This window comes from Bradysia coprophila, unplaced genomic scaffold (genome assembly GCF_014529535.1).
Source record: "Bradysia coprophila strain Holo2 unplaced genomic scaffold, BU_Bcop_v1 contig_77, whole genome shotgun sequence".
NCBI classification, from domain to species: domain Eukaryota; kingdom Metazoa; phylum Arthropoda; class Insecta; order Diptera; family Sciaridae; genus Bradysia; species Bradysia coprophila.
In genome coordinates, this window is record NW_023504007.1 from 1 (window position 1) to 50587 (window position 50587).

Sequence of the window (50587 nt, forward strand, 5' to 3'; positions counted from 1 at the left end):
ATGATTTAATGATTTTATGGCTATACGCTTGTAGTTTTCAAAAGGTTAACATGAAATCAATAGAATTAGAATAATTTCAACAGAAAATCAACAATATTTTAGGATAAAAACAAATAGTTTCAGGAGTAGATGCTTTACTGATTAACGTTCTAGCCTCGATCATATCTATATGTTTTTTCGCAACAGCTTAATGAAAATAAAAATAAATGGACCACCTGCAATGAAGATCATTGCGATCCAATGTCTGCTTTTTATTGGTCTACTTCACTTCTTTCGCGAAAAATACCGTTTATTAGAATAAATTGTGTGAAGTTCACTGCAAATGTGTTCCTTGCATTATTTCCGAAACGAATCGAAATTCAATTATTAGTTTTCGAAATTTGCATTTAAAAAAATTCTGTTTCGCATTCTTTGATTCGCACCATTTTACGACACGTTAACAGGTGTCAGCGATACACATATTTTCCTTTGCACAACAAAAAGCGTATGCCAAAGAAAGTTTTATTACCATTCTTGATGCATTTAAATTTCCATGAAACTGTTGGAGTTCCGCACTTAAGAAGAAGAAGGGCGAGGTTAATTCAGTTAATTGGCCGAAATTTAAATTTTAAAATAAATCAATTAAATTTAAATTTCCATTCGCCAATATTGTCCGACAATGGTAAATCCAAAAAAATGTTTAAACATTAAATCAAAAGGCAATTTGTGTGCAGCTGAATACTTGTAACAAAAGCCGACTAATGTGTGCTAAAAATATTATTTTTGCATTACGCTGTCGTTAATTTTACATTCAATTTTATTTTATAGTCAAAGTGGTTTCGATTAATACAATAAACTTTGGTTCGTAGATACATAAGCAGATTTTCGTAGCATAAAGTATATTGCTGCTGGGGGTTGTCGGTTTAGCCAAATTATTGATATGTAGATGTACAAGATTATTCCGGAAGACGAAAACCGCTACGAATTCTAAATTCTAGTTACAAACGGCAAGCGAATCGCTATATTATCATTGAAATTACTCCTTTTATTTAAAGTATCGCTTAGGATATGATGGAATGCTTCGTTTGTTTTTAACTGCGATGTAAGACCAGCCAGAGCTTGTCGCTTGATCGACAATGTTGAGATTTGTCACATTATTTTGTGTGAATAAATTCAAGTGACTTTTGAAGTTTAACGACTTCTGGCAAAGTCATGCCAGTCATAAAGCGTTCCACATATCTTAATTATCATTAAATTCTTTGTAATTAATAAAAGCAGGTAGTGTGAATAAGAAGAGAGCTGAACCGGATATAATGTATATGTACACACCTTGCCTTGGTGTAAATGAGAAAACGGTCAAGTTATCTAAATATGATACGGAGAGCTGTAGCTTGTGATTTTTCCATTTCAATCGAAACGAACGTGTTTTTTCTTCCACTTTAATCAGTAGATTTGTGTTAAATCCCAGCAATATATTACAATGAGTTCATCGACAGATTTACTAAATCAATAATTTAATACACAAAATTAGCTGATAATGAAATACGGTTCTCTTGCTGGTTGAAATATATTAACGAAAAACCCTGATTTCTTGATTTAAAAAAATCCGATAAACCATTAAATCCGTATGTTCTTCATATCGAACGATAATAATTAGGTGTGAATTCAATTAATGAATGGAAAGTTTAAAAGATTTTTTTATTTCTTCTAGAAATAAATTTTCATAAATGCGTAAATCAATCGCGGAAATGTAAATATTATGAAATGAATAAACCTATTCGGAATCAAAGATGTGGAATATTGTATAGACATTGTAACAACTCATTAATGGTTCGTGATGTTTATGTAAAATTATTTATCCATTGGATGGTTCAAACTGCATATGCTGTATAATTGTGTTCAAATATAGACGCAAATGCAAACAGAACTTTAAAGAGGGAATCAATTTTTTTTCTACCCATTTTTGTACCTCTTCGTCTTTAAATTAAATATTCCATAAAGTGCGGTATATAAATGAAATTTAAATAAAGAATAAATTAAATTGTTGATTTGTTTACATAAATAAATTTTCAGTTATAATATTGAGTATCCATAACTCGAATTACATCGACGAATTCACAACTAGACTACAACACTGTATGCAACTAACTGCAGTGGGTTTATTGACATTATGCAGATTCATTCATGCACCAAAACTCAACAAATCAATGATGATTTCTAGCAATTAGACCCGTTCGTTGTGTGCCATTGATCAATTATCAATGCGGAAGCACGGTTTCACAAAATGAACGGTGTGTCTCTATATATCTTTAATATTGTGTCTTCTTCGAATCTCCAATGCAAACAGACGTCCCCCATAAATTCATTTAATTTATTTTACTGCTGTATTCGTAGCGTGAATGCTGCACTCGTTATACTGGATGGTAGATGTAGTCTTTGATAATTTCTTGCCACAATTTCTTGTTAATGACATCGACTAATCCACCACGAGCTATTACCAAATTGTACAGTTCATACAAGTCTAAAACTGACTTGGCCATTATCGGAAGACGATTGATTGGCGATCCTGTAATGAATATAAATATCAACGTGGTCAATACACATCGTCAATGATATAAAATTTATAAATTTAAAATAGATTTGTTTGTTTGTGGTGAGTGTATATATACGGTATTGTTACGCTGTGCAAGGAATTTGAATAAGAAAGAAATTGAATGAACAATATTTTATTTTTATATTAACACAAAAAGCGTTGTTATGCATGACGCAAATAATTTTTTTCTTCATCCATTTTTCAAAGTCATTTCAGATACGTTTCGTTCGCATATGACCGGTGTTAGATTATAAAATAAAATTTATGAGAAATCATAAATAAAATTGAATTCACTCGGACATTTTGATAAACGCTCTATTTCGTCGTCCCATAAACTGTTTAAGAACAGAACCGAACGTTCTTTTATTACATAATAATTAAACCGCACACAGATCGTACAACAAGCGATGGGTAACATAATTAATTAACAAGAACATTGTATTTCGTGTTAATAAAACACGGGCGACATAGCTCGATGGAAAGACATCAAAACATTTAATTTAATTCGTTTTTGTTCTAGCCAGGGTCGAAATATGTATATTTCATCACAGTTCTTACGTTTGATGTAAAGGTTAAATTGATCTGAGAACCTTTCACGCGGTTTGGTAGGAGTAGCTTGGATTGCGACTTCTATATGCTACATAAGGCTATCAGAAATCAATTTCAATTTCTAGTTGCACAATATGCCATTATTGGATGCTTTCGTGGTGTTTTGATTCCCACTCAGAAAAACGCATTAATAAATGTAATTCAATCGCAAAAAATTATCACACATAGGAAAACATTAAACTACACTAACTAGGGGTGGACCTCTCCATGATTTACGACTTTAGTTTATAACTTTAGCCTTTTTACAAGAGTTGATTATAAAACTTTGATTTTTAACTAAAGTAAAACTGTGTCGTCCTGTGTATTTGAGGATGTGGATCAACATGAAAGATTGTAATTACGACTTTTTAATGCGGAAATAAAATTAATGATTTATTTGGAACACATGTGGACGAACATATAATTGTATTATTAACCGCGAAGTCGAAATTAATTTGAGACATGTCGACAAACTACGATTTCTGTAATTATGGTGCTATTGGTTTAATGATAGCTTCCAAACGAGAAATTTGAATTGCAACAAAAGCCATATACTGAGGTAAAATCGCGAAAATACAGGCATCCACTGTCAAATTGCAGAATACAAAAAAATTATCTAATTTTAACGTTATGAAAACAGTTAACCACAACTACTTAAAAACGCTCAACCTCAACGACATCAAATGTATAATTAAATTACAAAATACAATGTAACGTATTAAAATCCATAAAATATATAAATATAGTTTAATGATTGGTGAAAACAAAAATAAAATGTAATAATAATGTCTTCTTCGTCTTATTCTGCCAGTGCAAAACCTCAAACGCGCTTCAGTCACTTTTATAAAACCAATAAAAATTTCTGAATAAAATTGCATTGTAGCACATGTGTGTACCAATTCATTTATTATTGTGCATATTAAAGAACTGTTGAACATATTTCAATTTTCTGCTTCTTTTGCAATTTCGAATCAAACGTTTTTACGATTTCTGAGAATGTTTGACTTTTCTAAATATTTTATTTCGGTCCGGGACAAAGGGAACGTGTTTCCGACAGTTCATTTTTCTTGTCAGACGATGATTGCGATGATGTGCAATTTGTTATGGCGATTTTTAATTCAAGAAATGGCCTTGGTTTTTTTTGGGATATTTATAACGTCGATTTGATTTGAATCACTTCCTAATAGTCGTCTAGTCTAGACGAAAATAATTTTATTGGTTCATTTTGATCTCATGAACTACTCCGTTCAAATGTAAATAGAAAATTGAATCAAATGAAAGGAGTGTATTGAACAATGTGCAAACCATCTAGACATTTTTCATTTTCAATTCGTTTTGTCTTTTCAGAATTTTGCAATTTTCTGGCTATCGAACTCTTCACTCAAATATGATTTGAGCTGACAGAAGCGACACAAATTACGACTCAACATAATTACTATTCAAATTTTAAGAAAAATTAAGGGACACAGTAATGATTGAAAACTTATTGACGCCGAAAATTATACGTTCATCATTAGAAGCTTGTATATCATCCACAAGACTATACGCTTTTAAATTATTATTCTCAATAATTTTTACTCAAAATATTGATTCAGTCTATGCGTTAAATCAACATCAACTCCAAATGAATAAAATCATGTACAAGCAAATTGGTTGGTGATAGTAAAATGAAAGAAAAGAACTGGGTAAATAAAAACAAAATGTGAAAGCTTTTCAACGTTAATTAGATAATTGTTTTATTAAATTGATAATTTATTCAGAGAAATGTGTCGAAGCAAGTCGAACTTATCCGCAGCTCTTCACTCTTGATCAGAACAATTGGACATATGAATGCATAACTTAAATGCCATAGTTGGAATCGAAATAAAATCATTCCCCGTATTCCAAGACAATAGTTTGTGATTTGTAATGAAATATGCCTCAAGATTAGGCTAATTTTCGTAGAACGGTTCAGAAACAAAATAAATAAGTGAAATTCACTCAATGTTATTAACAAATAACATGTGAAGACAGCCGTATCTACTGTTGGATTGTTGCTTATTTGTACAACACACGATGTTCTCGTCTCATTACGAAAAATGTTATCATCAAAATGCACTTACACAATTTCGTAATAAATCAATACTCGTAATTCAACTCACAATAGGTAAACTACCTCAATGTAATTTTTGTTTTTATGATTTAAAAACTTATATAATACCGTCAGGCGAAGCGTCAACCTTAAATTGATAATATTATTATAATATTTTTAATTTATCGTTAAATTTTAAAATATTTGCTTAAGTATTGAATAAAATGTTATTTAAATTGCTTGTAATATTATTATTACATTTTCAATTTTCGATAAAAAACTAATTATCTTATCTATTTTTCAATTATTTTTTTGTTTTGTTTAATATATTCGAAGTGTATGTGTGTAACGTACGAACGTTTCTTTTTAATGACAACATTACATGATATCACTTTGGATATATTATATACTTTGTATAAGGAAGTTTTAATGGTAGAATTATTTAATAAATAAATTGATAAAGGTAGTAGTTTTCGATTAGTCGGAATATTGTAATGGTAGGGAGAGATACCACAAAATAAAATGTTATAGAAAAAGAATGATAATTTATAATGTAACCACACCCAATCATAGTGCATGCATTGTGCGCAATAAGTCGAGCCATTTTTAACAAATTAATTTTTAAGTGACATAAAACATTGCTCAGAACAAGAAAGCGAAATAAAGTTGTACTGATTGTCTCTACACAGCAGCGATTAATTAATTTATTCCAAAAGTCAGACATTACATGGGATAACTAGTATTAACTACAGATTGTTGGTTTCCAATGAGGTTAGAAACGTTGGCGACTTAGAATATGTATATGCTTCTATGTTTGAAACGTCTGTACGGTTCGCTAATATGAACATCGATGAAGATTTCACCTTAAATAGAAATCCTAGTTGTTCATAATAAATTCATTTTTCATACAAGCAGAGAAAAATAAGAAGTCACAAATTGAAAATTCAATTCTTTGTAGTCATACCACATGCCTTAGCAATATTCCAATACATTTACGAATGTATATTTTCGATGCGATCATGTGAAATGATAACATCAATTGGATTGTAATCGTTGAAAATGTGACTTCTTTATTTTCTCCCACTATTAACTCATTTGTTGTGGGTAATAATAATTGCATACACACTTTGTTTAACAAATGGCCGTCTGGATTTTTTATTTTAGATTTCATCTAGATCTTCATTTGTTCAACGAAATTCTTGTGATTAGAATCAATTACAGATCACAAGAACTCTCATGACGTATGTCTCTTTTCGCTCCCTCTAAGACATTAAATGTTATTCAAACAATATTCGTAAAATCTCGTCGTTTCAAGTAAGCTTGACTTGCCTTCTCGATAAAGTCAGAAGTAAAGTTCAAATGATCGAGGTTAAAAATGATACGTATTCTACCATTTAGTAACTAATTGCCAAGAAATCGTAAGAAATAAACTTCCTTTCTAAAGACAAAAGTTTAAAAAAGCAAAAATGTTTTGAAAATAAATAATAAAAATTAAACATTCCATTAAAACATGTTAAATCCGTCGTTAACCCTGTAATACACTATGACATGTTGTTCGAAAATGAAAGAATTTTTTTGAAAGATTAATAATTAAAATTAATTTACCGGCCATTTTTATAACATTTCGTCGTGTACATTAACAAAATTATGAAGAAAAATTCTCTGCATATAAATTCGTGTGTGTGTTATAACGAATCCTGTCGTCGGTTCATTTCAAATGACAAATTATACTTTTATTTCAGATGATCTAAACGAAAATATCTATATCCAATGCTGCATATATATTGCCGGAGTTCTTTTTTTCTGTATTTTATATTCTATTATGAAGTTGTAACCAACGACTCAGACTAATCGACTTTTGATTATATTTGATTCAACACTATTTTGATAAATGGTTGCGCGCCAACGCGATTTTAATACTGAATTATAAAAAGAAAATAGAATTAAATTTTGTATAAATAAAAATTGAGAAAGAATTAAAAATATATTATTGTGAGATAATTTATTAGATGAAACTTCTCTTTTATTTCATCTACACTACACTACACTATGTCATTCATATATTTTATATCTGGACCACATCATTGTTCATTTGTCGGTTGTGTTTATTTATTTTAAATTCACAAATTATTTAAATAATTTGGATGAGATGATAAATGTCTTGAAATTTTCTTTTTTACTTTTTTTCTATTTATTTTATATCATCTGTGATTAATTTTATCATATTACATCAAGCGACAAGGAAACTGATGGAAACCAAATTTTTTTTCTATTTTTATTTTTCAATAAATATTGTCATGTGATTCTAATATATAACTTGCGAATTAAAATAAACGAATAATTTTGTATGTGACGAAATTATGCTGATATAGAGGGGAGAAGGAGAAGAAAAAGTCGGAAAATTGATAATTCAAAGTTTGGAAAGAAATTCTAAATCAAAATTATTTTTTTCTCTTGTAAATTGTTTGTTTAATTAACGTAAACATTATAAAATAATTAGTACAGCACGATAGAAACATATTATTTCGTGTTTACACTTAATGCAAGTAATCGTTTGATGAAAGATGAAAGATTTTTCTTCCATGATTTTATAGTGAAACATATCAAGAAAATACGATTGAAATCGAAGAATTATTATTGTTTATGAACTGACAAAATGTTATGAAATTTTTCTTTTAGACATGTTTACGACATTAATTTTTATGTTTACGAGTTTTTGAATATATTTTACCAGTTTTTCACTGAATCTTTTTTACTGTTTATCAAAATTTTGATTAAAAATGTGTACTTAATGGTGAACCATCTGATGGTTGGGAATGATTTTCTCTCGGTCTGCCGATTTGTTTCGGATTATTTTCCTATGTATTCGTAGAGGAAGTTTTCAAAGTAAAAACAAAAGTAATCGATCGATTTGCTCAGTGATTTATACAGTAAGAGAACTATAAGAACCGACGATTCGTGCTATTCATTTCATATACGATTTCGACGTCACTGCATACACACTTACAGAGAGATTGCAACAAAATATTCGGTCTTTATAACTCAATATTCAGAGAAAAAATGCCACTTAAAGTTAAGTAACAGGTGTTCAGGAATGAATACATAAATTGAAACAATAAACTCCACAAAATTGAATTGATATTAAGAATTGGTTTTCCTTTGTCTTGAATGACATTTTTGCACTCCAGACGCTTTTACTTCTTTAACAACCGTATCGAATCCCGATTTTTTTACGATCCGAATACTAAAAATTTGGAACAAAAAATACATCCGAATTTTTAACCATTAGAAACATTTCACGTGTTGCAAATAGAGAGCAGAACATATTTATTAAATTTTAGTATTTAGTCAAAGCTTGAAGCGCACAAAATCCCTAAACATTATTATTGTGTGTCGTAAAATTACGAGTCTAAAATTAAATTAATTTCAAGACATGGCCGTATATTAATTCTTATAAAGAATTTTTTTCAATAATTTTATTATATATCTCAACATTTCAAGAATGTTATGCGACATAAACCTTATTTTATTTGCATTTAAATGCAAGACATTACAATTTGCAAGTCACATGCACACAGATGTAATGTGTGCATATATTTCACAAATAATTTCTTTTCTTTTTTTGAAATACACTCGTAGGATATGTGGTGATGATAAATGAACACTCGTGTTTTAAATTAAAATGCAATATTATAAATTTATGTATTAATTCCGTTTACATAAGTATTTTATATAGAACGTGGGAGATCAAAGGGATCACAGTTTTTAATGGCCCAAGTTTTAATTGTTTTTCGTAGAAATCCTCGTAAATACCGAGTTCATACACAATTATTTTTCATATCAGACTGTGTTGTATTACCTAAAAACATGTTCAATATGCATTATAATGTTTGAACAATGCAACATTAATATCGTTTTTCTATTAAACCATTAAACATTTGTCGATATAAAATGAATTTGAGTTGTATTACAGTACGAGTGTGTGTAGTACACAATTCAATTGTAGAATATTGTGTTGGTAACTTTTTTTTATCAATAACATTTTTTCAAGAATTATAAGTCTTCGTTACGATTTATTACCATGTAAAATAGGTCGATTAATTTCCGTAGAAATTGCGTTGGTGCTCTTGAAATAGTTTGAATTTTTTGCTTTCACATTTATTGTTTTTCGCATTGTTTAATCCCGTTCCTACTTAATTACTTTCACATTCCAAAATATTATAAGCGAATCAATGTGCTCCAATATGCTTAACCTTTTAGAAATTGCTAATCATCTGTTATCGACAGAAAAGAAAGAATAAGATATGACATGCGGTTAATTTGGTATTATACTGTAAAATTAGTGTTAAAACAGATGAAGTACTAGATTTTATATTAAACAGTGGATGATAATTAAAGCATCGGAAGTGAAAGATTTAACGAGTTTACGTTTGCTGTAAATTAAAGAAAAAGATCTCTGAAAGGAGGACGGTTTAGAATCAAATGCGACAACCAAACCCGCGGGTAAAACGTCAAAATAAAAGGAGCATCCCGTAATTTAAAAAAAAATTTAAATTATACATTTTTGACTGATGACCCTGAGCCAAGTTCAGATAAATTTGACAGGTTTCCGCACTCATTTAACAGTAATAATTGTTATACGCGATCTCAATTAATGCCATTTCGAATGAGACATCAATATGAAAGTACGAGCACACGATATGGTAACGTTAATCATATGTGTGCGGGTGTGGAAGGAAGTTATATTTCCATAACAGTACAACGACTTTTTAAAATGTTTTAATTTTTTTTCAAGTTTCTTTTAGCCTTTAGATTTAGTAAAGGTAAAGTTTGCCTCCTGGCTTTGTCATATGATATATCGTTTTAAGAGAAGTCGTTTTTATTTCGAGTGTGAAAACAGGAACATATTACCAAAGACATAAAAACCGTCTCATTTCAAATGTAATAACTGTTCTGCGGTTCTACACTAATTAATCATTATAAAATGTGTGTATAAATAAATCCACCAATATCACCTCAAATATATATTATTAAATGTGCGGTAATAATACACATTTGGCCTGTTAAAACATACATTTATGTACAGCCAGTATACGTATGCTACATAATCAGAAGAATTTATATTATTATTTACGTACATTAAAATTCAACGTGTCAATCAAACAATCCAAATAAAATATCACTTTTCATTTTATAAATGAGATTTTTGTCAAATGAATATATAGTGTTTGATGGTCTATAGTAGTTATATGCTAAAAGTAAAATTTAAATTTATCTTCTTCCAAGACAAACATGTGTTAATCATCGGATGTCACTCAAACATTTTCTTCTCAACAACCGAAAATAAACTTACAATCGAAATTAAGCCTAGACTCTAAGTAAATCAACGAATTTTTTTTTCCTATAATTTTGAATGAACATATCAGTCAGAATCTAAAATAAAATGTTGATGAATAATCGGTAAATTAATATTTTTTTTCGCTTTTATTTTTAAGTTATTGATGTGACTTAACGACTGTGTGATTTTTCCACCTTATACTCGAAATTTGTGAATCAGCTAAACTGATTAAATTCGAATAAGTTAAGTGCGATTGACATATTTTCAAATAAATAAATTTCATTTTAATGTTATATTATGACAAGTCAAATCTTGCTGATTGCCGTCTGAGCTTTCCGTAATAGATTTACGATTTTCGACAAAGTTTGTTGATATTCTAGAGTGGTATACGAATAGGAAATTTACAAAACTCTTAGAAAATAAATGGAAAATGCTCTCCATTGTAATTTTGGGATAGTCTTTTCATAAATTACGTACTTGGAAGGATTACGAATTTATTCGCTACTCTTTGTTGTACAGGGTATGGAAGGATAATTTTTTTGACCAATATTGATTCTTTGAATAAAAAAAAATAATGAACACTGTTGGAAGGTGGATTCATTCTAATGCACAAAGATGTTGGTTGGAACGGTAAAAAAGATTGCATACATTTTGGGCTATATTTGAAAATACGAGCCTGCCTAATAGGCATTTCCGCCGCATAGGATTAACAATCTAACTAATACAGTTTGACAAAACCAATAAAAATATTACAAATTTTTGGCGGTCTTTTGAAGCAAAATATAAAACAACCAAATCGTGTTGATAACAAATCGAACTGGCGCTTAGTCTCTTGTTCAATATTTGTAACCCACTATCTGAATGGAACCGGTGATAACGGAATACTTTTGATGAATGAAATTGTTGAAACGACAGAAAAATGGTCGTGCGTAAGTTACGAACCGATATGTGTGAGTTCTGTGCTCATGAAATCGGAATCTTCATTCACGTGGTCGGAACAATATCGAATAACAAATAGAAGGTCACAACCGAACACATTTAAGGTATAGAATAACATGTGCATTTTTTTCCTGCCAAAATAACTTGACTCGACCTTATCGACAACAATAACAAATAAACCAACACAATCGTACGAATTGTTAAAAAAATCATATTTTTTAATAAACACATTTCCAGTCATTATAGCCCAACTTCCTAGAATGACATAAAATCTCATCAATGGTTTCTTTCTATACAATTGGCTAGAAGAATGAAAAAAAACACACCGAATGCTATATACAACCAATACGACAATAAATCATCGGTATGAACAAAACCAGTCGTCTTATATGTCTTCAAGTGTTGTAATATACGTCTAGAGTCTGGACCTCATTGAATTTATTTTGGATTTTTTTTAGAAATTTTATAATTCAAATTGAGGATATTGGCTGTGCCGATGAATGATTTTTTTTTCTTCTTCTTTAAATGCAACTGGGGAAAATTATAATTCTACGAAGGTTGGATAAAAGAAACGAGGATTCGGTTATGCAGAAATGAGTCATAACACGTGAGTGTTTCATGATTTTGCATGCCGAATGTTTGCAATGGTCAAACCAAAAGAAAATTCAAATTTTGATGAAATTTTCATAGAATTGAATACATTCAAATGTACTTAGAAGGTGTCTATTTGCTTTGAAAGTTACCAGGAACACAACATTACATCAAATTATCTGTAGCGATCGTGAATGGGCAAAAATTGCTCTTGCGTGCCTACTAGGAATTTTAATTTATCTCGTTCTCTTGTTTTCGTTTTGTGATGGTTTTGAGATTTCAGGACACTCTGTTGTAACTCTGTAGCTTTTCTACGAAATTCATGTTTCAGCTGTAAAATATGCAAGTTCTTCAAGAGTCTAATAGACTTAAAAAGGTAATAAAATTCATTTGAATCGATTTATTAGTATTGCTTTACTTCCATCAAACAAAATAAGAAACTAACAATGAGCTACAATAGCATCAGTATTGAATTCCAATGTTGAATAAATAACATTAGCTGAGGCTTAGTTGTTGAGGGACATGCATCAAAAATCTAGTAACAAGAACCACAAATAACAAAACTGACTGACGTATGCTTAATTACAAGAAAGAAATAAGATGAAGTTGGGATAGATGGTATTCTTATTCTCATGTTAAACACTATAAAATGTACACCATACATAGGAACATATGGATCAATTTATATAGCCACACCGTTTATACGTATATATTCACCATTTATTTGTAAAAACAATTTCCAACAATCAATCAGCAAATAATCTACAAACACTTACCCCTCTTCTGCATAAATGAAAACAGATCATCTAAGAATTCCTTCCTCTTTGGATCATCGTTAATTTCATATAACTGAAAACAAGAAAAAGAAATTAATGCTAATTATCGTGTATACAGCTGAACTTAATATAACTAACGTCTTGTGTTAGGAACAGACGTAAAAATTATTAATTATGGTAAATGGTAAATATGTAGAGCTATGAGAGAGTGGAACTCTGTACACACACACATCCGTAGGAAATAGATGCGAAAGAATTCGTTCAGAAATTGTTAGATATGAAACTGTTGAGACTAGAGCGAGGTAAGAAAACCATGAAAATGTAAACAAGAAAGCTCACGATATTTCTTTATCTAATGAAAGAAAAAAAATTCTAAATAAAATATTGATTTTAATTATTTGTGTGAATTATGAGTTGCCTTTCATGAATACATTTGACTATATAAAGCGTTATAGCAAAAGAATAATGTTGTTGAACTGATGTTACTGACTCTTTGAAAGTCATTCGCTACATGCAGTTTCTATGTGTGTCGGAGTAATTTTCATACTCATTCAAAACAATCAATAATGGGTCGCCCGATTTAAATGCTTTTTAAGTTCGATTCAAATGTACAACCAGTGTTGTGTAGGTTAGTTTTTCGAATTTGATGCGAGAGACAATCGAATTATTTTGACCTTATAAACGAGTAAGTAGCTGTAGTACGTACTCCTCCATTCAAATGCTAATCTTACATAATTTAACAGGATATTACTACTTTCTAAGTTGTATTGAAACAAAAATCATTGTAAGTACTTATACACCCTATTAATCGAAAAGAAAACGCTTCAGATTGAACCTTACAACTTCATCGAATAGAATAATTGTAAGAGGTGATAAACCAGCAAGAACATAAAATTCTTTTTATTTTCAATCACAATGAAATAGGCTTTGTATCTCTCATTGTACGTAACAAGACATGACATCTAGCATCAATATTGTGTGTAAATACTCCTACTTAAGCCAACAGAAGCACAATAAATGACAGCCACTTCTCGCTCCTTATTTTATAAAAAAATAACTACAGAGTCAAAGACGTACTCGAAACAATTTAGCTTATTTTTAATTTTCGATGATATCTTTCATGTAAAAAGCTCCATCGTTAACCGATGATGAAAAAAAAAATGTTTATGAATGAAACTAACGAGAATTATAAAATCACAGTCATCACAGTGATTCAACAGTTTTCCATTACATTTATTCGATTGATGAATTACAAACAATCGTTGCATGTAAATATTTTCTTGTGTGGAATCAGTTTAGAAATTATTCACGACAACACATTCAGTTGGTGTTTTGGGTGAGAGTACTTTTCTGAATGAGGAAATACGTTTTTTTTTCTGTTTCGAGTGCACATTCCAAATGAACACTTGTGTTCACGAGAATGAAGTTATTTCAATCAAATTAATTTTCAATTTGAAAATGGTTGTTACACGTGGTTAGCGGTTAGCGTAAATGATTGCCCGTTAATTTCTTTTTTCATTTTTATAACTAAAATGCGCAAATTTGTTATTTGAATACCATTTCGGAGAAAGAATTTTCCAGTAACTTTCGGTGAATGTTGCTGACTTTAATTGTAAACATTCACTTTTTTCAATATTGTACAATTCAAAAATTTTGCAATCTATTTTTCATGCTTTAATGCGTCGAAAACCTTTCACAAATTCAAGTACTTTCTTCGACATACACACAGCTTGTAATTTAGTAGATTATGTCCTTGTTTTGGAATTCGTTATTTTGCTAAAATGTGAAGGTTGCCCAACGAAACAAGGCAAATAATGTCCCCGAACAATTACATAATACTAAAAATAAAATAGTTTGTTGCACCGAGGCGAAGCCGAGGTCAATTTACGAACAAAAACTTTTCAGCGCTGGTAATTGAAATGATAACTATTATGGAAATCCCAGCTCTAAGTCCTCATTTTCACCCTTTTACAAAGATACCATGTGCCAATACAATATTTCTAGTCCATTTCGTAATCTTGGCCGTTATAAAAAAAAAACTAAAGTTGAATGTCTAATATGTACCGAATAGGTCTCAACACCACAAAGACGCCTATTTTCGTTGGTCGTTTACATTAGCATCTCTTTATGAAATAAATGTTTTTATTTATTTAGTATTGATTAATGATTTTATTGTTAGTTTGTCATTTTTTTTTTCTTCTCTCCGCTTTTCTTACGTATCATGTATAAGTATCACACTCTAAATTCAACAAAATTGAATGGAACATAATGGCATATAGTGTCGCGCGGTATCTTTTATGAATAACAATATAACGCGACATTATAATAATTTAATATTTTCATAAAAAATAAGAAAATGAAGTATTTGTTCCTTTTATACAGATTTTGATGTACAATTGTACAATGTACGGTGTGTATGAATGATACAGAAAAATGTGTACACGAAAACGTGTTTTGAATAAAAAATCGAGAAAATGAAATATAAAATAAAATGTAGATGATGAAGTTGGAAGACAGGATGTGGATCATGAGGTGAAACTTGACATGTGTCATCTTTAATTATCAATCGATATTATATAAATATATTACACTAATTTAACGATCTTTTTGATTTTATTTTTTTGTTTTTAAATGATGATGATTGATATTGCTTCTGTGATTAATATTTTTTGTGTGTGTGTATGTGTTGTTGTGCTGGGCAAAGTGAGAAATATTATTTTATTTTTAAATGATTTTTTTTAACCAATCACTCGAATAGACATCTTTCTTAGTGACTTATGCTGAAACAGAATTGTTGCGTCAACATTTTTTTTTTCTATTTTATGTGATGTTCTAAATTGATTGTTCATATAGAAGCACATATCTGATGATTTCGCGTCCCATCAAAAGAAATACAAACGAAAATTCGTTAATGAGTTTCGAATGAGGAATAGATTTTGGAATTTAAAATTTAAATTTGAAGATTTTACTTGAGTCTTGCCTCACCGGTTAAATGTTTCGGTTTCTTTTTTCTCTAGAAAATTACTAAGAAAAACATTGGAAAGCAAAATTATGTTTTCATAAACCTTCCTTAGAGTAGTTACTTTTCAGTGTTTGATTCTGCCAAATACTTCACTATTCAGTTCAATGACAGTCAAGTGGAAAAGCTCAACGATGTATATACGAAACAATTTGCAAGACCACTTGACTCTCGAACTGTTTCATTGACAATTGAAATGATTGATGATAAACGTCACCTGTGAATTGTCGCACCATTCTGAAGACGCTATTATAAGCTCTTAAATAAGGAAATTCACAGACATAGGGGTAAAGTTATCACAGGCTGGACGAATAGAACCTTTTTAATGTAAAATGCTCTTGGAAGAAGCAGATACGATTAGAAACTGCTAACCTATATATATATGGCTATAAATTGACTAAATCTGTTACTTCCTTTGTTCATATTAGAGACTAATGTTAACCGAAAAGTCTATTTAACTTTACATTGAAGAAGAAAACACCTTATCCAGACCACACTAATAATCAATATAAATAATCAAACTATCACGATATCTCGTATTAAGTACAACGAGCAGTGAGCAATACCATTCTTTGAATTTCATCGAAAATGTTCTTAATTATAACATTTCATTTTTGATTTACGAATGACAGTTAAATATAAATTTTGATAGAGGGATGTGGGTGGTAATACAATAAAATATTTTTATATTTTTCCACCACACTCAATATTACAAGTCGATCATAATTAATACAGATTACCGGTGAAGCCATAAATGGGTGAATACACTTTTTATGTATTATTACAATTCACAATAGATCGGTGAAAAACGCATACGATATTTTACGAAATTAACATTCTTTATGCGGAAACCGATTGATTGATTTGAGTCAGACACGCCTATCACGAACCCATCAACATAAAATTAAATGCGAACATAAATAACAGAACTGCAAAAATTTATCATATAACTATATTCCATTCGGCGACCTGAGACCTCTGCTATAACTCTTTAAGCTTGTCGTAAAACGATACAAATATTAAAAACCGACAAAAAAAGTGATCATAATAATAAATGAAAATGCTTTTAATAAAATTTATCAAAACGGCATAACAAAAGAAATCAAAATATTTTTATGAAGACCATCACAATAAATATAAAAAAATAAATGAAATCAAGCATTAGACCCCGTTGCAGAAGGTTAATTAAAGGAAATTAATTACAAAACTTGTCTAAATTCAGACCGCAAAAATACACATTAAAATGTAATAATTAATCACATTTGTAATTACAATTTTTTTTTCTCTTTTTATATTAAAATTTCATCTTATTTTTCAATTTAAATATCTTGATTGTTGCCTTTTAATAGTATTTTTTCATATATTCATATTCCTTGATACATTAAAATCTCGTTTATGTGATTTATATAAATGTTTTATAATAAATAAAGTTGTAGCTTCATCAATCAAATCGCTGACCCGTGTTTTACAAGGTTCAAATGAAATTATTGCTTCAATAATAGACTTCGTTTAAGTATAATTTGTAGGATGAAGATTTTAATGCATTTCGTGTAAATAATAAATTGAATTGAAAGTTTTTCATAGAGTAATTCCTTGAGCTATTTGGATCGGATTTGATGATGATAAAAATACGTAACATAAACGGTGATCTATTCTTTTGCAAAGCCGAAGTCTTAAATTGAATTGTTTTCATTACAACATGAAACGTCAAAAATATATGCTCAGTTGTACATTTAATAAGCGTCTCAACTTAAGACTATTGATTGTAACTTGTCGTAGGGTTGTCCAGAATTTTTAAAAGGGATTTTGATAATTATAAGTTGAATTCTTACTTGTGGTCGTCTTCACCCTATGTTCTCCACATAATTGATCGGTCCATCGACTCTATCTGTTCTTGTGGCTTAAAACCTGAGACGTGTGTGCATATCATTAGGAATTTTCCGCTATATACCATTCTCAGGTTTCGCACCATGAACTCCAAGATGAGGATCTGCCATCATTAGATGGAAAGTGCCTTAACGATTTCTTATAAAAAACAGAAAGATTTCCCTAATAGAAGTAGTAAGGTGTAGGGAACAAAGGATCTATGATCTGGGTTCCTGCTTCTAAACCAAAGAAGCTTCCCAAAAACTCTAATCTAGCTATCTAGTTGTGGTTTATAAGTCGACTTTCTAATGTAGGTTCCATATATTTTATATGGGGGAGTCACTTATAATTTCCATGTTCTACCTCAAATTTTAATTATTATCAACATTTCGCAAACATTGGGAGTACTTTCCTTGATACTTATGCCTTGTTGTGCTAAGAGGAATGTTGTACGTAAAGTATTTATAAAAAGTAAAAATTTATCAAACGCGAATCTGCTGCATAATGTGACTCATTGTGACAGTGAATTCTCATCACAAAAAATCGACAAAATGGCTCACCCCTTTTTCATATTTTTACTCCAATTTATTACAAGAATTTTTTTCAAAAAAAAAATGCAACTGAATTCTCAATGCCTATTGACCATAATAAACAAACTAATAATAACATAAAATCATCCGCAGATGACAACAGATTATCTAATCCCAATCATGTAGTTTTACCTGAAACATTTTTCCACACACATGATCCCATTATTTTGATTAGCACGTGTATCGAGTCAACAGAGCCGTTGTAAACGGGCATTGTTGTATACAACAATGCATCCCTCTTTTGCAGGAATAAAAGAAGGAAATTTATATACAACAGAAAGAAGTTTACAAATTCTCGTATTTATAGCTGTATACGATGATCATATCACCGGGACAAGAATCGTGGTATATATAAGTTGAGAGTATATACCTCTCGTATTTATTTATTTATTTTCCGATTATATTCAATCTCCCCTAATTATATAATATTTCTATTTAAAATTTCATTATTATTATTTTTGTTCGTTTTGTTTCCCTTTCTCTTGAGTTTATTATTACCATTGAATATTTAGTGCTGTTCAGTACATTATAATAACGACTGACTAATAATTCGAATGTTATTTATCATGCGCATCAAATGCACCCTAAATATTTTCAATATTTCGTGCTCGTTATTGTTGTTGTATATTAACTCAATTTTGGATAAGGGGAAGTGTCTGGCTTGTTATTTGCTTTAACGCCTCAGCATTGCGGCTCAATCAATTGTTTGGTTGATTATGATTTTTCCCAAGGTGAAATATTTATAAAATAACGATCGTACGGATTGGAGAGTTAATCTGAATATTTCCGTTCTGGGCCACTGGTTGATGTGAAATAAAACATGCATTGGCATTGTACCAAATTGCGGGAAGGGATAAGTGACATAAATTTAAACAATCAATATGTGGAGGTCTTACGCATAGTTTAGTCAATTGGTCTGTCTTACAAAAATGAAGGCGAGATAAGTTCCTAATTGACAATTAGTAATTGTAAATCATGATGGAAGAATTATCAGAACGAGTTTTTTTTCTCAAATTCTTAAAATGACCAAAATTACGTCCAGGTAAGAATATGCTGTACATACTGTGTATACCTAAGTATTATGACATTTGCTGGATTTTCGGTTGTTGCAAAATTTCTACAGTAAATTTCCACTATTCTCAACAAATAAACGCATTGTAATTACTCCTTTAGATTACAGTTTAATGTGCAAATTATTACATCTTCAGCAGATGTGCCACCAAAAACAAACCAAAAATATTCCAAAATCATTTTTATCTCACAATTCGAAAATTAACGATTGGTGAATATGATTTTTCAAAGAAATTAAACACATTTGTGTTTAACGATTATTGTTAAATATTTATCATCCACATGACATAATAAAGTTTCGTTTGCATTTCGAAGTGCATATCAAAACAGATAAATGTGATATGACAACGTTGCAATTTTCCAGAAACGATAATGACTAATATTTTGAATTGGAAGCCAATATATATGTGCAAGTAAATATATGGTAGTGTGTCCATCAATTGCCAATTCTTGACAATAAATTTTATCGTCAATATATTGTGTGCACGTCCAACCGACATTAACAAACTTTAATTACATTTTGATGATATGAAATCCGAAATTTATGCGATATAAGACTATTAAATGGTAATTTTTCTATATTTAAATACTTTTGATAATTATTTGTACAATTAATACAATCAAATATTGACTTGCTAGTCTCATATATCACAAAAATATATGTATTACAATAGCACAAATGGGCATGTAGGTCGGTTTATGTTATTTTGTTTTGACTTGGTTTATATCAAACGAGTCAAGAAGTGTTAATGAGCGATGACAATGTATCAACTATGCCACACTAAAAGTATATATCCGCTACTTATCAAAAGTTATTGTTTGTAATACCTGAAATGCAGTGAATCATTTGATCTTCACTATCCGTAAGTAAGCCGTACGTTTACCAATTATTGTATGTTTTCGGATACATTACGGTGATCAAAGAACTTATAAATCAGTAAATAGATTGAATCTCATATAAATTGAATGGCAAAATGTTTTAGCTGAGAAGTAAATGAGATGCAATGTATTGTTTGACATTAATGTATTGTAATAGTACATTACTGCCTTGCTGGTACATTTTTTTAGGCGTGTGAGTCTAACAAACACATTTTAAAACATTTTGGTCCAAAAAAATATGAAAAACCACTTAAACCAGCAAAGATATCTCAATTTTAGTTTTCGTTTCCATACTAAATCGCAAAATAAAAAAAAATGACCAACTGACAGATCATAACAAAGGAGAAAAAAGCTCTCTCTGACGTATAAATTTATACGACTAATACTTTGTTATGTTGCGGCCAGAAAATGCGAAAAACTGGTTTTCTGGCTGCAAGACAACAAAAATATAATAACTAACAGCTGAAAAATCGGACGCTTAATCACAAAAACTATGATATAAACGTAGTTCATATATTCAAATAAAATTGGAAAAAGGTCCGGGCGTTTATATTGACAAACAAAATTGGTTGAGGAAATGAGTAATTTCAATTAAACAGACGATCTTTCTAATATTAATTATTATTTACAGTAAACTAATAAACTAATTAGCTCGTGATATTCATATACAATTGAAAATTATTATTTTTTCGAGCAAAAAGCATACAACATTACATCACATCAATGAATAGAGAGACTGTATTGTTCTGAAATGGATCAAATCAATAGAACGTATTCGATCTAATATATAGGTGCTTTGATCCACATGTGGTCTATTTTAAATTTAAAAGAAACAGAAATGAAATGTCCACAAATTAAAACTATACTTCAATTTTGCGGCAATCACGCGAAACCTCTTACTTGTATCAAACATATGGTCGGTAATTCTCTATTTTCATGAGTGGAATATAAAATGTGTGGCGTTTATGAAAGTTGACTAAATGTCAGTGTATTTAGACAAGTCACAAAATTGAAATTTTTAACTGAAATGTTTGCAATTTGGAAAATAAAATCAATATTGGTTGGAGGTTATGTTATTGTATTTTGTCAAAAAAACCATAACAACATCGAAGAGTTGCAATTCTTGTTATTACATAAAAAGATAGTGTGACAAACCTCTTGGATTTGGTTATCAGCTGGAACCATTGTTATCATTTTATAGCCAATTTGTAGTGAATAAAACTTAGCTAGAGATTCTGTTACACGAACTGAATTGTTTACGTTTTAAACCGAAACTATCGCGACGCACGTATATCACTTCTTCACCACTTCATATCAAAACACCGAATTCACCATTCAACAAGTTGTTTCAAACTTCTTCTTTTTTGTTGATAAATATTAAACTATGTACACAATATTCCTTCTTCTAATTGTTGTTATCCAAAAAAAAATTCATGATCGTACATTGTAGGTCTGTGAAATACTAAAGATCAAACCAAATCAATTTTTATTATTTTCGACAACTTTTTATTAGTATCGTTGTCTCATTTTCGTCAAAGGCACACTGATCTCACTGTCGACAAAGACCACTACATAAACACACTACCAACAATTTTATTATATAGTGGTGCTAGGCAAAGAACCGAAAATATGTTGTATGGTAAATTTTCAAATCCGAATTACGGAGAAATTGGGTATAATGCATATTGTACTGTATTGAAGATTGAGTGAATGCGTGTGTGTGTGTGTGTGTGTTAATAATATTCGAACCGAAATGCATTAGAATTATTTATGAGCATCAAGTACACATCTATATTCGGTGTTTTTGTCTTACACATTTTTTTTTCTATTTTCGGTTTTTATTAAATAAAAATTTGGATAAATGGTCATGTATTGGTTTTGCTGGAAGATTAAAATTTTACGTTTTTTTTTCTATCTCTTTTGCTCGTCGGACTGGGGTAACATTTAAAATGTTGGCTATTTCAAGTAGGTAGAGGTTTTGGTTATTGAGTAAATAGTTTAGATAACATAAAATTGAAAGAATGATGTCGGAGGACATGAATAATACCAACGACCAAATTTTATGTTTGCATAATTTGTTTATAGAGAAAACTATTTTTTTTTGTCGTAAATGAAAGTTTCTACAAAATTCTTCGAAATTAATTATTTCCGGAAGTAAGCCTATTGATTCTTATGTTTCAGTAATTTTTATCTTTAGATAGTTCTTCATTGGATTTGAAATGAGAAAGAAATGTTTCAAAACTTTAAATCCTTCAGCTAAAATATTTAGATACTGGCATTTCTTGAGGCTGCATAAGTGAAGAACTAAACGATAGTAAATTTATAAGTACTTCATTAAACGTCGCATGTGGACGTCAGTACTTTAATGTTTGATGAATTAATGAAGTAAAAGATTAAGTATATCGTCAATGCAATCTGTTTACCAAGGTTACAAAATAGGAAACAAGAGCGAACTTATTCGCTCGAGTTGGTAATTCCTATTTTTTCCCAAGATGAACACAACGTTTTTCAGGAGTGAATTCTGGAAAATTGAGGGAAAAAAACTAAAAAAAAAAACTGAAGTGACTTGACAGTTTAGGGGACAAAATGTATTTTACTCACTAAGTACCCGAAAACGAATTATTACTTCATTGACGTGATCGTCAAAACTCATTTCCCGGTGGCTTAGTGAGTACAATAACTTACTTACTTGTTTGGAGGTTTGTGACTCATGTGGTTGCAACGCTCGCCTTCAACTCGAGCAGCAAAAGCCAAACTTGGCAAAAAAAAATCCAAACAAGGATGTAATCTTTTAAATTTATCACTAAAGAGAGTCACTCTCTCAGAGTGGAGACAAACTAAACGTTTTTAGCACTAAATGACCAATTCTAAGAATGAGAGGAATATACAAGAAGAGGACAAGAAGAGATTTGTATGATAAATCGAAAAAAACAGACTCCCTAATTATCCTGGTTATATGCTTGCCGTCTATGAATGGTTAACGAATATATTTAAAAAAAAAATGTCCTGACTCCAAGAAAATCTTTCCCATTTTTCCGACAGACTTAAGTCATCAAATTAAATGAAATTTATTTGATTAACGCATCGCCCTGCACACAAACGTTTAACATGAAAGCAATAAAAAATAAAACCAAATCCATTCAGATGCATTTAATAATTTATTTTTAGACGTAACCTTGATGAAAAATGTCAGCCGTTTTATAGAGAATCGAAGTAAAGCGAACAAAACAACAGGAAAAAAAAATTAATATAAAATTTCACTGGAACGTTTACAGGGGGATAGTTTTATTTTTAAACATTTTAATGAACAAGACGAAGGCATAATAAACATACTGAAATAATAATGGTGTTGATGTAATTCTTTTTATATGAAATGGAGAGATAATAAAGTAAAATCACAAAACTCATTGACTGAGATGAGAAGTCTGTTTAAATTAAGGAACAAAAAAAAATTTCGAAAATAAAACGGAAAACTAATAGCGATCCGTAATATAATTTGTCATGAGCAATATTTCAAATGCATTTTTGGAGATCTGACAACGTTTAAATTTGGTCCGAAATGGAAATTCGTCCCAAAAAAAACCCGCTACAAGATTGCTATCAATGTGGCAACAACGAATGCTTAAAACATTTTTTTTTGCAGTGACACCAAACAATCACAATTTAAATCCATCCCGAAATTCCAATATTTATTTAAAAGTCGATCTAAACTTCCTTGTTTATACCAATTGCAACTGAACGATTTCAACGAATCCATTAATTTCATAAAATTCTAACGTCTATATGGGTGTCTTGTCTTGTATCACATCGCCTTCGAATATGTTATTTATTTAAAAACAAATGCAATCGTCTTACTCTAAAAACAAACCGTATAGATCGTTCAGAGAGCGACTACAAATTAATATAAATTGCCCTAATGCGATTTTCTAAAAATAGGCATTTTTATCCGAAAACATGTTAATTTAGAAGTAGAAAAAAAAAATTCTCGAATTCTGGTGCCGTTTGCGAGGGTGATTTTAATATGAAACATATGTGCGTATGTATCAAACATCTTTTTTTTCTGTGTGCTAAGAAGAATGCGATATGTAGGCATCATGGTATGATATGATGATGATGATGGTGTAACTTTACTGTTTGAAAGAGGGTACAGTTAGCAATTAATGTTAGTGGTAGATTTCTATCCAGGCGATAAGTGAAGAAAAAAATATTTTGTTTTGTAAAATGTGTTAAGATAGGCCATAGACTCATCGAATGGTGCTGTCATTGAATAAATGAAATACTTCTTTTATGAAGAGTAGTTGAATGATGACAACTGACAACGCAAATGAATTCATCTTTAGCATAGAGTTTACTATAACCCTTAACTCATATGGTCGCTCATACAGATTTTGTATAGGCAACACGGATAATTTGAGTTTACAAATGTCTATTGGTATACTCGGTGGGTAGGGATACCCGATCGTCACTAACTTGTAAAATTCAGATGGTATTCTTGTTCTCCGCAGAGACAAGCAAACGCTAAAAATATTAATCAATTTTTAATCTATTTATCGACCAGTTGACTGTCAACCGACGTATAACTTAATTTCGTTCAGAGATTCTAACTTCATAATAGCTGTGTAATTTGACACGTTTAAAATTAGTACGTTTGATTTGCTGTTTTAATTATCTTCGACATTAATTTCAAAAATAAATAGTGTCAAACATGCAAACGCAAACACGCAGCAGTGTGTAGCGGTAGAATTTTGTAATGATAAACAAATGATGATATAATAAAATCGGTATTACTGTCACGTTTTCTATAACTTGAACTTTTGATATGACTAGAAAGAATGGTGAGAAAATTTGTTTGGGCAAATTGTTTTGAAAATATTGTCGACGATACAGGGTGTGCCAAACAAGAAATTACAAAAGTATGGCACAAAATACTGTATACCATAAGAATGAAACCGTGTTTTCACAAGTAGTATACTTGTTTCAGGTACAAACAATCCTGACAAATAAAAGGCATCACAAGAAAACAAATTCTCTATTTGTTCTGAGGGTAAATCCTTTATGTTCATTAAATGCTGGATTATCTTAGAGATATCGGCACGTAAGAGGTAAGATGGAAGCCGAAAAAAATACGAAACGGAAAGAAAGTAGTCTTTCTGAGCAAAGTTAAATAAGAAAGAAAACAGTAATCGAGTCAACACTTGCCTGTTCAAAATTAAAAATTTAAAGTCTTTGGCAAAAATATTCCGTTAAACTTTTGGATTGAATTCTTCCTAGCGTAGCACAAAGTATAGGTAGAATAATTATCATTGCAATAGAACGAACAAATTGTTATCACATACCCAGCAACTAACCGCTAAAATATTTTAACCGTACCAGGTGTTTTATTTAAAATGATTTTGATATAATAAGTTTGGAATTTGTACGGGCTTAGCTAGTTAAGATGATTAAGTCTTACCAAACTTTGCCATAAAATATTATTCAAAACACAGATGTTTTCAGGTAAGTACAAAATTATTTAGCTCTTTTTTTGGTCAATGTCAAATCCTTTTCATTTTCAATTTATGTTCTAACACCATGCCAAGCTAAAATGTCTTAGACAACACTGCTATTATAAACCTTATCTCAACCTCTTCATTTATTCATTGAGTTGGTTACCTGCCTGCATTTACTTAATTTGTATTTTTTTTTCTCGTTCGGTTATATACCGGGGGTGTGTATTATGAATTGCACTATCAATATACCAGAGGAATAAGTACATGTTTCGGATGTTCCATAGGTTTCCTTATAAAAATTATGGTTGTTTGTTGTAGTGTGGGTATTTGCATAAAAAAAATATCGAAATATAAACAAGTTGCGAATTTTACTCAATTCAAATATCTGTGCAGGTAAATGGTATTTCATTGAATGGTATGTATAGAGGGATTATCATAGCTTGATAACTTCAAACGAAAGACGCCTTAAATAGATAATTTATGGCCCTTTTTTTGTGAAACGAAAAATATTCCTAGATTCTTATTAATATTCGAAAATAAATTTCGTTAACACGCCGTTATGAAAATATGAGGACAAAATAAGTGGAGAAAAATTAAATTTGAAGAATTTTTTTACTTCTTCAGAAAATCAATAAAACCATGACGAATTGTACGGTATGCATTTTGTGTGATTGCCAATGAATACCCGCACAGTGGAATAAAAAAAATCGAGATCTGGAAAATTAGTATTTTTTGCCTTAATCATTTGTTATCGATAGCAACGAAAGAAAACTACGACGACCTACGGATTAATTTGGTCTTATATAGTAAAACTAATGTACAAAACAAATGAAGTAAAAGATTTTGTATCGAACTCTAGTTAGAAATCTCAACAACAGAAATGGTAGATTGGTTTCTATATCGCGACACAACAGTTTTAAACAGAACCATGCTCCAGTAATCGTGCAGTTTTATCAGACAAGTTGACATGTCGGAACAAATGTAAATTTCCACAAATTTAAAATAAAATCGACCTCAGCATCGTATTTTATATACAAAAGTAACGGTAAAACCATGTGATCCTGCTGAACACACCATAGTATACAGCTTTTACAAGAGCAATAAAGCAATAAATATCCGGCAGTGTTTCATAAAACAAAATTTCCAAAATCGAAATTAAAAAAATGCATTTTGTCTATAAAATTATTTAAAAGAGAAAATGACCCAAACTATCTTATATCAATGTTATTACAAACGTTTTTCATGTTGTGCTCACTTTTGTGTTTTGGGTGCATAATATAGTGTGCGAGCGACATCACGGAGACTTGTTAAAAATATCAAGGTTGCATGTTGTATATATGCGTAGTATAATATGAAGGATTAGAAAAAGATGGGAAAAAAATTTTTCCATCGAGTTTGTTCTGCAGAACAGAGAGATATATAAATGAATGCATTTATTGGGAATTGGATATGATTGCATGCATGGTACGCATGAATGGAAATTTAGAATATTTTTTCTATATTTGAAAATATATTCGAAGAACTGAATTATTTTATTTATTTTATGGTGACATTGAATGAGAAGAAAGAGTAACCGAAAGGATCAGGCTAGGGTTGTAGTAATGGAAATGTTATTTGCGTCTTCTTGATATTCAGTTAGTAATAATGTTGTCTCAGCCTAATTTTGGTATACAATTTTACCGTAGCCTCCCATAGCTGATGCTAAAGATGAGTTCAAATTAGTCTACAAAGTCTGCACAAAAAACCACCGTCCGGCACAGAAACAAAAATTAGCGAATTAGTTCAAATATCTCACAAGTTTATCAGAAATGAAAATTTGTAAGACAATTTCGTAAAAGAACCGAAGAATTAGAATATGAAAGGAATGTGAAGTTAATTTTATTTTTGCAAAAAATAATAATGATGAAGCTAATTGAATTAGAGGCGAGGAGTGGATTTATTAAGAATATCGAAACGATTCCTTTGTTCAATTATCGAAAGATTATTAGCATATTGCGTTAGAATGTTGTAAGTCTAACAAATTTATTAAATTTTCCGGTCATCCACTTAGTCTAATCATAAAATAATATTTTCTCAGGAGAGCAGTTACACTGTGATGTACTCTGACAATTTTAGAATTTATGGTCCATGGGACAAACGCATTCAATTCAATTAAATTTGATTCAAATATTGCACAACAACAAAAAAAAAACAATCTAAATGTCTTCGTGCACGTCATCAAAATGGGGCTTTCCTAATTAAAATATTCTAACATGTCTGACCGTAAACAAATTAAAAATTAGTCACTAAACGACTCAATCTTGACAAGATTCAATAAAATCCGACAGTCATATAAATATATAACTCGCGAAATGTTTCACTCATAAACTTGTACACATCCGACTTGTTCATGTTCGTATATATATCACACCGAAAAAGACAAACAAATAAATAAATTCATGATCAAGAGACTAAACAAATTGTTGTATACATAAGCACAAAAATAGCTAGCCACTAACAAACACAAACACCGTCTTACCTGTCTAACTTGTTTAAATTGTTCTTCAAAGCTCCAGCCATTATTTTGTTGAGAAGAATTTGATGTTTCACTTGATGTTGATGAATTCGATCCTGGATTGCCTGATGGATTAATGAAATAATGGTTAACGGTGATAACGGTGAACCTGTGACGGTGTTTTTTTGTTTGTTTATTTTTCCTTACCATCTTTGGCATGCGGAGCATTCGGTGGAGTAAACGAAAATCCGTTTTGTGACTGTTGACTGAGATTTTGCGGTTGACTGTGATTTGTACTTGGCGGCAATGTGAATGATGTATTTGGTGGTGTGTGTAATGAGTTGAATGAATGAAGTGGAAAGTCTTGATCCTATAGAAAATTGTGTTCAAAGGTTAAAGCGATCGGCCGAGGTACTCTATGAGACGTTAACGGACTTACCATCAAACCAACTTTCATTTCACGTACTTGCATTTTTAATTTTTCTAGCACATCGCCGTGTTGCATGTTCGGTAAATTTTGAAGACTTTGTAAATTCTGTACTCCCATAAAATTTCCTAACATGCCTAATGGATTGACTGGAAATTGTGTATGATGACTGGATGGGATTCATAAGAAATCGAAATGTTAAACAAATTTGAATAATTTACAACATCAAAATCCAAATAAAATTACCTTAAATGTGATGAATCTGTATTGTGTGTGGGACTTCTTTGATAATCCATACCGTTATTACCATTCATATGTGAATTTACATTAACACCTTCATCGCTTGAATCGCAGTCTCTCATGTCATCTTCACGATCTGAATGATCATCTCCATGTGACTGCAATTGAATAAGGAATATTTTATTATTAATTTTTTTGTTACCTCCATGCAGTGTGTATGAATGGATGGATGCGAATGTGTAGATTTTGTACATATATTTTCTTAGTCACTGATCACTGTATTATATTTGCATATTACTGGACTAACATCACGAATTTCGTTATGAATGAAAATGTGTAAGTATTACAAAAATAGTGACAAATGAAAAAACATTAAGCCCAACTGTTACGATCAAGAGAGTGTCATTTTCGAATACTATATTGGCAGCGAAATAATTGCAGACCATTTGCACTGTCATGTAGAACATGCTGTGATTAAATCCACAGCAATAAATTCATTCTCAAATTTCATTTTATATGAATGGATTCACTGCGGCGGAGAAGTTAATCGCAACATTTGTAAGAACTTGTTAACGTAATCCACAGAAACAAATGAATCCTAGGATCGTACGACTTAATGACTTATTTTTTGGCCAATAGATTCTTCAAAACGGCTTGTCATTGTGAATCACTAATTCTTATAAGTGTTCGTCACTAAATATGGATTTACGTAATTGATGTCGACATTGTCAATATTTCAATTTTTACAACATTTATGATCTGGGAACCATCAAACATTTCATCACAAATCTATTCAAAAATTATGAGATGATGAAATTTGAAGAATCTTTAAAATTCACTGTCTCTATATAAACGGCTATAAGGCATTCACATTCGGTTCACTTTGTCTCTTACAAAATCTAAATTAATTTATTGTCATATGAAAAGTTAAGATCTTACATTTGCATCCGACTCTGTTTCTTTTTTCACAAGCATTTTGTATGTTTTCTATTGCAAAGGCTCTACAAATAGTTCTATAATCAATAACGAAATAATTCCGCTTTTGTTCAAACTGAAACTGATCACAAATGAACTGAACACACCGAAGGCTAAGGGATTAATGTGTCGACTATTGAGTGGGGATAGATCGTGCTTAAAGGTTTAAAACTGTAAAGTAAACTTATTAAAAATGAAAGTTTTCACGATTAGACAGCAAGTCTCTAACCAATTTTTAAGGTATATTGAAACCCATTTTAAAAAGAAAAGATTTGAAACAGGAGCAATTAGGTAAGGTCATAAAATGCAATGAATTGAAACCATTGAAACTCTGTCAGTTTACAATAGTAATTTATGCAACTAGTTGCGAAAAATGGTAGTTTTTGTCACTAGATGTGATGTGATGACTTTTCTGCAACCAGCTGCGAAAAATGCACTTTTGAAATGCAAAACATAACTCTACCTTTAACATACATTCTACTGTATGAACGAAATAATGTATGAATGATCAAGACTGCATTTATGTACGCTTCAAAAATTAGTTCACTGCGATTAAATACCTCAATAGCTTAATAGTTAGAGGTATCACTGGATAAGCATTGGGTTTTGGTGTCGGTGGTTCGAAATTTGGTAAGGGCAGAAGGTAAAAAGTAAATCCATTTCACCACTAGTGACGAAAAGCATATATGAAAATCCATTTCACCACTAGTGGTGAAAAGTAAAACATAGAAAACCAGAGAAAAAAAACCCTTCGATCGCCACCCAAATCACGCATGAAAAAGTTCAGTTTTCGCAGCGTAGTTGCAGAAACATATGTTTTACTCACTGCACCCCCGGAAATTGAGTCATCACTTCATTAGCATGAGTGTTAAGTTAAGACTTAATTCACGGGGCTTAGTGATTAAAATAAAATACGTAATTTTGTTCATGAAGATTGCAAGACACACATGATCATTAAATTGAAATTTGGAAATAAAAATTTTGTCTTATGATCCAAAACATTGGACTGAACAAAAACTAACGTATTCCTATTTCAAACCATTCTTCACAATCGGATCGGCTCATAATAACCATACCTCCAACACATGTAAATAGCGAGGAATTACTTCAATCGAGTATGTCATAAGATGGATGCCACATATCATTATAATTGGGCCGATTGTTAGTCTTCGGGGAAATTTGTATCGTCATAATAAAATACTTAATTCAGCACTTAAAGGCGCATCAGGCTTGTACAACAATATAGAAATTTGAAGGAAACTTCGGCCAGTGCGGGCCTGACGTAATTGTCTAGAACCTTATATTTTGTCTCGTATGATTGCCAAAGTTGACAAAAACAAAATGACTGATAGTGATTTTGGTTGGTTATGTTGGTACGAGTGATTTTTCTGAATAGTTTTAACACCACTACTTGACATACATTTCAAAACTTGTATCGAAATGAATGTCATTTTCAAAATTTTCGTATGTGTCAGCTGCAAATTAAGGTATAGTCTGCAACTCGTTTGTAGCTCGAGTCCTCATTTTCAATACTCGCTCTTATGTTAACCTACAGGACTAGTTCTAAAAATCGGACTTTGTGCAACACGGTGCACAATATACTATTACCACCGAATGAGACTCACATTTAGTAATACATAATCAATTGATAAAATGTTAGTTATCCTATGCGCGGCATGTTTGGACATACTTTGTATAAGGAATAGTCAAAGTGGATTCCTTTAATTGTCTAGAAAAATAAAGCATAAATCGAAGTTGTTTACCTCTGAAGTTCTTTTCTTTATTCAATTAATTTCCATTTCTTGTTTACTTATTTGATTTAAGATTTTTTTTCTTTCTTTTTTTTCATATTTATTTCGGACACGTGAAGATTTTATATGTAAATAATAAGCAGATATATTGTAAATAATGAATAAAATTCAACCATATTTTTATTTGTATAAAGAAGGAAAAGGAGTGTCAGTTAAATTATGAAAAAAGAGAATTAAATGAAATAAATGGTTTAATATTAGTTCACGAAATAAAAATAAAAAAGTGAAATAAATAAATTAATTGTATTAAAGGAAACTTATTTTTTTTTACGTTCAAAATTTACATTTTTGATGACATACAAATAAATGAAAAATTAATTTTTTTTGTCATTGCAAAATAATTTCGTATATTACTTTTGGAGTGTTTGGTTAACATTATTTATATAGTGGGTGCAGTTGATTTTATTATTGAAAAAAAAAATTGACATCAAAAAATATATTTTAATTTCGAAAAGTAAATTTGTAATTGTTACGACTCGTGATGATTAATTCAATTTTACATGTAATTAGCAGTGTCAAGAAATCAAATAAAAAATTTTGTCTTGTAATACTCCTGCGTATTCATTTAATATTCGAATTTTTTAGGTGTATACGATCTTATATTGTGTGTAATAGACTGTTAACCATCGACGATATCTGATTAAATCTAATTAAATCAGTATGGAACACACATATTATATCCAAAACGTCTTGAATAAATAAACAATATTCGAATTTTGATTTATTCTCTGAAAATGAAATTCTATTTTTCAATATTTTTTTCCATTTTAATATTATTTTTCATTTAAAATTCAAACAAAACAACCAGAAAAAGGGTTTGCGTGTGAATAAATAAATAAATATTAGCTCTACCCTTAATGTTGTGACGGAAAAACGACGAAAACTAAGAAATATATTGGACACATTACATTTAGATCTTATAAAATAGTATAATAACAACAACAACAAAACAAATTGTGAGCTATGAACACATTGAAGACCACCCTTGCTGGAGATTTCTTTATAATGTCAATAATCAAATTGAATAAATCAACAACAAGAAGAAGAAAAAAAATTTATAAGATTTAATAGTGTAATGGATAGACAAACTGAAGTGAAAAAAAAAATCATCATAACGTCTACATAAAATGCATATTTAAGCTGATGAACAAGATGATTTTTCGTTATTTTATGTATATATAAAAGGATGGTGTGCTCGTAGCGAGTGTTTGAATTTACTATTAAATGATAATGTTGTGTTGGTTGAATTAATTATGATGTTTGGTACGAAAACGATTTTTATTTTGGTATTTGGTAATGTGATCAAACACTTAAAATGCCGGAAAAGTTTATTTCGGTGAGCTGGTGTGCGTGACGCCAATTACTTACACTTTAATTTGGTAATTTTTTTGAAACTTTTAATCGATCATAGTGAAACGTTTTTATAGTGGGTTTTCGCTACTTTCATTTTTACCAATTACTTTAAGTCGGCCTTAAATATTAAGACTAAATAGATAATAGCAAATCGGTAGAGCGATGGACTATGTGACGGGTTCGACTCCCGTCTCAGACATGGTTCAAAGGGATTTTTCCTAATCGTAAATGATTAGACTCTGCTGTTAGTTACAACAAGTCAGCTCTATCGATCGTAATAGGTCTCTAAGAAAACAACAACAAAAAAGCTAAACACAGTTCTCATACGCCACATGCGTAAGTCACAATCGTGATTGTAAAAATGTCAACCACTAGCGACACCTATGTTCTAAAAGAAAATTATATGATTCACAATTGTAAAATCTCTTGAAAATATGGGTAATGCACAACAGACCCATTGGCGGCTTAGGTGCTTGGAAAGCATCAGCTTTCCTGCCCATCTTATCCTATCCTATCCTAATAGCAAATCTTAGAGACCGACATGCGATAACATTCCGTGCAGCAGTTTCAGTAATATAAACTAAGGGGATTTGTAGACTTTAAAAGGAAGAAGAATAAGAGTAGAGTGTCTAAAAATCGTTTTAGGCATGGTTTTATTTAAAGGACGAATATTTGATAAGATCATTCTGAACGCTTTTATGTTTCAAGCATATTCAAAACAGTCAGTGCCTTATTAGATTTTATATTAATTCATTGTAGTCTTTATCTGTATCTGTGAAAAGAGATCTGTTTGAATTATAACGTTGAAGAACAAAAACAACCGATCTCTTACCGGTAAAAGTATATGAAAAGAGGCTTTATTTTACCCTATAAATGGCTAATCATCTGTTATCGACAGTAATAACAATAGCAATCGATGCTCTCCGACCAGGAACTATGTTTGAGAAATCGGATTTCTCAAAATTCTCAAATTTTTCAAAAATATTTTGTAAAACTTTGAGAAATTTAAAGAAATATTTCTCAAATTTCTCAAAGAATTCTCAAAATGCTCAAAAAATTTCTCAAAAATAGTCCCTGTCTCCGACTAATATGGCCTATATCTTAAAAAATGTTAGAACAAGTGAAGGGATTTTGTATCAAATACTACAACTTACTTTGAACAAATGAAGTAACAGATTTGATAATTAAATGGAATTACAGTTTCTAAAAGGTTAAGATTTAATATTCGAGGTACAAATTGTATTCATTTAAAATTTGATTGTAGTGCTGTCTGGACTAGCACTAGACTCAATCCAACCGATTAGTTTAAACTTCCACGATGTGATCCTTAAGTTCTAAGTAAACAATCTCAAATTGACAAAAGTCTATATTGAGCCTTGTTATTGAGTTGGCTATGTATACACTCAAAATACTGTAAAACATTTACCACAGCAATAGCTCATATGGCGCAATAAAGAATTTCTGATGAATATTCCAAAAATTGTTGGATAAATTGTTTTTCTCACAATTTGTTTTTTATTGCCCCGTGTGGTATTATATAAATTACACATGCCGAATCCATTTCTAATATAAATATACACAGAAAAAAATCAAAATGGTTTTAATTTAATAAAAAAAAACGGTTGAAAGTGTTAATTAAATCAATTTGGTTGAATTTAAAGTGTTCTTTTTTCGGGTATTAAATATTATTGTAAATACGCATATTGATTAATCACACCCATACCCATAGGTAAGGCAAACATCAATATCTTTTGAATACGAAATGATTCACGTTTAGAAAAAGCTATAATAAATTCAATAAATGTTATTGCATATTAAGAATCATTCAATCGTGAAGTTTGAAAAGTCCATTGAATGTGGTCTTTCGAATGTTAACAAAAAAAAAAGTTTCACCCAATGAAGACCATTTATCCAATGTGAATTATAAAACTTTGGAAAATCAATTCATATTGTTTAGAGTTTCAACTTGGATTTTCGGTCTCGGTGTCATCGTTATTATCGCGAACCGAACCGAAAAAATAATAATCGGGTACAGTCTCCTGTACAGTGCCAGGTTCTTACATTAGCGGGAGGTGTTAATGTTAATTTTATAAAAATCTTTGCAGATTAAATAGTTAAATTTTGTTAGGACGTACCTTAATACAAATTCTTGCTAAAGCAAATTACGCCTGGTGTTCTGTACACAGGTCAAATGCCTACCAGAAAACAAAAGTTCATTAAAAATATTTGATCAAATGTTTGTAACAAATTTTGCAGTCTGAATTTACCGATTACCAAACTATAATGCGGCTCTAGTGATATGGTATTTCTGTTTAGCATACAGGGCACACATGTACGGATCATTCAAATTTGAATGTTCTGTCGATATTATATTGAAATGTGCAATAGCTAAAAACTTATTAATAAGCCATGAACGTACGGCCATATGTTTGAATTTGTTTCTTTTTTTTTAATATTTGAAAAAGGAAATGTGTCCCCGAGAATTCAATTATACACCAAAAACAACATAAATTAAAAATTTCAGGCTCATATTTTTAAGAGGGTATATACCGAATGTCTCACTAAAATGGATGCATTTTAAATAACAGCCAATATAACTTAATATTAACAAGAGGAATTAAAATAAAGGACAAGAATCTCTTTTATGTAAAAACTGGTATTGGGATTATTGTACACAAATAATTTTATGGCATTTATAAAGTAAATAAAAGTTTGCCTAAAATCTGGAAAATTTAACTACCTAAGCATTTCGTAGAATAAATCATGGAGAGTTGGTATTATTTTAAAGCCATGGATTTACAGTTTAAGTGAATTAGTTTTTTTTCTCAATATATTCTATTTTCTATCAGCTCGATATCTAAAAATTTATGTGCAGGCCTCTCGGTGCAGGCAATTTATATTTTGAGAAATTCTGCATATAGATAAGGGCACTCAAATTCGAAAGTATTTTTTGTTGGAATATATGGACGCACATTTTTTATTGGTTTATTCCATTCAATTTATTCATAGCAGATATTTATGACGTTTTATTACTTTACTTTTATTATCTATTTTATTGCATTCGAGCAAAAGGTACCGCACCATCGTATCATTTTCAATTTCTTTCTACTTAGGTATAGAAATTTATAGTTGCACCAAAAAAAGAAAGATTTTTTTTTTAAAACAAGTTTGATGTGAAATGTTTTCGACGTACAGATCCACTTAAAAATTGTTGGAAAGGACATGTACAAAACATGCACTAAATATGCAAAAAACAATCAAGTTTTAGAAATATCTCAACATATCCATTAATATGTTCGGTCATCCGCATTTTGTTCTGAACGAGACCTTGATTTGTTACAGCATGAGTAAATCGTTGGAAACACCATTACGTGTAACAACGGAGGTGTATTCGGCCATGTTTATTCACACTACACATCTCAATTAAGATAATGAGCAAATATAGCTCATCACACTGATGAACCTAGATAGGCAGTTGAAATATAGTAAAGGACTCACTACCAGTTTGTCAACAAAGCCTGTATTTTAGTTGACACATTAAAAAGGGAATTTTTATGCATTTCGGAAATATAAAAAAAATCGATTTTGACATTAAATCTAATTTGTGGTCTAAGTTGAAATTTCGAAACAAGAGAGAGGTCAATTGTAGGTTTAATTTTATTTGTACAAATAGGTTGGCTTCTGTACAAATTAAATGCCTTTTTGTACAAAAAAAAATACTTTTTGTACACAAAAATTCCAGTTTTTACCACCCTTTCTGTACACAAAAGTTGACAAAATATATTTAAAACTGACATATCGTGTACAAAATAGAACGTGATTGTACAATAAACAAATGGATGAAATATATCAGAGTGTATATAAGAAATAACGTTGTATATACAAATCCAGTACAAATTCAGTAGAAAGATTTTTTTAGTTTATTGTGGCATTTTGGTCCATAAGTTGCATAATATCTTGTTACATAATTGACGTAATGGTGGTGAGGGTAGCGCCGCAGGCAAGTGGGGTGGAAAAAATTTGAAAAGAGCGCCGCAGGCCATGAAATAAATGTAAAAAAAAGCGGGGGTTCAGGGGGCGGCAGCCCCTGTTACGAAAATAAATTCTGCATAATCTGTGGACCAAGTGGGGTGGAAAAAATTTGAAAAAAGAGCCGCAGGCCATGAAATAAATTAAAAAAAGCGGGGGTTCAGGATGCGACAGCCCCTGTTACGAAAAAAAATTATGCATAATCTGTGAACCAAGTGGGGTGGAAGAAATTTGAAAAAAGAGCCGCAGGCCATGAAATAAATTTAAAAAAAGCGGGGGTTTAAGGGGCGGCAGCCCCCTGTTACGAAAAAAATTATGCATAATCTGTGGACCAAGTGGGGTGGAAGAAATTTGAAAAAAAGCGCCGCAGGCCATGAAATAAATTAAAAAAAAGCGGGGTTCAGGGGGCGGCAGCCCCCTGTTACGAAAATAAATTCTGCATAATCTGTGAACCAAGTAAGGTGTAAAAAATTTGAAAAAAGCGCCGCAGGCCATGAAATAAATTTAAAAAAAAGCGGGGGTTCAGGGGGCGGCAGCCCCCTGTTACGAAAATAAATTCTGCATAATCTGTGGACCAAGTGGGGTGGAAGAAATTTGAAAAAAGAGCCGCAGGCCATGAAATAAATTTAAAAAAAAGCGGGGGTTCAGGGTGCGGCAGCCCCCTGTTACGAAAATAAATTCTGCATAATCTGTGGACCAAGTGGGGTGGAAAAAATTTGAAAAAAGAGCCGCAGGCCATGAAATAAATTTAAAAAAAAGCGGGGGTTCAGGGGGCGGCAGCCCCCTGTTACGAAAATAAATTCTGCATAATCTGTGGACCAAGTGGGGTGGAAAAAATTTGAAAAAAGAGCCGCAGGCCATGAAATAAATTAAAAAAAAGCGGGGGTTCAGGATGCGACAGCCCCTGTTACGAAAAAAAATTATGCATAATCTGTGAACCAAGTGGGGTGGAAGAAATTTGAAAAAAGAGCCGCAGGCCATGAAATAAATTTAAAAAAAGCGGGGGTTTAAGGGGCGGCAGCCCCCTGTTACGAAAAAAAATTATGCATAATCTGTGGACCAAGTGGGGTGGAAGAAATTTGAAAAAAGCGCCGCAGGCCATGAAATAAATTAAAAAAAAGCGGGGGTTCAGGGGGCGGCAGCCTCCTGTTACGAAAATAAATTATGCATAATCTGTGGACCAAGTGGGGTGGAAGAAATTTGAAAAAAGCGCCGCAGGCCATGAAATAAATTTAAAAAAAAGCGGGGGTTCAGGGGGCGGCAGCCCCCTGTTACGAAAATAAATTCTGCATAATCTGTGAACCAAGTAAGGTGGAAAAAATTTGAAAAAAGCGCCGCAGGCCATGAAATAAATTTAAAAAAAAAAGCGGGGGTTCAGGGGGCGGCAGCCCCCTGTTACGAAAATAAATTCTGCATAATCTGTGGACCAAGTGGGGTGGAAGAAATTTGAAAAAAGAGCCGCAGGCCATGAAATAAAATTTAAAAAAAAAGCGGGGGTTCAGGGTGCGGCAGCCCCCTGTTACGAAAATAAATTCTGCATAATCTGTGGACCAAGTGGGGTGGAAAAAATTTGAAAAAAGAGCCGCAGGCCATGAAATAAATTTAAAAAAAAGCGGGGGTTCAGGATGCGACAGCCCCCTGTTACGAAAAAAAATTATGCATAATCTGTGAACCAAGTGGGGTGGAAGAAATTTGAAAAAAGAGCCGCAGGCCATGAAATAAATTTAAAAAAAGCGGGGGTTCAAGGGCGGCAGCCCCCTGTTACGAAAAAAATTATGCATAATCTGTGGACCAAGTGGGGTGGAAGAAATTTGAAAAAAGCGCCGCAGGCCATGAAATAAATTTAAAAAAAAGCGGGGGTTCAGGGGGCGGCAGCCCCCTGCTACGAAAATAAATCATGCATAATCTGTGGACCAAGTGGGGTGGAAGAAATTTGAAAAAAGCGCCGCAGGCCATGAAATAAATTTAAAAAAAGCGGGGGTTCAGGGGGCGGCAGCCCCCTGTTACGAAAATAAATTCTGCATAATCTGTGAACCAAGTGGGGTGGAAAAAATTTGAAAAAAGCGCCGCAGGCCATGAAATAAATTTGAAAAAAAAAGCGGGGGTTCAGGGGCGGCAGCCCCCTGTTAAGAAAATAACTTCTGCATAATATGTGGACCAAGTGGGGTGGAAAAATTTTAAAAAAGCGCCGCAGGCCATTAAAATTTATTTAAAAAAAAAAGCGGGGTCGAGGGGCGGCAGCCCCCGCATAGGGAGGTCAAGGGGGGAATATCCCCCCTTGCGGGGTCTAAGGGGCAGAGCCCCTAGCGGGGTTTGGGGCAGAGCACCATGCACGTAAGGCCGCCTGCAGGGCGTAAAAAACCCATTGCAGGAGCAAGGTTAAAGGACAGTGACCCCAACAACAGAAAACTATTTCATGTGGTCAAAACGTTGTTTCTCATGTACACTCTGATATATTTCAGCCATTTGTTTATTGTACAATCACGTTCTATTTTGTACACGATATGTCAGTTTTAAATATATTTTGTCAACTTTTGTGTACAGAAAGGGTGGTACAAACTGGAATTTTTGTGTACAAAATGTAATTTTTTTTGTACAAAAAGGCATTTAATTTGTACAGAAGCCAACCTATTTGTACAAAAGTAAATGAACCGTCAATTGTATCGTACGCACGGAAGTATTCATAGGGTAAATGATTTGACGAGTTCAAATTCAAGCAGACCCGCCTTTTTCCAAACAAAGGAAAAATTAAAAGTGAGAGTTACAAAACGTAAAACGAAAGAACTGTGGTTGCTACTACTCAACTTCGCCTCGTTAGCTAGCTAGCATACGACTAGTCCCAAAAAATGTCACTTTTCATCATACGTAACAAAAAATGCTATTTTCTACTTCGATTTCGAAATGTCAACTTTTTATATGTAATTTCGATATCGAAATCGACGTTTTTTCGAATTATCGGATAAACAGTAGATGATTGACTTACGAGGGAAAGTCGCGAAGTTTGTCGAGCGAAAAGGAGACAGACTCTTTTCATATGTAATAAATATCAAAGACCTTGATAATACAGCATTTTATTGATACAATAAAATTGCAATAAAATGGATTACAGGAAGGTTTTAAGTAATCACAGTTTCAACTCTCTAAGATTTCTAAACCCACTTACAAAAAATTTGATTCATTACTTGTATTGATATAGAGTACAGGTATAGCCTTTTCTATACCTTTCGGAATTCAACAGATTAAAGTTATTCTTAAAATAGATTAAGGAATTAAAAAAAAGTAAGGAATTCTTGTACCATGTCAAATGAATCATTCATTCAAATTTGGTAAAGTTAATTAAAAACGTTAAGATTAAGGAGGAGGTTTATCTGAGCTTTAATGGGTAGATTAGCTAAAAATTTGGAAATATTATAATTCTCGGATTTAAATCGCATCAGCGGTACGAAATATCTGCACTAAAAAGACTGAATTTAACTTTAACAACTAACTCTTCGTTCAATTTTGTCTGAATCCCATGAGTTATTTCCGCAGAAAATTGAAACCATTTTTCAGTAAAACGATAAAAAATAAAGAAAATTGGCTAAACTAAATTGGTCGGCTTTTATATTTATCGCAATACGATAATAACCGTACGTATACATATTTAGACACCTTCACTTAATATTTATAAATCATAAAATATCATTACATTCAAAGAGCCGACGTAAAGTGATGCTTGAAACCTCATTCCCAACATAAAACTCATACAGAAAATTATTAATTACCATAAATAACAAAGAACAATATATACATGGAAAAAAATTGTTTAATATAAATTTCATACGAGTCTGATTGATGCCTTCTTCATTTTCATAAGCACACAAGAGTTCATTTTTTCAATGTGTAATATAGGCTTTTATTAAAGAAAAAAAAAACTTTTTTTCTCTTGTCTTATTCATAACTTTGTCAGAAATATTATATTTAACACTTTAATGAAACCCAAACAAAATGTATGAATGTCTAGAATAAAATTACAGATGGAAAAAAAACTTTTTATATTAATTTAAATATTTTATATTTTGTTAATTGTAAAATTTAAATTAATATATTTTTGTCCATAAGACAAATATTTTGTTTGTCAAATGCTTCTCTTCTTCATGTTTTTTTTTCGGATACGTCATTGTTGTTGTAATTGTTCGTTAACATTGTAGTGTATTGAATTTTTACGTGAGAAAATTCGACAAAAAAGGTGGAAATATTTCAGTCACAATATATAATAGAATAAACATATTTATATCTTTCAAGTTCGTTTATTAACAGGTTGTAATGAAGAAACTAGCTATGACGAAGAGAAGGTGTGACAATGTGGCGCCCTATGACAAACAAATGATGAAGAATAAGAAGAAAAAAACATTCAAAATGTATGTGTGTGTGCAAGTAGCGGATTCTTTTTATGAATTAACTCAAAAATTTATTAAAATTGAAACGACAGCGATTTTAAAAGAGTGAATCTACGTACATTGTGGTATCAGCATTGATTGATTCGAACCACTACACTTAAATTGAAGATCTTCATTTGAGTCTGTAGAGTCATCTCATACAAACATCTGACACTAATTGAACAAACTAATAGGTATTTGTTTACCAAGGGAAGAAAATATGAAATCCCAACGAGTGCCTCTGGCCGCAATTTCGCTCGAGTTGGAATTTCCTATTTCTCACAGACGTAAACACAAGGTTTTTTTTGTGAAACGAAGACATCGACTCACTATACCACTTTTCAAAACATAAACAAAATGACAGTTCAAGTGAGAAAAGTTATATTTCCTCCTCACAGTACAGAAAAAGTTGAACTTTTCTAACCAGAAACGTCATTCGGCCGATCGTCAGCAAAACGTTATTTTCTAATGGACTTTCGAGTTGAGAAAATGAGGTAAATCACACTGCACATATGAAAAGTTAAAAGTTGGAAATTTAATTTTAGAGAGTTGTTTGAGACCAGAGCGTAGCGAGGGCCACAAGTCACATGAAAAAATGAAATTTCCTACTTTCTTTATGTTTGTTTTCTGCTGTTGATCAAAATAAGACATAATCATTTCTAGTCTGTGTTCTTTTAGACAGTAAAATCAATGTTAAAAAATAATGAAGTAAAAGATTTTGTATAAAACATTAGAAAATATTATAAAGTACGGACGTAGCAGAAAGTTAAATATCCGAGTAGGATACAAAATTAGAATAAAGTGCTAATGAAATTGAAGCTTAAAGATGGCCTTGAAATGTTCATGAAGACAAGTAAAAACTCACTAAAAATCGGAGGTAAGTGAAGTGTGCATGTAATCACACGCCGTATTTTCCTGTTGTTGTGATTTCAGTTTTACATCATAAATAAACTAATGCCATATATGAATAGAGTAAGTGGGTAATTGCTCTTTCCATATGTGTCGTGCCGTTCAAATCTGTTTAAAGTCGACATAAAAATAACAATTTCTTTCGTGCGCTGAGTTAATAGATTTGAAATCATTTTATTGACCCCTATTCATTCACTTTGTAAGTGGAAAAATAAACAAGGTAGCGATACTAACGGAAAAAAGTATTACAAGTTGACACATACTCATTGATTGTTGATAAAAAAAGACCTGGAGTAACAGTCAGACAGAAACGAAGTATTCTTATCTCCAGTATATAAAACCGCTTTGAAGAAATACAATTATAATAGTAAAACACAACCAACGAAAGAAAATAACGACGCTATCGTACAAATTTCTATCTTTTATATATAAGAGTATATTGGACCATCAATTGATACAGCACATCTCTAAGTTCTCATTGGTTTCCATTGCGCAGCATTTATAAATCAATTTATTTCTCCATGTGCCATTGTACATCGAAGAACATTTTATTTTATTACAGAGCTTTACACCTTCCCCCTCTTTCAAACGAATTGAATAAACAATTTCCACAATATACTTGATACATCGATTTCATAGGCTCTTTGTGCCAATAAGAACCAACTCTATGGACTGTAACAACAAACAACCAGAGACTTCGCGGCTGTTTTTATATACATTTTATATCGTATGGCTGCTATTGTGCATTGTATATAATAATATACGAAATACGGACGTGATCACCACAGCAAGAATATTGAATGAAAAGCATAATAAAAACGCGCAGCCCCCATTGAACATATTTTATTAAACCACGCCTTGCATTTTATCGTTTTGAATAATAAAGAAATATTTTTTTTTTTTAAATGTGTAATGAATATTAAAATGAACAAATTTATTACAGAAATTGGCCGCACAACGGCGTAAATTTATTATTTATTATTATTTTTTATTTTGTTTCACAATAAACAAGTTTAAGTGTTGAATTGAAACGAAACGAGTAGTAGTGGTGCTGTGATACTTCTCGAATCAAAAACGCAAACCGATGGCCGTCCCTATTGTTTCTTTAATGTATTTTAAATATAAAAACTTTTTCATATACTGCAAAAAAAAAAGGTTTCAAGTAACATGTCTAAAAGACATTAAAATGCTAAATAAATGACTCAAGAATATAAAAGACTTTTATTCGTTTTTTTCTTCAAACTGGGAGTTGCATTTTATGCGTGCTAATTGTGATTGATTTTTAATATTTTTATGAAATTATGTGTGGTTTGTTCACATTTTCATGATTGGGAGAGGCAATAACTGTACTGATTTATTTTTTATCTCCTGCAAGCTGATATTTCATACATTACGCGTTTCTGCATATAAACACAAACACATACATAACCACAGCCTATACGATTGGATAATTCACACATAACCCACCTAGGGTAAATTTACTTTCCATCTACATAAATATTTGAAAAAAAAAATCGCCGAACGGCGGAAGCGAACACGGGACCAGCAGCATATCAACCAAACATGCTGACCACTACGCCAACAAATCACATAACGCGACGCAATTGGTGTCGGTAGTAGTTCGTTAGTCACTTCTACATCGATCAAATAATCAGAGTAGTCGGAATGATGTGATTTGAACGAAATGTTGTATTGAGGTGGATAGTATATGTGTGTGAGTAAGTAAATAAAGGATTCTCTGTATGATGTTTTTTTTGTTGTGAATGCGTTTTAAAACAACATGCTTAATTAATTAATTTTAAATCCAAATTTTTGTGATTATTTCGCTAATGTATGAAATATCAGCTTGCAGGAGATAAAACATTGTTCTACCTTGGTGTATATTTCTCGAATCACTTCTTATGTACAATTGTATATACACTCGCTGGCGCTCGTTATATACAATTGTACATACGAAGTTATTCTCGAAATATACACCAAGGTAGAAAATGTACTATTATTGTATTGCATTGTTAAGCCATTTCGATGATGCTCTATTCCGCAATATGGCCTTTTAAAAAGATTATAAAAGCCAGAATATAATAGCAAAACCACTTAAGCAAGTGCTAGTCTCTATGCAGAAACTTTGATACTTTCTTTGAAATCAATCATCAAGACTTTATTGTTCGATTTTTTCCTTGTAATTGGAACAATAGTGATGTACTGTTCGAAAATCTTTTAGTTTGAGTCAAAAATCAATGAGTCAAATATTGAGAAGTCACACGGGTTGCTACGTTGCTAGGAATCTCGCGCCACGTCATTTACAATAATTATCATTTTGACACATTTTGTATGAGGAAGATGTCACTTTGTGAATTATTGTGAATGACGCGGCGCGAGATTCCTCAACACCATCACGCGACTGTTTTTTGAGCAGTTGAAATTACCTTTTGCAAATTTTTCATCAACTCGTTTACCAGCTAGTGAAATCAAATAAACTCACTGCTGGAAGAGTGGACGGACTGCTGGTAAAGCCAATGAATGTAAAGTACCAGGTATGGCCTAATGTCACAGCGAAGCACAAAACGATTTTGAAAACGGACTCAAACGCACCTATTTTCATATTGTTTTCACATAAATAATGAATGCGTTCAAGATAAATGGACCGATTTTGCAGAATCGACCATACTTAACATTGATTGGGTAAAACAGTTGAAACCATCATCGATATAAATTTGGTTTTCTTTTACTGTAAAAATCTGGATTTTCTTTATCTTTCGTACACAGGTCACAATTTTCCGCCCCAGGGAGTTGATTCTCATGAATTTAAGAATTCGTAACTTGACAGTTGTCATCTTAAAAGTTACGAATCGTATGGAACCTTAGCATTAAGAGCTCGTTCAGGAACTAATAATTCGTTACCCAAAGTAAAGATTTTGACATATTTTATATGAAAGAAGTGTCAAAATCGTCTCCAGTGAAACTTAACGAAGAGTTCCTGAACGAGCTCTAATGTGACGTGACAACTGTCCAGTTACGAATTTTTAAATTCACGAGAATTGGCGCACAGTTCGAAGTTCTTGTATAGACGAAGTGTAGAGGATGAAATTGTGCAGCCCAAAGTTTTAAATAAGGTTTAATTAGATAAGAAACTATTGCCGGCCCAAGTTGTATGTAAAAAAGTTACCGACTCATCAACCAATATAGCTAGTACGGTCCTGGTAAAAAATGAACAACTCCTTCAAATTAAAAAGTGAAAATCGAAAAGGTGCAGAGTAATTATGCTGTTAATTGAAATAATTGAAAAACAACTAACAAGCAGGTGGAGCTTAAATTTTATGTGGAATATTTACTTCGGTAGTTGTCTGATTTCTGGACCTACATTGTGGTTAAATAAAGTGTTCATGTCTTTCATATCTCAACATATTTATCAATATATGGTCAATAAAATTGAAAATGGAAAAAAGAGAAAAGAGAAAAGGTGCTTAAAATGGATTGATGGGATCGTTGTTCATGATAGACTGTTCAAAATGAAGGATGTATTTTCCACAACTAGTAGACCAATTTAAATTATGAAATAAATTTTTAAAATGTAAATTCAATTACGAAAAACGAGAAAAGTTCACACCCACACAAACAAAAGTCATGGTACGATGAGTAAGATTAGCGATGCGTAAAATAAATAAAAGAAAAACATTAAGCCATGCTACTGTTCTAAGTACAATAACTGATTGCATATAAAGAATGTCGCAAATGTGAGTTCCAAACAAATTTTAATTGTTCGGCTTACAATTAGAAAATGTAAATTGCACAAAAAACTTTGATTTCTTTCTTCGATTTGCTGTATTATAAAGCTTTAGGCCGTCAGAAAAAATAAATATCATAACTGTCAGCCATCGCTTTCATACTTAATAGTTTTGAAAGAAATTCACACTCCGCAATTTAAAACACCCATTGATTTTCTAGACGAAATCAACGTTAGTTAACTGTGATAATCACCTTATTACGAATAAAAAGCTACGTTATAAGTAATAAATTAAAATTGAATAACCCGATACGCTCTCACATTATTCCGATAATTAAAATAATAAAACAAATTACTTGCACGAACATAAGACTGTTTCAGCAAAGTTCATGTAAAAATTAAAAAAAAAGAATTTATGAAAAAGTGGTGTTGGGAAAGATAATTGTGTTTATATGCATAGATAATCTATCGGTGTAAGTATAGTAATTGTAATTGTATACGTATTTAAGCAATGTATATCAAAAAATTCTTTTTATGCAAAAACTCGATCGTATCTGTTTAAGCTCATCGTTGTGCCATGAATCATGAAATATGTAAAAACGTATATCTTTCCTCTTTCCAGTTAATGTTAAATTAATCATGAATCATATTTGCATTATCTTGATATTGATGTTGATGCAAAGCAGTTAATTTCAACGTTCGGTCACAACACACAAAGCAATTGTGGACGGTGGTAAGTAAACCTGAACGAATATTTTTACAGATATTTTTTATATCACTTTGAAGAAGCGTAACATAATCAATTTTAATTACTTGCATACAACACGATCATAATGCAAGTATGAAGTGCTAATCAACAACCATATTCTTCATGGATGCTGATGGTTTAACCATTTTCTATATCCATCTATATGTTTATTATTGTATATATGTGCATGACGACCATACAAAATATGATGAGAGAAACTTAAATAAAACATTTCAAGATGGACATTTTATGATTATCAAAATTAATTGAATATTCGATGCCCCACACATGAGACCAAAATTTTTTTAATCTCAATTAACATAGAAATAAACCCAAATATTTTTTTTGTTTGTTAAATGGAAAAGAACAATTTGGCAGCCTGCATAATTGCTGGCTGAACAGAAAAACCAATAATTTGGTTAATAAACTGCACAGCAAGATAAATGTGATTGGAAAGAAGAAAGGCAATAACGGCTTTTACACTTAGTCTGACGTTCGAGTAAAAAGTAATCCTAAAAATTGACATATAAATCGCATCGTTAACAAGGGTTGACTTTTCGACATTAAATAATAAGCCATATTCATTCATTATGTTTAGATTTACTGGGAACATATTTAAATATTTATGCGATATTGTGATACGCATCCATTCCATTGAAAATAATTTAACCGATCATTGCTAACTGATACCAGAGACCCAAACACCCGCATAAATAAATGTTTATTAAAAAGAAAGTGTCGTTTGCGGTTTGTAAATAATCAATGTTGAAATTTCATGTGAAACTGAGATTGTAATAAATTGTCTTAATATTTATTCGATAGAAAACACACAATGATATCTTTTATGATTATGTTATGGTTACAATATTTTAAAATTAAATATCAGCAATGGTTTTCATTTACAGCTATCGCTCACGCATTTTTTTCGCACACTCCCTTTGTCCGGCTCAGCTCAGTTTTGGCACATACTACACATTGTGTAAATAAATGAATAGATTTCAGTCGCGTATGTAATCTTTCGGTGTAGACGGAGCAGAAAGAGGTTGGTTGGTGATTTGAACAAATTGGTCGACAGTACTTGAAAAGTTGATCTTCTTCATGGTAATTGATGTTACTGTTTTGCACACGTAAATACTGACACCTTCGTATCTAAGCCGTTCTTGCTGTTATTCTCCGTTTCACTGGTTTCTCTCTTTTCGTGAGTTATTTCAAATGACAAATGAAAAAAAACAGGGAAATAGAAAATAACAGTAAGAACAGCTTAGAAAAGTGACAGTATTTTGCGTGTGCACTATAAAAGTCTTAAAAAATGTGTAAAAATAACGACATGAAAAGGCAAAAGGTAATATTGTCACATAGTTTGAGCCAGTTAGAAAAGCCGAGAGTTACATGGAACCACACCTCCCTTCGGAGCATGTGGTGTTAAAGAACCGAATTTTAACAGCTCTCCAAGTATTATAGATAGATTAAAGATCTTTGAATGTTTTAAGCCGCTTGTCTGAGGGCTATTTATGCTTAATTGGTCGTTCAGAACACTTTAAATTCAAGTCCACAAATACAAATCTCCGCGTGAAGAAGTGTTCAATAATCAAAATTGTGGGCTATATTTGAAAGATGAACAAAAACGATCGATTGGTCCGGACGTGTGGTCGAAAAAGTTACATTGAGCAGCGTTTTTTAGCGATGTGTGTTAGAAAAGACCATTACAATTGGGTAAGAAAGAATATGAGCTCTTAGATGGACCATTAGTCCTAAATAACGTGGGAAATAGCTACGAAGTCGCGATATTACAACACAAGTTAGGAAAAGTTTGTTTTCCTAACTAGTGTTGAAATAGGGCGACTTCATCGCGTGTTTCCTACATCGCTTAGGAAAGAATGTGTTCCTAATTTAATTAAAAAGGGTTTTTAACATTCGTTAGAAAATAACTATTTTCATACCTAGTGTCGTATGGCGCATTTAGCATAGGTATATGTATCGCACTAGAATTACGTACCTACTTGGTGGACGGGTTGGAACGTGGCTAATCGCAGCAATTTGCTGTGAATTTAACCAGAATATGTTGGAATCATCTTAACCTTACAATCTTATACCCTCACAATATTAACTTTAAACTTGACAAACCATAAAGACTTCACAGATTTCCCTAAATTTACAGAATAACGCAAAGAAAGATCTCTTCTATCTGAAGATCAGATGGTTCTAGCGACACGAACATGTGAAACACTAATGTTAGACTATCAGCTACATATTAACAGCTTCATACACCGTTTTAATGAAGTACCTAAAATAGCTCTGTTGAAACTTGATAAATTCGACCATAAATCTGTTTTCTTTACCTGAATCGAATCAAAACCACAAAATTTTATACCAAATTCAGACATAATTCAAAAGAACCAACTGAATGTGAACAGTGAACACCTAATGAAATTACCGAAAGTCCAAACATGAATTTCGTATTATTTTTTTTGTGTGGAAATTTCAAGAAGAAATATATGTTCTCAGATTTATATTTTGACACATAGCACGCGCAAAGTCGCATGTATACAAGAGGAGAGTGTCGGTAAAAATACGGTATATTATAGGTGGTTATAGGTGGGATAGATGTGTATCGTATTTTTTGAGACTGGTGTTTCAATGAAAAGATTTTTATTTCATTACAGAACGGTGCTGTTGCTGATGCTTTTCTGGTGGTCATATATTTGGTTATCGGAGTTGGTGGTAACGTTTATCCTGATTCTGTCGTGTTATGGGATTACGCAACAGGTGAATTTAAGGGAGGATGCACAAGTTTTTGCTAAAACGTTTTTAGATTACGATATAAAGATTTTTGCATATTCTATAATTTAACGCAGACTAGTTCCTAAGTATATGACCTCTGTTCTGTAAATCTTAATTGACCTGACTATTCATTCAAAACAGCAATATTTCTACTGTTATTCTATTTCCACATTTTCCACAGCTGCAGTTGCAAACACAGCTCGGAAACAAACAAAAAATCGCAAGAAGAAAAACAAAATTCATTCAACTCTGTACCATCAGATTCGAACATCACCACACCACTAATTACTAGAAAACCAACTAAATAATAATTATTGAAATATCAATATTTGGATTGTTGTTTTAAGTAAATATTTCGTCACTGCAACAGCTTACATTACACATTACCTATTTGTTCACATTAATATAAAATCGAAAAATTAATCGATTTGTCATAAATTATTCGTTAGCATTAGTTGGAGGTACAAATATTTGTAGAGTGAAACGATTGGGGACATTTGTGCGTACATTTTTCTATGGCAACCGAAGTAAATTTGCTCGAAAACTTTAATAAATTTTTAGTTTTTAACTGTAACTAAATTTGACTGGAAGATCCCTCTTGAATATTACAATCAAACATACGACTCTATATTCAGTGTGAAGAAGACAGCGATGTCAGTTAATTAATAGAACACGTTTCATTAATGTTATTTAAGAAATAGATTCAATTTAGAAATCACCGCATTATATTGTCGACTAGTCAGCTAGAAGTAGACCTTTCATAAGACCTTTTCCATAATTTATTAAGGAACAGATTCAAAGTTGCGATAAATTAGGGGAATCTCTTGCAAAATTGACTATTTTGTTCTTGCCATACTCGACACATTAATTGTTCTATTGTCCAAGCACG

At 31.4% G+C, this 50587-nt stretch overlaps 1 protein-coding gene across 1 annotated transcript; it reads right to left on the minus strand.

Moving 5' to 3' along the window:
- Nucleotides 1–2390: 2390 nt before the first annotated feature.
- LOC119084554 (protein dead ringer-like) lies at nucleotides 2391–29925 on the minus strand. The gene is made up of 7 exons (XM_037194569.1): nucleotides 29890–29925; nucleotides 28957–29108; nucleotides 28723–28879; nucleotides 28491–28653; nucleotides 28308–28408; nucleotides 12876–12948; nucleotides 2391–2545 (listed from the first exon to the last, which is right to left on the minus strand). The coding sequence occupies exons 1-7, from the start codon at nucleotides 29923–29925 to the stop codon at nucleotides 2391–2393; spliced, it is 837 nt and encodes a 278-aa protein (XP_037050464.1).
- Nucleotides 29926–50587: the final 20662 nt, after the last annotated feature.

Bases quoted from the DNA above. Each gene is read 5' to 3' on its own strand.
- LOC119084554 (XM_037194569.1), bottom strand. From the start codon at position 29,925: ATGCTTGTGAAAAAAGAAACAGAGTCGGATGCAAAT. The intron at 28,880-28,956 runs GTAATTTTATTT...AATCCCATCCAG, and splicing joins ACAGATTCATCACATTTAAG to TCATCATACACAATTTCCAG. The intron at 28,654-28,722 runs GTAAGTCCGTTA...AATTTTCTATAG, and splicing joins AAATGAAAGTTGGTTTGATG to GATCAAGACTTTCCACTTCA.